Genomic DNA, 72089 nt, shown 5'->3' with positions numbered 1-72089 from the left:
GAAGGTGGAATGGAATGGAATGGAATGTGGAATGGAATGGAATGGAATGTGGAACGGAATGGAATGGAACGTGGAATGGAAAGGAATGGAACTAGGAATGGAATGGAATGGAACGTGCAATGGAATGGAATGGAACGTGGAATGGAACGTGGAATGGAACATGGAATGCAACGTGGAATGGAATGTGGAATGGAATGTGCAGTGGAAAGGAATGGAATGTGGTAAGAAATGTAGAATTGAATGGAATGCAATGTGAAATGGAATGTGGAATGGAATGCAATAAAATGAGAATGGAATGTGGAATGGAATGGAATGGAATGTGGAATGGAATGTGGAATGGAAAGTGGAAAGGAATGGAATGGAATGTGGAATGGAATGTATAATAGAATGTGGAATGCAATGTGGAATTGAATGGATTGGAATATGGAATGGAATGTAATGGAAAGTTGAATGGCATGGAATCGAATTCATTATGGAATGGAATGTGGAATGGAACGGAAAGGATTGTAGAATGGAATGGAATGTGGAATCGAATTTGGAATGGAATGGAATGGAATGTGGAATGGAATGTGGCATAGAATGCGGAATGGAATGGAATGGAACGTGGAATGAAATGCGGAATGGAACATGGATTGGAATCTGGAATGGAACGTGGAATGGAATAAGGAATGGAACGTGAAATTGAATGGAATGGAATGTTCAATGGAACGTGGAATGGATTGCAATGTGACATGGAATGGAACGTGGAATGCAAAGTTGAATGAAATGGAATCGAATGTGGAATGCAATGGAATGTGTAAGGCAATGTGGAATGGAATAGAATGGGATGTGGAACGGAATAGAATGGAATGCAGAATGGAACGTGGAGTGGAATGGAATGGAATGTCGAATGTACTGTGGAATGGAATGGAATGGAATAGAATGTAATGTGGAATGGAACGTGGAATGGAATGGAATGGAATGTCGAATGGACCATGGAATGGAAAGGAATGGAATAGAATGTGGAATGCAACGTGGAATGGAATGGAAGGGAATGTGGAATGGAAAGTGGAATGGAATGGAATTGAACGTGGAATGGAATGGAATGGGTAAGTCAATGTGGAATGGAATGTTGGAATGTGGAATGCAATGTCGAATGGAATGGAATGGAATGTGGAACGGAATGGAATGGAATGGAATGTGGAATGAAATGGAACGTGGAATGGAATGGAATTGAATGTGGATTGGAATGGAATGGAATGTACACTGCAATGAAAAGGAATGGAATGGAATGTGAAATGGAAAGTGGTATGGAATATGAAATGGAATGAAATGGAATGTGTAATGGAACGAAATGGAACGTGGAAAGGAATGAAATGGAAAGTGGATTGGAATGTAATGCAACGTGGAATGGAAAGTGGAATGTAACATGGAATGGAATCTAATGGAATGTGGAATGGAATTGAATGGAATGTGCAATGGAATGTGGAATGGAATGGATTGGAAAGTGGAATGTAATGTGGAAAGGAATGGAATGTGGAAGGGAATGTGGAAGGGAAATTGGAATATAATTGAATGGAATTAGCAATGGAATGTGGAATGGAACGTGGAATGGAATGGAATGGAACGTGGAGAGGAATGTGGAATGGAATATGGAATGGAAAGTGGAATGGAATGTGGAATGGAATAGAATGCAATATTTAAATGGAGTGGAATCGAATGTGGAATGGTATCTTGAACGGAAAGTAATGCACTGTGGAATGGAATGTGGAAAGGAAAGTAATGGAATGTGGAATGGAATTTTCAAAGACATGTCGATTGGAATGTAGAATGGAATGTACTGGAATGTGCAATGGAATGTGGAATGGAATGTGGAATGGAAAGTTGAATGGAACAGAATGGAATGTGGAATGAAATGTGGAATGGAATGTGGAATGGAAAGAGGAATGGAATGGAATGGAATATGGAATAGAACATGGAATGATATGGAACAGAACGTGGGATGGAAATTGGAATGGAATGCGGAATGGAATGTGGAATGGAACGTGCAACAGAATGGAATGGAACGTGGAATGGAATGGAATGGAATGTGGAATGGAACGCAGAATGGAATGGAATGGAAAGTGGAATGGGAAGTGGAATGGAAAGCAATGGAACATGGAATGGAATCTGGAATGGAATGTGGAATGGAAAGTTGAAAGGAACGTGGAATGGAACGTTGAAAGGAACGTGGAATGGAATGGAATGGAATGTGGAATGGAATGTGGAATGGAATGGAATGGAATGTGGAATGGAATGGAATGGAATGTGGAATGGAATGTGGCATTGAATGTGGAATGGAGGAATATGCAATGTATAATAGAATGTGGAATGGAATTTGCAAAGAAAGTGGAACGGAAGGGGATACCTTATGGAATGGAATGTGGAATTGAAAGAAATGGAACGTAGAATGGAACATGAAATGGAACGTGAAAAGGAACGAGAAAGGGAATGTGGAATGGATTGTGGAATGAAATGTGGAATGGAACGGAATGGAACGTGGAATGGAATGTGGAATGGAATGTGGAATGGCACGTGGAACGTAATGGAATGGAACGTGGAATGGAACGTAGAATGGAAGGTGGAATGAAGGGTGGAAAGGAATGGGCAATGGAATGGGGAATGTAATGTGGAATGAAATGGAAAAGAAAGTGGAATGAAACGTGGAAAGGAATGGAATGGAACATGGAACGGAATTAGGAATGGAATTGGACTGCAACCTGGAATACAACGTGGAATGGAACAGAATGGAATGTGGAATGGAATGGAATGGAATGTGGAGTGAAATGTGGAATGGAATGTGTAATGAATGGAATGGAATGTGGAATGGGAGGTGGACTGGAAAGGAATGCAAAGTGGAATGGAATGTGGAATGGAATGGAACGGAATGTGGAATGGAATGGAATGGAATGTGGAATGGAATGTAATTTGATGTAGAATGGAATGTGGAATGAAATGTGGAATGGAACGTGGAATGGAATGTGAAATGTGATGTGGAATGGAAAGTGGAATGCAAAGGAATGGAATGTCGAATGGAAAGTGTAATGGAACGGAATGGAATGTGGAATGGAATGTGGATTGGAAAGTGGAATGGAATGGAATGGAATGTCGAATGGAACTTGGAGTGGAAAGTGGAATGGAACGTGAAATGGAATGTGGAAAGGAGCGTGGAATGGAATGAGGAATGGAATGTGGAATGGAATGTGGAATGGAATGGAATGGAATGTGGAATGGAATGGAAAGTGGAATGGAATAGATCGTGGAATGGAATGGAATGGAATGTGGATTGGAATGGAATGGGATGTCGAATGCAATTTAATGGAATGGAATGGATTGTGAAATGGAATGTGGAATGAAATTTGAAATGGAATAAAATGGAAGGTGCAATGGAGTGAAATGGAACGTGGCATGGAATGGAATGCAACGTGGATTTTAATGGTATGGAACGTGGAATGGAACGTGGAAAGTAACGTGGAATGGAATGGAATGGAATGCGGAATGGATTGTAATGGAATGTGGAATGGAATCTGGAATGGAATGGATTCGAAAGTGGAATAGAATGGAATGGAATGTGGAATGGAATGTGGAATGGAATGGAATGGAATGTGGAATGGAAGGGAATGGAATCTGGAATGGAATGTGGAATGGAATGGTATTTAATGGAACGTGGAATAGAACGGAATGGAATGGAATGGAATGTGGAATGGAATGTAATGGAATGGAATGTAGAAGGGAATGTAATGGAATGGAATGGAATGTGGAATGGAATGTAATAGAATGGAATGGAAAGTGGAATTGAATGGAATGGGAAGTGGAATGGAATGGAATGTAACGTGGAATGGTATGGAATGGAATGAAATGGAAGGTGGAATGGCACGTGAAATGGAAAGTGGAATGGAACCTGGAACGGAATGAAATGGATCGAGTAATGCAGAGGGATTGAACGTGGAATGGAACGTATAATGGAATGGAAGGGAATGTGGAATGGAATGGAATGGAGTGAGGAATGGAATGGAAGGGAATGTGGAAAAGAATGGAATGGAATATGGAATGGAACGCGGAATGGAATGGAACGGAAGGTGGAATGGAGTGGGATTGAACGTGGAAAGGAAGGTATAATGGAATGGAATGGAATGGAGTGGAATATGGAATGGTATGTGGAATGGAACGTGTAATGGAACGGAAAGGAACGTGGGATGGAAAGTGTAAAGAAATGTGGAATGTAATTTAATGGAATGTGGAATGGAATGGAATGAAATGTGGAATATAATGGACTGGAATGGAAGGTAGAATGGAATGTGGAATTGAATGGAATGTGTAATGGAATGGAATGGAAAGTGGAATGGAATGGATCGTGGAAGGGAATGGAATGGAATGTGGATTGGAATGGAATGGGATGTGGAATGCAATGGAATGGAATGGAATGCAATGTGAAATGGAATGTGGAATGGAATGTGAAATGGAAAAAAATGGAAGGTGGAATGGAATGAAATGGAACGTGGCATGGAATGGAATGCAACGTGGAATGGAATGGAATGGAACGTGGAATGGAACATGGAACGAAACGTGGAACGTTATGTAATGGAATGTAGAATGGAATGTAATGGAAAGTGGAATGGAATCTGGAATGGAATGGATTGGAACGTGGAATGTAATGTGGAATGGAATGGAATGGAATGTGGAATGGAATGTGGAATGGAATGTGGAATGGAATGGAATGGAATTTGTAAAGGAATGTGGAATGGAACGTGGAATCGAATGGAATGGAACGTGGAATGGAATGGAAAGGAACATGGAATGGAACGTGGAATGGACTGGATTGGAACATGGAGTGGAACGTGGAATGGAATGTGGAATGGAACGTGGAATGGAATGTGGAATGGAACGTGGAATGGAAAGTGGAATGGAAAGGAATGGAATGTGGAATGGAAACTGGAATGCAATTTAATGGAATGTGGAATGGAATGTGGAATGCAATGGAATGGAATGAGAAATGGACTGTGGAATGGAATGGAGTGGAATGGAAAGTGGAATGGATTGGAATGGAATGTGTTTTTGAAAGTAATGGAATTTGGAATAGAATGGAATGGAATGGGATGAAATGTGGAATACAAAGTAATGGATTGAAATGAGGAATTGAATGGAAGGCAATGTGGAATGGAATGGAATTGAATGTGGAATAGAATGGAATATAACGTGAACTGGAATGTAGAATGGACTGGAATGGGATGTGGAATGAAATGGAATGGAATGGAATAGAATGTGGAATGCAATGGAATGAACGTGGAATGGAATGTGGAATGCAATGTACAATGGTATGTGGAATGGAATGTGGAATGGAATACAATGGAATGTTGAATGGAGTGGAATGTAATGTGGAAAGGAATGTGGAATGGAATGGACTGGAAATTGGAATGGAATGGAATGGAATGTGAAAAGGAATGTGGAATGGAATGGACTGGAACTTGGAATGGAATGGAATGGAATGTGGAATGGAATGGAATGGAACGTGGAATAGAATGTGGAATGGAAAGTGGAATGGAATGTGTAATGGAATGGAATGGAATGTGGAATAGAATGGAATGGAATGGAATGGAATGAGGAATGGAATGGAATGGAATGTGGAATGGATTGGAATGCAATGTGGAATAGAATGGAATGGAGTGGAATGTGGAATAGAATGGAATGGAGTGGAATGTGGAAGGGAATGTGAAATGGAATGCAGAATGGAATGGATTGTAAAGTGGAAAGGAATGGAATTGAAAATGAAATGGAAAGGAATTTGGAATGTAATGTAATGTGAAATTGAATGGAAATTGGAATGGAATGGAATGGAATGTTGATTGGAAAGGAATGGAATATGGAATGGAATGGAATGGAATGGAAAGGAATGGAATGGAAAGTGAAATGGAATTTGGAATTGAATGTGGAATGGAATAAAATGAAATCAGGAATGGAATGGAATGGAAAGTGGAATGGAATGTGGAATGAAATGGAATGTGGATTGGAATGTGTAATGGAAAGTGGAATGGAATGTGCAATGGAATGTGGAATGAAATGTGGAATAGAATGTGGAATGGAAACTAATGGAATGTGAAACGGAATGGAAGGTGTGATGGAATGGAATCAAATGTGGCATGCAATGATGAATAGAATGTGGAATGGAATGGAATGGAATGCGGAATGAAACGTGGAAAGGAATGGAATGGAACGTGGAATATAACTTGTAATCAAACGTGGAATGGAATGTGGAATGGAAAGTGGAATGAAATGTGCAATGGAACGTGGAATGCAACGTGGAATGGAAAGGAATGGACGTGGAAAGGCAAATCGAATTGAATGGAATGGAACGTGGAGTGGAACGTGGAATAGAATGTGGAATGGAATGTGGAATGGAAAGTAGAATGGAATGGAATGGAACGTTGAATGGAAACGAAAGGAACGTGGAATAGAATGGAATAGAAGGTGGAATGCAACTTGGAACGGAATGTGGAATGGGACACGGAATAGATTGTAAAGCAAATTGGTATAGAATGTGGAATGGAATGTCGAATGGGATGGAAAGGAATGTGGAATGGAATGTAGCTTTGAATGGAAAGGAATGTGCAATGGAATGGAATGGAATGAGGAATGTAATGTGGAATGGAAACCAAAGCAATGTGGAATGGAATGCGGAATGGAAAGGAATGGAATGTGGATTGGAATGTGGAATGGAATGTGGAATGGAATGTGGAGAGGAATGCAATGGAATGTGGATTGGAATGTGGAATGGAATGGAAAGGAATGTGGAATGAATTGTGGAAAGGATTGTGGCATGGAATACGGAATGGAATATAATGGAAGGTGGAATGCAATGTAGAGTGGAAAGGAATGGAATGAGGAACGGAATGGAATGGAATGTGGAATGGAATGTGGAATGGAAAGTAATGGCTTGTAGAGTGGAATGAAATGGAATGTGGATTGAAATGGAGTAGAAGGTGGAATAGAATGTGGAATGGAATGGGGAATGGAATGTGGAGTGGAATGGAAAGGAATGTTGAATGGAATGGAATGGAATGTGGAATATAATGGAATGAAATTGAATTCAATGGGAATGGAAAGGAATGGAATGTGGAATGCAATGGAATGTAAAGAAATGAGGAATTGATAGGAAAGAAATGTGGAATGGAAAGGAATGGAATGGAGAATGGAATGTCGAATGGAATTGAATAAAATACAGAATGAAGTGGAATGGAATGTGAAATGGATTGTGGAATGGAATGTGGAATGGAATGGAATGTGGAATGGAATGGAATTGAATGTTTAATAGAATGGAATGGAATGCAGAATGGAATGGAGTGGAATGTGGAATACAAAGCAATGGAATGAAATGTGGAATTGAATGGAATGGAATGTGGAATGGAATGGAATGGAATGTGGAATGGAATGGAATGGAATGTGGAATGCAATGGAACTTGGAATGGAATGTGGAATGGAATGTGGAATGGAATAGAATGGAATGTGGAATGGAGTGGAATGGAATCTGGAATAGAATGGAAGAGAATGGAATGTGGAATGGAATGTGGAATTGAATGGATTGTGGAATGCAATGTGGAATGGAATGTGTAATGGAATGGAATGGAACGGAATGTGGATTGGAATGGAACGGAAAGTTGAATGGAATGGAAAGTGAAGTGGAATGTGGACAGGAATGTGAAAAGTAATGTGGAATGGAAAGTGGACTGGAATGTGGAATAGAGTGTAATGAAACGGGGAAAGGAATGGAATGGAACGTGGATTGAAATGGAATGCAACGTGGAATGGAAAAGAATGGAACGCAGAATGGAAAGTGGAAAGTAACGTGGAATGGAAGTGGAATTTTATGTGGAATGGAATGGAATATGGAATGGAATTTGGAATGGAATGCGGAATGGAACGTGGAATTGAAAGTGGAAATTAATGTGGAATGGACTGGAATGGAATGTGGAATGGAATGTGCAATGGAATATTTTATGGAATGGAATGGAATGGGGAATGCAATGCGGAGTGGAAAGAAATGGAAAATGGAAAGGAATGCAAGGCAATATGGAATGGAATGTGGAATGGAATGGAATGGAATGTGGAATGGAATGTGGAATGGAATTTGGAATGGAATGTGAAATGCAAAGGAATGGAATGTGGAATGGAATGTGGAATGGAATGTGGAAGGAAACATGGAATGGAATGGAATGGAATGTGGAATGGAAGTGAATGGAAAGTGGAAAGTAATGTGGAATGTAATGCAATGGAATGTGGAATGGAATGGAATGCAATGTCGAATGTAATGTGGAAAGGAAGGGAAAGGAATGTTGAATGGAATGTGGAATAGAAAGTGGAATAGAATGGAATGGAATGTGGAATGGAATAGAGTGCATTGTGTAATAGAAACTGAAATGGAATGTGGAATGGAATGTGGAATGGAATGGAATGGAATGTGGAACAGAATGGAATGGAATGTGGAATGGAATGTGGAATGGAATGTGAAAGGGAACATGGAATGGAATGGAATGGATTGTGGAATGGAATGGAATGGAATGGTATGGAATGTGGAATGGAATGGAATGGAATTTGGAATGAAATGTGTAATGGAAAGTGGAATGGAACGTGGAATGGAATGTAGAATGGAAAGTGGGAAAGAATGTAATGGAATGTGGAATGGAATGGAATGGAATGTTGAATGGAAAGTCGAATGGAATGCATAGGAATGCAGAAAGCAAAGAGGAATGGAATGGAGCGGAATGTGGAAAGGAATGGAATGGAGTGTGGAGGGCAATGTGGGATGGAATGGAATGGAATGTGGAATGGAAAGTGGGATGCAATGGAATGTGGAATGGAATGTGCAATGCAATGTGGAATGGAATGGATTGAAAGTAGGAATAGATTGTGGAATGGAATGTAATGGAATGTGGAACGGAATGGAATTGAATTCTTTGGAATGTGGAATGGAAAGGAATTGAATGTGGAATGGAATGTGGAATGGAATGGAATGGAACGTGAAATAAAACGTGGAATGGAACGTGAAAAGGAATGCGGAATGGAACGTGGAATGGAATGAAATGGAATGTGGATTGGAAGGGAATGGAGCGAGGAATGGAACGTGTAATGGAATGGAATGGAATGGAATGGAATGTGGACTGGAATGTAATGGAATGGGGAATGGAAAGGAATGGAACGTGGAATGGAATGGTATGAAATTTGGAATGGAATGGAATTTAAAGGAATGCTGAATGGAATGCAGTGGAATGTGGAATGGAAAGGAATGGAATGAGGTGTGGAATGGAATGGAATTTCGAATGGCATTTAATGCAGTAGAATGTGGAATGGAAGGGGACGGAACGGAATGGAATGTGGAATGGAATGGAATGCCATGTGGAATGGGACGAAATGGAATTGTATGTGGAATGGAAGGGATTGGAACACGGAATGGAATATGGAATGGAATGTAGAATGGAATGTGAAATTTAATGGATTCGAATGTGAAATAGAATGGAATGGAATGGAATGTGGAATGAAATGTGGAATGGAACGTAAAATGGAATGCAGAATGAAATGTGGAATGGAATGAAATGGAACGTGGAATGGAATGGAAGGCAACGTGGAATGGAATGGAATGGGACATGGAATGGAAGGTGTAATGCAACGTAGAATGGAAAGTGCAATGGAATGCGGAATGGAACGTGGAATTGAATGGAATGGAACGTGGAATGGATCATGCAATGGAATGGAATGGGAGGTGTAATGGATTGTAGAATGGAATGTGGAAGGAAATGATGAAAGGAACGTGGAATGGAATGGAATGGAAAGTGGAATGGAATGTGGAATTGAAAGTGGAATAGAATAGAATGGAATGTGGAATGGAATGTGGAATGGAACGGAATGCTACGTGGAAGAGAATGTGGAATGGAAAGTGGAATGGAAATTGGAATGGAATGGAATGGAATGTGGAATGCAACGTTTAATGGAATGGTATAGAATGTGAAATGGAATGGAATGTGGAAAGGAATGTTGAATGGAATGTTGAATGGAGTGGAATGGAATGTGGAATGAAATGTGGAATGGAATGTGGAATGGAACGCAATGTAATGTGGAATGGAATATGGAATGGAGTGTGAAATTGAAAGTGCAATGGAAGGGAACGGAATGTGGAATGCAACGCGGAATGGAACGTGGAATGGAACGTGGAATAGAAGGAGGAATGGAGTGGAATGGAATGTGGAATTAAATGGAATGGAATGTTAAATGGAATGTGGAATGGATTGGAATGTGGAATGGAATGTGAAACGGAATGTGGAATCGAATGTGTAATGGAATGGAATGTGGAATGGAATGTAGAATGGAATGGAATGCAATGGAATGGAATGTGGAATGGAATGGAATGGAATGTGGAATGGAATGGATTGGAATGTAGAAAGGAATGTGGAATGAAACGCAATGGAATGTGGAATGGAACGGAATGGAATGTGGAATGGAATGTGGAATGGAGCGTGGAATAGAATGGAATGGACTGTGCAACGGTATGGAATGGAATGGTATAGAATGTCGAATGGAAAGGAATGGAAAATGGAATGGATCGTGGAATGCTATGTGGAATGGAATGTGTAATGTAACGTGAAATGGAATGGAATGGAAAATGGAATTGAATGTGGAATGGATTGGAATGGATTGTGGAATGGAATGGAATGGAATGTGGAATGGAATGTGGAATGTAATGGAATGGATTGTGAAATGGAATGTGGAATGGAATGGAATGGAATGTGGAATGGAACGTTGAATGGAATTTGGAATGTAGTGTGGAATGGAATGGAATGGAAGGTGGAATGGAATGTGGCATGGAAAGTGGAATGCAACCGAACTAATGTGGAATGGAAGGGGGAATGGAATTTGGAAAGGAAAGTGGAATGGAATGGAATGGAATGTGGAATGGAAGATGGATGGAAAAAAAAGGCAAGTCGAATGGAACGTGGATTGGAACATGGAATGGAAAGCGGAATGGAATGTGGAATGGAACGAAAGTAATGTGGAATGGAATGTGGAATGGTATGTGGAAAGGAAAGTGGAATGGAATGTGGAATGGAATGTGGAATGCTATGTGGACAGGAAAGTGGAATGGAATGTGGAATGGAATGTGGATTGGAAAGTGGAATGTAATGTAATGGAACGTGGAAGGGAATCTGGAAAGGAAAGCGGAATGGAATGGAATGCGGAATGGAACATGGAATGGAAAGGAATGGAATTTGGAATGGAACATAGAATCGAAAATGGATTGGAACGAGGAATCGAATGTGGAATGGAATGGGCAATGGAATGTGGAATGGAACGGGGAATGGAATAGAATGGAAAGTGGAATGGAATTTGAAAAGAATGGAATGAAACGTGCATTGGAACGTGGAATGAAATGTGGAATGGAACGTGGAATTGAACGTGTAAGGCAATGGAATGGAATGGAATGGAACTTGGAATGTAATGTGGAATGGAATGTGAAATGGAACATGGAATGGAACGTAGAATGGAATGGAAAGGAACATGGAATGGAATGTTCAACAGAAAGTAATGAAATGTGGAATGGAATGTGCAACGAAAAGGAATGGAATGTGGAATGTGAAGTGGAATGGAACATGGAATGCAACGTGGAGTGGAACGTGGAATGGAAAATGGAATGGAACGGAAGGGAATGTGGAATGGAATAGAATGGAATGCGGAATGGAAAGGAGTGGAAGTTGGAATGGAATGTGGAATGGAACATGGAATGGAATGGAATGGAACGTGGAATGGAATGTGGAATGGAAAGGAATGGAACTAGGAATGCAATGTGGAATGGAATGTGGAATGGAATGTGGAAGTGAATGTGGAATGCAAAGGAATGGAACATGGAATGGGACCTAGAATGGAACATGGAATGCGACGTGGAATGGAACGTGGAATGGAATGTGGAATGGAACGGAATGGAATGTGAAATGGAATGGAATGGAATGTGGAATGGAGTTGAATGGATTGGAATGTGGAATGGTATGGAATGGAATGTGAATTGCAATGGAATAGAATGTGGAATGGAATGGAATGGAATGGAATGGAATGGAATGGAATGGAATGGAATGGGACGGAACGTGGAATTGAATGGGATGGAATGTGGAATGAAACGGATTGGAATGTGGAATGGAATGGAATGGAACGTGGAAAGGAATGTGGAATGGATAGTGTAATGGAATGGAATGGAATGTCTAATAGAATGGAATGGAATGGAATGTGGAATGGAATGTGGAAAGAAATGGAATGGAATATGGAATGGAATGGAAAGGAATGTGGAACGGAATGTGTAACGGAATATGGAATGGAATGGAATGGAATATGGAATGGAATGTGGAATGGAACGGGGAATGCATCGTGGAATGGAATGGAATGGAATGTGGAATGGAATTGAATGGAATGTGGAATGGAATTTGTACTGGAATGGAAAGCAATGTGGAATGGAATGAGGAATGGAACGGAATGGAATGTGGAATCAAATCAGGAATGGATTGTGGAATGGAACGTGGAGTGCAATGGAATGGAATGTGGAAAGGAATGTGGAATTGAATGTGGAATGGAAGGGAATAGAATGGGATGTATTGTGGAATGGAACGAGGAATGGAATGGAATGGAATGCGGAATGGAATGTGGAATGGAATGTGGAATGGAAAGGAACATGTAATGGAATGGAATGGAGTGCCGAATGGAAGGTGGAATGGAATGCCAAATGGAAGGTGGATTGGAGTGGAATGATATGTGGAATGCAATGTTAAAAGGAAAGGTATGGAATGTGGAAAGGAAAGTGGAATGGAATGTGGACTGGAAAGTGTTGGAACGTGGAATGGAACATGGAATGGAAGGTGGAATGGAAAGTGGAATGGAATAGAATGGAATATGGAATATAATGGAATGGAATGTGGAATGGAAAGTGGAATGGAATGGAATGAAACATGGATTGGAAAGTGGAATGGAACGTCCAATGTAAAGTGGAAAGGAACGTGGAATGGAATGAAATGGAATGTGGAATGGAAAGGAATGGAATAGGGAATGCAATGCAATGGAATGTGGAATGGAATGTGGAATGGAATGTGAATGGAATATCTAATGGAATGCAATGGAATCTGGAATGGAATGAAACGGAATTGTATGGAATGTGTAATGGAATGGAATGGTTCGTGGAATGCAACATGGAATGGAAAGTGGAATGGATTGTGGAACGGAATCGAATGTAATGTTGAATGTGGAATGGAATGGAATGGAATGTGGTATGGAATGTGTAATGGAATTGAATGGATTGTGGAAGGGATGTGGATTGGAATGGAATGGAATGTGGAAGGGAATGTGGCGTGGAATGTGGAACGGAATGGAATGGAATGTGGAAGGAATGTTCAATTGAATGAAATAGAGAGTGGAATGGAATGTGGAGTGGAATGTGGTATGGAATTGAATGGAATGTGGAATGGAATGTTGAATTGAACGGAAAGGAATGGAATGTGGAATGGAATGGAATGGAATGGAATCTGCAATGGAATGGCATGGAATGGAATGGAAGGGAATGTGGAATGGAATGGAATGGAATGGAATATGGAATGGAAAGTGAAATGGAATGGAATGGAATGTGGAATGGAATGCAATGGATCATCCAGTGGAAAGTTGAATGGAAGGTGGAATGGAATGTGGAATGGAATGATATTGAATCTTGAATGGAATGGAAATTAGAATGGAATGGAATTGAATGAGGAATGGAACGGAAAGGAATGTGGAATGGAATGTGGAATGAAACGGAATGGAATGTGGAATGGAATGTGGAATGAAGAGGAATGGAATGTGGAATAGAATTTAATGGAATGGAAGGTGGAATGAAATGTGGAATGCGATGGAATGGAATGTGGAATGGAATGGAATGGAATGTGGAATGGAATGGAAAGTGGAATGGAATGGAATGGAATGTGGATTGGAATGGAATGGAATGTGGAATGCAATGGAATGGAAAAGAGTGGAATGTGAAATGGAATGCGGAAAGAAATTTTAAATGGAATGAAATGGAAGGGGAATGAAATGAAATGGAACGTGGAACAGAATAGAATGGAACGTGGATAGGAATGTACTAGAATGTGGAATGGTACATGGAATTTAACATGGAATGGAATAGAATGAAATGTGTAATGGCATGGAATGGAATGTGGACTGGATTGAAATGGAATGTGGAATGGAAGGTGGAATGGAATGGAATGTGTCATGTAATATTGAATGGAATTGAATGGAGTGTGGAAAGGATTATGAAATGTAATGGAATGGAGCGTGGAATGGATCGTGGAATGGAACGTGGAATGGAAGGTGTAACGGAACGTGGAATGGAATGGAATGGAATGTGGAAAGCAATGTAATCGAATGTGGAGTGGAATGTGGAATGGAATGGATAGGGATGTGGAATGGAATGTGGAATGGAATGGAATGGAATGTGGCATGCAATGTTGAATGGAATGGAATGGAATGTGGAAAGGAATCTGGAATGGAATGGAATGGAATGTGGAAAGGAATGTGCAATAGAATGTGGAATGTAATGGGATGGAATTTCGAATGGAATGTGGAATGGAATGGAATGGAATGTGGAATGGAATGTGGAATGGGATGTGGAATGTAATGTGGAGTATCATGTGGAATTGAATGGAATGGAACGTGGAATAGAAAGTGGAAAGTTATGTGGAACGGTAAGTGGTATGGAACAGAAAGGAATGTGGAATGGAACGTGGAATGGAATGTGGAAAGGTTCGTGGAATGGAGTGGAATGGAATGTGGAAAGGATCGTGGAATGGAATGGGGAATTGATTGTGGAATGGAATGGAATGGAATGTGGAATGGAACGTAAAATTGAATGGAATGGAATGTGGAAAGGAACGTGGGATGGAATGTGGAATGGATACTGGAACGGAAAAGAAAGGAATGTATAATGGAACGTGGAATGGAACGGAACGGAACGTGGAACGGTACGTGGAATGGAACGTGGTATAGAATGTGGAATAGAGAGTGGAATGGAATGTGCAATGGAATGTGGAATGGAACGTGGAATGGAATGGAATGGAAAGAGGGGTGGAACGTGGAATGGAAAGGAAAGGAACGTGGAATGGAATGTGGAATGTAATGTGGAACGGAACGTGGAATGGAATGGAAAGGAACGTGGAATTGAACATGGAATGGAATGTGGAATGGAAGGTGGAATTGTATGTAATGGTATGTGGAATGGAATGTGTAATAGAATATGGAATGGAAAGAAATGGAATGGAATGTGGAATGGAATGCGGAAAGGAATGTGGAATGTAATGTGGAATACAACGGAGTGGAATGTGGAATGGAATGTGGAAAGGAATGTGTAATGGAATGTGGAATTCTACGGAGTGGAATGTGGAATGGAATGTGGAATGGAAAATAGAATGTAAAGTAACGGAAGATGGAATGGAATGTGAAATGGAATGTGGAATGGAATGTGGAATGCAGTGTGGAATGGATTAGAATGGAATGTGGAATGGAATGTGGAAGGGAAGGGAATAGAATGTCTAATGGAATGTGGAATGGAACGGAATGGATTTTGGAATGCAGTGTGGAATAGAATGTGGAATTGAATGGAATGGAATTTTGAATAGAATGTGGAATGGAATGGAGTGGAAAGTGGAAGGGAATGTGGAATGGAATCTGGAATGGAATGTGGAATGGAATGTGGAATTCAGTGTGGAATGGAACGGAATGGAAAGTGGAATGGAACGTGGAATGGAATGGAAGGGAATGTGGACTGGAATGTGGAATAGAATGTGGAACGGAATTTGGAATAGAATGTGGAGTCGCCTGTAGAATAGAATGGAATGGAATGTGGAATGGAACGTGGAATGGAACTTGTTATGGAACGGAATGGAATGTGGAATGGAATGTGGAACGGAATGTGGAATGGATCGTGGAATGGAAGGGAATGGAATGTGGAAAGGAATGTGGAATGGAAAGGAAAGGAAAGTGGACTGGAACGTGGAATGGAACGTGGAATGAAATGTGGAATGGAACGTGGAATGGAATGTGCAATGGAATGTGGAATTGAACATTGGATGGCATGGAATGGAAAGTGGAATCAAAAGTGGAATTGAAAGTAAAGGAACGTGGAATGGAATGTGGAATGGAATGTGGAATGGAATGTGGAACGGAATGGAAAGGAACATGGAATGGAATGTGGAATGGAAGGTGGAATGGAAGGTGGAATGGAATGGAATGGAATGTGGACTGTAATGTGGAATGGAATTTGGAATGGAATGTGGAATGGAATGGAATGGATCAGAATGTGTAATGGAATGTGGAAAGGAATGTTGAATGGAATGTTGAACAGAACGTAATGGAATGTGGAATGGAATGTGAAATGGAATGTAGAATGGAATGTAATGGAATGTGGAATGGAAAGTGATATGGAATGTGTAATGGAATGAGGAATGGAATATGGATTGGATTGTGGAATGGAAAGTGTTAATGGAATGGAATGGAATGTGGAATGGAACGTGTAATGGTATGGAATGGAACATGGAATGGAACTTGGAAGGAAACATGGAATGGAACTTGGAATGGAACGTGGAATGGAAAGTGGAATGGAATGAGGAATGGAATGTGTAATGGAATGTGGAATGTAATGGAATGGAACGTGGAATGGACTATGAAATTGAAAGGAATGGAACGTGAAATGTAAAGTGGAACGCATCGTGGAATGGAAAGTGGAATGGAATGGAATGGAACGTGGTTTGGAATGTGGAACAGAATGTGTAAAAGAAAGTGGAATTTAACGTGGAATGGAATGTGTAATGGAAAGGAATGGAATGGAATGTGGAAGGGAAAGGAATATAAAGGTGATTGGAATATAAAGTGGAATGGAATGAAATGGAATGTGGAATGGAATGGAATGGAATGTGACATGGAACGTGGAATGGAGTGGAATGGAATGTGGAGTTGAATGTGGAGTGTAATGGAATGGAAAGCGGAATGAAATGGAATGCAATGGTAAGGAATATGGAATGGAATGGAATGGAACGTGGAATGAAATGTGGAATGGAATGTGGAATGGAAGGTGGAATGGAGGGTGGAATGGAAATGAATGGAATGTGCAATGGAATGGAATGGAATGTGGAATGGAATGGAATGGAATGTGGAATTCAATGTGGAATGGTATGGAATGGAATCCGGAATAGAATATGGAATAGAAGGGAATGGAATGTGGAATGGAATGGAATGGAACGTGGAATGGAACGTGGAATGGAATGTGAAATGGAAAGGAATGGAATATGGAATGGAATGTGAAATGGACAGGAATGGAATGGAATGGAATGTAAAGCGGAATGGAATGGAATGGGATGTGCAAAGGAATGTAATAAAATATGGAATGGAATGTGGCATGGAATAGATTGGAATGTGGAATGGAATGTGGAATGGAATGTGGAATGGAATGGAAAGGAATGTGGAATGGAATGTGGAATGGAATGTGGAATGTAATGGAACCGAAAGTGGAAGGGAATGTGGAATGGAATGTGGTTTGGAATGTGGAATGGAATGGAATGCAATGTGGAATGGAATGGAACGGAATGTGGAAGGCAATGTGGAATGGAATGTGGAATGGAATGCCGAATGGAATGGAATGGAATGTGGAATGGAATTTAACGGAATGTGGAAGGGAATGTGGAATGGAATGTGGAATGTAAAGTGGAATGGAATAGAATGGAATGTGGAATGGAATGTGGGATGGAAATGAATGGAATGTGCAATGGAATGGAATGGAATGTGGAATGGAATGGAATGGAATGTGGAATTGAATGTGGAATGCATTGGAAAGGAATGAGGAATAGAATGTGGAATGCAATGGAATCGAATGCGGAATGTAATGGAATGGAATGGAATGTGGAATGGAATGGAATGTAATGTGGAATTGAATGTGGAATGGAATGGAATGGAATCTGGAATAGAATATGGTATGGAATGGAATGGTATGGAATGTGGAAGGGAATAGAATGCAATTTGGAATGGAATGGAATGGAATACGCAATGGAATGGAATGGAATGGTATGAAATGTGGAAGGGAATGGAATGCAATGTTTAATGGAATGGAATGGAACTTGGAAGGGTACGTGGAATGGAATGTGGAATGGAAAGGAATGGAATGTGGAATTGCCTGCGGAATGGACAGGAATGGAATGGAATGGAATGGAATGCAGAATGGAATGTGGAATGGAATGGAATGGAATGTGGGATGGAATGGAATGGAATGGAATGTGGCATGGAATGCGGATAGGAATGTGGAATGAAATGTGGAATGGAATGGAATGGAATGTGGAATGGAATGTGGTATGGAATGGACTGGAATGTGGAATTCAGTGTGGAATAGAATGCGGAATGCAATAAAATATAACGGAATGTTATGGAATGCAGAATGGAATGTGGAATGGGATGGAATGGAATGTGGAATGAAATGTGGAATGGAATGGCATGGAATTTGAGATGGAATGGAATGGAATGAGGAAAGGAATGTGAAATGTAATGGATTGGAATGTGGAATAGAATGTGGAATGGATTGTGGAATAGAACTCAATGGAATGTGGAGTGGAATGTGGAATGGAATGTGGAATGAAAGGTGGAATGGATCATGGAATTGAATGGAATAGAACTTGGAATAGAATGTAGAAATGAATGGAAGGGAAAGTAGAATGGAATGTGGAGTGGAATGCAGTGGAATGTGGAACAGAATGGAATGGAATGTGGAATGGAATGTGGAATTGAATGGAATGTAATGTGTAGTGGAATGTGGAATTCAATGTGGAATAGAAAGTGGAATGGAATTGAATTGAATGTGGAATGGAATGTGGAATGGAACGGAATGGAATGTTGAGTGGAATGTGGAATTTAGTGTGGAATGGAACGTGGAATAGAATGGAATTGAATGTGGAATGGAAGGTGGAATGGAACGTCGAATGGAATGGAATGGTATGTGTAAGGGAACGTGGAATGGAATGGAATGGCTTGTGGAATGGAATGGAGAGGAATGTGGAATGGAATGTGGAATTGAATGGAATGTAATGTGTAGTGGAATGTGGAATTCAATGTGGAATAGAAAGTGGAATGGAATTGAATTGAATGTGGAATGGAATGTGGAATGGAACGGAATGGAATGTGGAGTGGAATGTGGAATTTAGTGTGGAATGGAACGTGGAATAGAATGGAATTGAATGTGGAATGGAAGGTGGAATGGAACGTCGAATGGAATGGAATGGTATGTGTAAGGGAACGTGGAATGGAATGGAATGGCTTGTGGAATGGAATGGAGAGGAATGTGGAATGGAATGTGGAATGGACATTAATGGAATGGGAATGGAAAGTGGAATGGAATGTGGAATGGATTGTGGAATGGAATGTGGAATGGAACGGAATGGAATGTGGAATGGAATGTGGAATGGAGTGTGGAATGGAACTTCTAATGGAATGCAATGGAATGTGGAATGGAACGTGGAATGGAATGGAATGGAACATGGAATGGAATGGAATGGATCATGGAATGGAACCTGGAATGCAATGTGGAATGGAGTGGAATGGAATGTGGAAAGGAATGGATTGGAAAATGGAATGCAACGTGGAATGGAATGTGGAATGGAAGGTGGAATTGAAAGTGGAATGAAATGGAATAGAACGTGGAACGGAATGTGGAATGGAATGGAATGGAATGTGGAATGGAATGGAATGGAATGTGGAATGGTAAGGAATGGAACGTGGAAAGGGACGTGGAATGGAATATGGAATGCAACGTGGAATGAAACGTGGAATGGAATGTGGAATGCAATGCAATGGATTGTGGAATGGAATGGAATGGAATGTGGAATAGAACGTGGAATGGAACTTGGAATGGAACGTGGAATGGAAAGTGGAATGGATTAGAATGGAACGTGGAATGCAATGGAATGGAATGTGGAATGGAATGGAATAGAATGGATTGGAATGGAATGTGGAATGGAATGGAAAGGAATGTGGAATGGAAAGGAATGTGGAATCGAATAGAATGTGGAACGGAAAGAAATGTTATGGTATGTGAAATGGAATGGAATGGAATGTGCAATGGAATGGAATGGAAGAAATGTGGAATGGAATGTGGAATGGAATGGAATAGAATGGAATGGAATTAAATGTGGAATGGAATGGAATGGAATGTGGAATGGGACGTGGAATGGAATGGAATGGAATGTGGAATAGAACGTGGAATGGAACTTGGAATGGAAAGTGGAATGGAAAGTGGAATGGATTAGAATGGAACGTGGAATGCAATGGAATGGAATGTGGAATGGAATGGAAAGTGGAATGGAATGTGGAATGGAATGGAATGGAATGCGGAATGGAATGTGGAATGAAATGGAACATAATGTAAAATGGAAGGAAATGGATTGTGTAATTTAATGTGGAATGGAATGGAATGTGAAATGGAATGGAGGGGAATGTGGAATGGAATGTGCAATGGAATGGAACGGAATGGAATGTGGAATGAAATGGAATGGAATGTGGAATGGAATGTGGAATGGAATGGAATTGAATGTGGAATGGAGTGGGGAATGGAATGGAATGAAATGTGTAATGGAATGTGGAATGGAATGGAATGGAATGTGGAATGGAATGGAATGGACCGTGAAATGGAATGTGGAAAGAAATGTGGAAGGGAACGTGGTATGGAACGTGGAATGGAATGGAACGTGGAATGGAACATGGAAAGGAATGTGGAATGGAACATGGAATGGAACGTGGAATGTAATGTGGAATGCAATGTGGAATGGTATGGGGAATGGATTGGAATGTGGACTGGAATGGATTGGAATGGAATGTGGAATGGAATGGAATAGAATGGAATGGAATGGAATGGAATGTGGAATACCCTCATCCGAAAGAATTATTTTTGTGAAGATATTTTCTAAACAGAAGCATTCTCAGAAACTTCTTTGTCATTTGGAGATTGAACTCCCAGAGTTGACCCTTTCTTTTCATGTAGCAGTTCTGCAACACTCTTGTTATAGAAACTGCAAGTGGATATTTGGTGTGCTTGCGTCTTCTAGTGGAAAAGTAAATACATTCAGATAAATGTAGATAGAACCGTTCTGAGAAACTTCTTTGTGATGTGTGCATTCTACTCACAGAGTTGAACTTTCCTTTTGATAGAACAGTTTTGAAACACTCTTTTTGCGGTGTTTGCTAGTGGATATTTGGAGCGCTTTGAAGCCTATGCTGAAAAAAGAAACATCTTGACATAAAAACTAGATAGAAGCATTCTCAGAAACTTCTTTGTGATGAGTGCATTCAACTCACAGACTTTAACATTCCTTTTGAAAGAGCAGTTTTGGAAACTCTCCTTTTGTAGAATCTGCAAGTGGATATTTTGAGCGTTTTGAGGCCTTTGCTGGGAAATGAAATATCTTCACCTGAAAACTAGACAGAAGCATTCTCAGAAACTTCTTTGTGATGTGCGCATTCAACTCACAGAGTTGTAGCTTCCTTTTGATACAGCTGTTTTGAAAAACTCTTTCAGTAGAATCTGCAAGTGGATATTTGGAGTGTTAAGAGGCCAACACTGGAAAAAGAAATATCTTCACATAAAAACTAGATGGAAGCATTCTCAGAAACTCCCTGTACTTTATGCATTCATGTCACAGAGAGGAACCTTCCTTTAGAAAGCGCACTTTTGAAACCCTCTTTTTGTAGAATTTGCTAGTGGATGTTTGGAGTGATTTGAGGCCTATGCTGGAAATCGAAATATCTTCCCATAAAAACTAGACAGAAGTATTCTCAGAAACTTCTTTGTGGTGAGTGCAATCAACTCACAGACTTGAACCTTCATTTTGAAAGAGCAGTTTTAAAACACTCTTTTTGTAGAAGCTGCAAGTGGATATTTTGAGCGTTTTGAGGCCTTTGCTGGGAAATGAAATATCTTCACCTGAAAACTACACAGAAGCATTCTCAGAAACTTCTTTGTGATGTGTGCATTCAACTCACAGATTTGAACCTGCCTTTTGATAGAGCAGTTTGGAAACAGCCTTTTTGTAAAATCTGGAAGTGGATAATTGGAGCTATTTGTGGCCTATGCTGCAAAAGGAAATATCTTCACAGAAACCCTAGAACGAAGCATTCTCAGGAACTTCTGTGTGATGTCTGCATTCAACTCACGGACTTGAACCTTCCTTTTGATAGAGCAGTTTTGAAACACTCCATTTGTAGAATCTGCAAGTGTTTATTTGGAGCGCTTTGAGGCCTATGATGGAAAAGGAAATATCTTCACATAAAAACGAGACAGAAGCATTCTCAGAAACTTATGTGTGATGAGTGCATTCAACTCACACATTTGAACTTTCCTTTTGATAGAGCAGTTTTGAAACACTCTTTTAGTAGCATCTGTAAGTGGATGTTTGGAGGGTTTTTATGCCAATGCTGGAAAACGAAATATCATCACATAAAAACTAGGCAGAAGCATTCTCAGAAACTTCTTCGTAATGAGTGCATTCAACTCACAGAGTTGAACGTTCCTTTTGATAGAACAGTTTTGAAACACTCCTTTTGTAGGATCTGCAACTGTTTATTTGGAGCGCTTGATGCCTATGTTGGAAAAGGAAATATTTTCACATAAAAACTAGACAGAAGCATTCTCAGAAACTTCCCTGTGCTTTCTACATTCAATGAAGATAGTTGAACCTTCCTTTTGATAGAACAGTTTTGAAAATCTCTTTTCATAGAATCTGCAAGTCGACATTTGGAACGCTTCGAGGCCTATGCTGGAAAAGGAAATATATTCACATAAAAATTAGATAGAAGCATTCCCAGAAACTTCTTTGTGATGTGCACATTCAACTCACAGAGTTGAAGATTCTTTTTCATATAGCTGTTTTGAAACACTCTTTTAGTAGAATCTTCAAGTGGATATTTGGAGTGTTAAGAGGCCAACACTGGAAGAGGAAATATCGTCACATAAAAACTAGATGGAAGCATTCTGAGAAACTTCCCTGTGCTTTATGCATTCAAGACACAGAGGGGAACCTTCCTTTTGAAAGCGCAGTTGTGAAACACTCTTTTTGTAGAATTTGCTATTGGATGTTTGGAGCGATTTGAGGCCTATGCTGGAAAATGAAATATCTTCCCATAAAAACTAGACAGAAACATTCTCAGAAACTTCTCTGTGCTGTGTGCATTCAACTCACAGAGTTGAAACTGCCTTTTGATAGAGTAGTTTGGAGACAGCCTTTTTGTAAAATCTGCAAGCGGATATTTGGAGCGATTTGAGACCTATGCTGCACAAAGAAATATCTCCACATAAACCCTAGACAGAAGCATTCTCAGAAACTCATTTGTCATTTGGGGATCGAACTCACAGAGTTGAACCTTCCTTTTCATAGAGCAGTTCTGCAACACTCTTGTTGTGGAAACTGCAAGTGGATATTTGGTGCAATTGCTGCATCTAGTGGAAAAGCAAATACATTCAGATGAAAACTAGATAGAACCGTTGTCAGAAACTTCTTTGTGATGTGTGCATTCTACTCAGAGAGTTGAAGCTTCCTTTTGATATAGCTGTTTTGAAACACTCTTTCAGTAGAATCTGCAAGTGGATATTTGGAGTGCTAAGAGGCCAACACTGGAAAAGGAAATATCTTCACATAAAAAGTAGACGGAAGCATTCTCAGAAACTTCCCTGTGGTTTATGCATTCAAGTCACAGACAGGAACCTTCCTTTTGAAAGCGCAGTTTTGAAACACTCTTTTTGTAGAATTTGCTAGTGGATGTTTGGAGCGATTTGAGGCCTATGCTGGAAAACGAAATATCTTCCCATAAAAACTAGATGGAAGCTTTCTCAGAACCTTCTTAGTGATGAGTGCATTCAACTCACAGACTTGAACCTTCATTTTGAAAGAGCAGTTTTGAAACACTCTTTTTGTAGAATCTGCAAGTGGATATTTTGAGCGTTTTGAGGCCTTTGCTGGGAAATGAAATATCTTCACCTGAAAACTACACAGAAACATTCTCAGAAACTTCTTTGTGATGTGTGCATTCAATGCACAGAGTTGAACCTGCCTTTTGATAGAGCAGTTTGGAAACAGCCTTTTTGTAAAATCTGCAAGTGGATATTTGGAGCGATTTGGGAACTATGCTGCAAAAAGAAATGTCTCCAAATAAAACCTAGACAGAAGCATTCTCAGAAACTTCTTTGTCATTTGGGGATTGAACTCACAGAGTTGACCCTTTCTTTTCATAGACCAGCTCTGCAATACTCTTGTTGTGGAAACTGCAAGTGGATATTTGGTGCGATTGCAGCATCTAGTGGTAAAGGAAACACATTCAGATGAAAACTAGATAGAAACATTCTCAGAAACTTCTTTGTGATGTGTGCATTCTACTCACAGAGTTGAACCTTCCTTTTGATAGATCAGTTTTGAAACACTCTTTTCGTGGATTCTGCAAGTGGACATTTGGAGGGCTTTGAAGCCTATGCTGGAAAGGGAAATATCTTCACATACAAACTAGATAGAAGCATTCTCAGAAATTTCTCTGTGATGTACCGATTGAACTCACAGAGTTGAAGCTTCCTTTTGATATAGCTGTTTTGAAACACTCTTTTAGTAGAATCTTCAAGTGGATATTTGGAGTGCTAAGAGGCCAACACTGGAAAAAGAAATATCTTCACATAAAAACTAGAAGGAAGCATTCTCAGAAACTTCCCTGTGCTTTATGCATTCAAGTCACAGAGTGAATCCTTCCCTTTGAAAGCGCAGTTTTGAAACACTCTTTTTGTAGAATATGCTAGAGGATGTTCGGAGTGATTTGAGGCCTATGCTGGAAAACGAAATAGCTTCCCATAAAAACTAGACAGAAGCATTCTCAAAAACTTCTTTGTGTTGTGTGCATTCAACTCACAGACTTGAACCTTCATTTTTAAAAAGCAGTTTTGAAACACTCTTTTTGTAGAATCTGCAAGTGGATATTTGGAGTGTTTTGAGACCTTTGCTGGGAAATGAAATATCTTCACGTGAAAATTACACAGAAGCATTCTCAGAAACTTCTTTGTGATGTGGGCATTCAACTCACAGAGTTGAACCTGCCTTTTGAAAGAGCAGTTTGGAAACAGCCTTTTTGTAAAATCTGCAAGTGGATATTGGAGCGATTTGAGGCCTATTCTGCAAAAGGAAATATCTTCACAGAAACCCTAGACAAAAGCATTCTCAGGAACATCTGTGTGATGAGTGCATTCAACTCACGGACTTGAACCTTCCTTTTGATAGAACAGTTTTGAAACACTGCTTTTGTAGAATCTGCAAGTGTTTATATGGAGCGCTTTGAGGCCTATGATGGAAAAGGAAATATCTTCACATTAAAACGTGACAGAAGCATTCTCAGAAACTTCTGGGTGATGAGTGCATTCAACTTACACACTTGAACTTTCCTTTTGATACAGCAGTTTTGAAACACTCTTTTAGTAGCATCTGTAAATGGATATTTGAAGGGCTTTTACGCCAAAGCTGGAAAAGGAAATATCATCACAAAAACTAGGCAGAAGCATTCTCAGAAACTTCTTCCTGATGAGTGCATTCAACTCACAGACTTGAACTTTCCTTTTGATAGAACAGTTTTGAAACAATCCTTTTGCAGGATTTGCAACTGTTTATTTGGAGCGCTTTGAGGCCTATGTTGGAAAAGGAAATATCTTCACATGAAAACTAGACAGAAGCATTCTCAGAAACTTCTTTGTGATGAGTGCATTCAACTCACAGACTTTAACATTCCTTTTGAAAGAGCAGTTTTGGAAACACTCTTTTTGTAGAATCTACAAGTGGATATTTTGAGAGTTTTGAGGCCTTTGCTGGGAAATGAAATATCTTCACCTGAAAAGTAGATAGAAGCATTCTCATAAACTTCCTTGTGATGTGCGCATTCAACTCTCAGAGTTGTAGCTTCCTTTTGATACAGCTGTTTTGAAACACACTTTCAGTAGAATCTGCAAGTGGACATTTGGAGTGTTAAGAGGCCAACACTGGAAAAGGAAATATCTTCACATGAAAACTAGACGGAAGCATTCTCAGAAACTCCCTGTGCTTTATGCATTCATGTCACAGAGAGGAACCTTCCTTTTGAAAGCGCAGTTTTGAAATCCTCTTTTTGTAGAATTTGCTAGTGGATGTTTGGAGCGATTTGAGGCCTATGCTGGAAATCGAAATATCTTCCCATAAAAACTAGACAGAAGCATTCTCAGAAACTTCTTTGTGATGAGTGCATTCAACTCACAGACTTTAACTTTCCTTTTGAAATAGCAGTTTTGAAAACAGTCCTTTTGTAGAATCTGCAAGTGGATATTTTGAGCATTTTGATGCCTTTGCTGGGAAATGAAATATCTTCACCTGAAAACTACACAGAAGCATTTTCAGAGACTTCTTTGTGATGTGTGCATTCAACTCACAGAGTTGAACCTGACTTTTGATAGAGCAGTTTTGAAACAGCCTTTTTGTAAATCTGCAAGTGGATATTTTGAGCGATTTCAGGCCTAGGCTGCAAAAGGAAATATCTTCACAGAAACCCTAGACAGAAGCATTCTCAAGAACTTCTGTTTGATGAGTGCTTTCAACTCATGGACTTGAACCTTCCTTTTGATAGAATAGCTTTGAAACACTCCTTTTGTAGAATCTGCAAGTGTTTATTTGGAGCGCTTTGAGGCCTAGGATGGAAAAGCAAATATCTTCACATTAAAAACTGGACAGAAGCATTATCAGAAACTTCTGTGTGATGAGTGCATTCAACTCACACACTTGAACTTTCCTTTTGATAGAGCAGTTTTGAAAGACTCTTTTAGTAACACCTGTAAGTGGATATTTGGAGGGCATTTATGCCAATGCTGGAAAACGAAATATCATCACAGAAAAACTAGGCAGAAGCATTCTCAGAAACTTCTTCATGATGAGTGCATTCAACTCACAGAGTTGAACCTTCCTTTTGATAGAAGAGTTTTGTAACACTCCTTTTGTAGGATCTGCAACTGTTTATTTGGAGCGCTTTGAGGCCTATGTTGGAAAAGGAAATATCTTCGCATAAAAACTAGAGAGAAGCATTCTCAGAAACTTCCCTGTGCTTTCTGCATTCAGCTCACATAGCTGAACCTTCCTTTTGATAGAACAGTTTTGAAAAACTCTTTTCATAGAATCTGCAAGTTGACATTTGGAACGCTTTGAGTCCTAAGCTGGAAAAGGAAATATCTTCACATAAAAGCTGGATAGAAGCATTCTCAGAAACTTCTTTGTGACGTGCGCATTCAACTCACAGAGTTGAAGCTTCCTTTTGATATAACTGTTTTGAAACACTCTTTTAGTAGGATCTTCAAGTGGATATTTGGAGTGATATGAGGCCAACGCTGGAAAAGGAAATATCTTCACATAAAAACTAGATGGAAGCATTCTCAGAAATTTCCCTGTGCTTTTTGCATTCAAGTCACAGAGAGGAAACTTCCTTTTGAAAGCACAGATTTGAAACACTTTTTGTACAATTTGCTAGGGGATGTTTGGAGCGATTTGAGGCCTATGCTGGAAAACGAAATATCTTCCCATAAAAATTAGACAGAAGCATTCTCAGAAACTTCTTTGTGCTGTGTGCATTCAACTTACAGAGTTGAAACTGCCTTTTGAGAGAGAAGCTTGGAAACAGCCTTTATGTAAAATCTGCAAGTGGATATTTGGAGCGATTTGAGACGTATGCTGCAAAAAGAAATGTCTCCAACTAAACCATAGACAGAAGCGTTCTGAGAAACTTCTTTGTCATTTGCGGATTGAACTCACAGAGTTGAACTTTCCTTTTCATAGAGCAGTTCTGCAATACTCTTGTTGTGGGAACTGCAAGTGGATATTTGGTGCGATTGCTTCATCTAGTGAAAAAGGAAATACATTCAGATGAAAACGAGATAGAACCATTCTCAGAAACTTCTTTGTGATGTGTGCATTCTACTCATGGAGTTGAACCTTCCTTTTGATAGAACAGTTTTGAAACCCTCTTTTTGTGGAGTCTGCAAGAGGATATTTGGAGGGCTTTGTAGCCTATGCTGGAAAGGGAAACATCTTCACATAAAAACTAGATAGAAGCATTCTCAGAAACTTCTTTGTGATGTGCGCATTCAACTCACAGAGTTGAAGCTTTCTTTTCATATAGCTGTTTTGAAACACTCTTTCAGTAGGATCTGCAAGTGGATATTTGGAGTGCTAATAGGCCAACACTGGAAAAGGAAATATCTTCACATAAAAACGAGACAAAAACATTCTCAGAAACTTCTGTGTGATGAGTGCATTCAACTCCCACACTTGAACTTTCCTTTTGATGGAGCAGTTTTGAAACACTCTTTTAGTAGCATCTGTAAGTCGATATTTGGGGGACTTTTATGCCAATGCTGGAAAACGAAATATCATCACAGAAAAACTAGGCAGAAGCATTCTCAGAAACTTCTTCGTGATGAGTGCATTCAACTCACAGAGTTGAACGTTCCTTTTGATAGAACAGTTTTGAAGCACTCCTTTTGTAGGATCTGCAACTGTTTATTAGGAGTGCTTTGAGGCCTATGTTGGAAAAGGAAATATGTTCACATAAAAACTAGACAGAAGCATTCTCAGAGACTTCCCTGTGCTTTCTGCATTCAACCCACATAGTTGAACTTCTTTTTGATAGAACAGTTTTGAAAATCTCTTTTCGTAGAATCTGCAAGTCAACATTTGGAACGCTTCGAGGCCTATGCTGGAAAAGGAAATATCTTCACATAAAAACTAGATAGAAGCATTCTCAGAAACTCCTTTGTGATGTGCGGATTCAACTCACAGAGCTGAAGCTTCCTTTTGATATAGCTGTTTTGAAACACTCTTTTGGTAGAATCTTCAAGTGGATATTTGGAGTGTTAAGGGGCCAACATTGGAAAAGGAAATATCTTCACATAAAAACTAGAGGGAAGCATTCTCAGAAACTTCCCTGTGCGTTATGCATTCAAGTCACAGAGAGGAACCTTCCTTTTGAAAGTGCAGTTTTGAAACACTCTTTTTGTAGAATTTGCTAGGGGATGTTTGGAGAGATATGAGGCCTATGCTGGAAAACGAAATAACTTCCCATAAAATCTAGACAGAGGCATTCTCAGAAAATCCTTTGTGCTGTGTGCATTCAACTCAGAGGGTTGAACCTGCCTTTTGATAGAGTAGTTTGGAGACAGCCATTTTGTAAATTCTGCAAATGGATATTTGGAGCGATTTGAGACCTATGCTGCAAAAAGAATTATCTCCACATAAACCCTAGACAGAAGCATTCTCAGAATCTCCTTTGTCATTTGGGGATTGAACTCACGGAGTTGAACCTTCCTTTTCATAGAGCAGTTCTGCAACACTCTTGTTGCGGAAACTGCATGTGGATATTTGGTGCGATTGTGGCATCTAGTGGAAAAGGAAATACATTCAGATGAAAACTACATAGAATCGTTCTCAGAAACTTCTTTGTGATGTGTGCATTCTACTCACAGAGTTGAACCTTCCTTTTGATAGAACAGTTTTGAAACACTCTTTTTGTCGAGTCTGCAAGTGGATATTTGGAGCGCTTTGAAGCCTATGAAGGAAAAGGAAACATCCTCACCTAAGAACTAGACAGAAGCATTTTCAGAAACTTCTTTGTGATGTGTGCATTGAACTCCCAGAGTTGAAGCTTCCTTTTGATATAGCTGTTTTGAAACACTGTTTCAGTAGAATCTGCAAGTGGATATTTGGAGTGCTAAGAGGCCAACACTGGAAAAGGAAATATCTTCACATAAAAACTAGACAGAAGCATTCACAGAAACTTCCCTGTGCTTTCTGCATTCAACCCACATAGTTGAACCTTCCTTTTGATAGAACAGTTTTGAAAATCTCTTTTCATAGAATCTGCAAGTCGACATTTGGAACGCTTTGAGGCCTATCCTGGAAAAGGAAATATCTTCACATAAAAACTGGATAGAAGCATTCTCAGAAACTTCTTTGTGATGTGTGCATTCAACTCACAGAGTTGATATAACTGTTTTGAAACACTCTTTTAGTAGAATCTTCAAGTGGATATTTGGATTGTTAAGAGGCCAACACTAGAAAAGGAAATATCTTCACATAAAAACTAGAGGGAAGCATTCTCAGAAACTTCCCTGTGCGTTATGCATTCAAGTCACAGGGAGGAACCTTCCTTTTGAAAGCGCTGTTTTGAAACACTCTTTTTGTAGAATTTGCTAGTGGATATTTGGAGAGATTTGAGGCCTATGCTGGAAAACGAAATATCTTCCCCTAAAAACTAGACAGAAGCATTCTCAGAAACTTCTATGTGCTGTGTGCATTCAACTCACAGAGTTGAACCTGCCTTTTGATAGAGTAGTTTGGAGACAGCCTTTTTGTAAAATCTGCAAGTGGATATTTGGAGCGATTTGAGAACTATGCTGCAAAAAGAAATATCTCCACATAAACCCTAGACAGATGCATTCTCAGAAACTTCTTTGTCATTTGGGGATTGAACTCACAGAGTTGAAACTTCCTTTTCATAGAGCAGTTCTGCAACACTCTTATTGTGGAAACTGCAAGTGGATATTTTATGCGATTGCGGCATCTAGTGGAAAAGGAAATACATTCAGATGAAAACTAGATAGAACCGTTCTCAGAAAGTTCTTTGTGCTGTGTGCATTCGGCTCACAGACTTTAACTATTCTTTTGAAAGACTAGTTTTGAAAACACTCTTTTTGTAGAATCTGCAAGTGGATATTTTGAGCGTTTTGAGGCCTTTTTTGGGAAATGAAATATCTTCACCTGAAAACTACACAGATGCATTCTCAGAAATTTCTTTGTGAGATGCGCATCCTCCTCACAGTGTTGAACCTTCCTCTTGATAGGTCAGTTTTGAAACACTCTTTTTGTGGAGTCTGCAAGTGGATATTTGGAGCGATTTGTAGCCTCTGCTGGAAAAGGAAACATCTCCACATAAAAACTAGATAGAAGCATTCTCAGAAACTTCTTTGTGATGTGCGCATTCAGCTCAGAGAGTTCATGCTTCCTTTTGATATAGCTGTTTTGAAACACTCTTTCAGTAGAATATGCAAGTGGATATTTGGAGGGCTAAGAGGCCAATAATGGAAAAGGAAATATCTTCACATAAAAACTAGATGGAAGCTTTCTCAGCAACTACCCTGTGCTTTATGCATTCAAGTCACAGAGAGGAACCGTCCTTTTGAAAGCGCAATTTTGAAACACTCTTTTTGTAGAATTTGCTAGTGTGTGTTTGGAGCGATTTGAGGCCTATGCTGGAAAACGAAATATCTTCCCATAAAAACTAGAGAGAAGCATTCTCAGAAACTTCGTTGGATGAGCGCATTCAGCTCACACACATGAACCTTCATTTTGAAAGAGCAGTTTTGAAACACTCTTTTTGTAGAATCTGCAAGTGGATATTTGGAGTGTTTTGAGGTCTTTGCTGGGAAATGAAATATCTTCACCTGAAAACTGCACAGAAGCATTCTCAGAAACTTCTTTGTGATGTGTGCATTCAACTCACAGAGTTGAACCTGCCTTTTGATAGAGCAGTTTGGAAACAGCGTTTTGTAAAATCTGCATGTGGATATTTGGAGCGACTTGAGGCTTATGCTGCAAAAGGAAATATCTTCACAGAAACCCTAGATAGAAGCATTCTCAGGAACTACTGTGTGATGAGTGCATTCAACTTACGGACTTGAACCTTCCTTTTGATAGAACAGTTTTGAAACACTCCTTTTGTAGGATTTGCAAGTGTTTATTTGGAGCGCTTTGAGTCCTATGATGGAAAAGGAAATATCTTCCCATAAAAACGAGGTAGAAGCATTCTCAGAACATTCTCTGTGATGAGTGCATTCAACTCACACACTTGAACTTTCGTTTTGATAGAGCAGTTTTGAAACACTCTTTTAGTAGCATCTGTAAGTCGATATTTGGAGGGCTTTTATGCCAAGGCTGGAAAACAAAATATCATCACATTAAAACTAGGCAGAAGCATTCTCAGAAACTTCTTCGTGATGAGTGCATTCAACTCACAGAGTTGAACGTTCCTTTCGATAGAACAGTTTGAAACACTCCTTTTGTAGGATCTGCAACTGTTTATTTGGAGCACTTTGAGGCCTATGTTGGAAAAGGAAATATCTTCACGTAAAATTAGACAGAAGCATTCTCAGAGACTTCCCTGTGGTTTCTGCATTCAACTCACAAAGTTGAACCTTCCTTTTGATAGAACAGTTTTGAAAAACTCTTTTCGTAGAATCTGCAAGTCGACATTTGGAACGCTTTGAGGCCTATGCTGGAAAAGGAAATATCTTCACATAAAAACTAGATAGAAGCATTCTCAGAAACTTCTTTGTGATGTGTGCATTCTACTCACAGAGTTGAAACTTCCTTTTGATAGATCAGTTTTGAAACACTCTTTTCGTGGATTCTGCAAGTGGACATTTGGAGGGCTTTGAAGCCTGTGCTGGAAAGGGAAATATCTTCACATAAAAACTAGACGGAAGCATTCTCAGAAACTTCCCTGGCTGTATGCATTCAAGTCCCAGAGAGGAACCTTCCTTTTGAAAGCGCAGTTTTGAAACACTCTTTTTGTAGAATGTGCTGGTGGATGTTTGGAGCGATTTGAGGCCAATGCAGGAAAACCAATTATCTTCCCATAAAAACTAGACAGAAGCATTCTCAGAAACTTCTTTGTGATGAGTGCATTCAACTCACAGACTTTAACTTTCCTTTTGAAATAGCAGTTTTGAAAACAGTCCTTTTGTAGAATCTGCAGGTGGATATTTTGAGCATTTTGATGCCTTTGCTGGGAAATGAAATATCTTCACCTGAAAACTAGACAGAAGCATTCTCATAAACTTCTTTGTGATGTGCGCATTCAACTGACAGAGTTGAAGCTTCCTTTTGATATAGCTGTTTTGAAACACTCTTTCTGTAGGATCTGCAAGTTGATATATGGATTGTTAAGAGGCCAACACTGGAAAAGGAAATAACTTCACATAAAAACTAGACGGAGGCATTCTCAGAAACTGCCCTGTGCTTTATGCATTCAAGTCACAGAGAGGAACCTTCCTTTTGAAAGCGCAGTTTTGAAACACTCCTTTACCAACATAGGCCTCAAAGAGCTCTAAATAAACACTTGGAGATTCTGCAAAAATAGTGTAGAGTTTATTGGAGATTCCAATCCATTCCATTCTGTTGCATTCTACTCACAGAGTTGAACTTTTCTTTTGATAGAACAGTTTGGAAATACTCTTTTGAAGAATCTGCAAGTATTTATTTGAAGCGCTTTGAGGCCTACATTGGAAAAGGAAATATCATCCCATAAAAACTAGACCGAAGAATTCTCAGAAACTTCTTTGTGATGAGTGCATTCTACTCACAGAGTTGAACCATCCTTTGAAAGAAAAGTTTTGAAACACTCTTTTTGTAGAATCTGCAAGTGGGTATTTGAGCGCTTTGAGGCCTATGTTGGAAAAGGAAATTTCTTCCCATAAAAAGTAGACTGAAGCATTCTCAGAAACTTCTTTGTGATGAGTGCATTCTACTAACAGAGTTGAACCTTCCTTTTGATAGAACAGTTTTGAAACACTCTTTTTGGAGATTCTGCAAGTGTTTATTTGTAGTGCTTTGAGGCCTATGCTGGAAAAGGAATTATCTTCACATAAAAACTAGACAGAAGCATTCTCAGAAACTTTTTCTGATGTGTGCATTCAACTCACCGAGTTGAACCTTCCTTTTGGTAGAGCATTTTTGAAACACTCTTTTTCTAGAATGTGCAAGTGGATATTTGGAGTGTTAGGGGGTCAACACTGTAAAAGGAAATATCTTCCCATAAAAACTAGACAGAAGCATTCTCAGAAACTTCTTTGTGATGAGTGCATTCCACTCACAGACTTTAACTTTCCTTTTGAAAGAGCAGTTTTGAAAAACTCTTTTTGTAGAATCTGCAGGTGGATATTTTGTGTGCTTTGAGGCCTAAGCAGCAAAAGGAAATATCTTCACGTAAAAACTAGACAGAAACATTCTCCAAAACCTCTTTGTGATGTGTGCATTCAAATAACAGAGTAGAACCTTCCTTTTGATAGTGCAGTTTTGAAACACCCTTTTTGTAGAATCTACAAGTGGATATTTGGAGAGATTTGAGGCCTATGCTGAAAAAGGGGATATCTTCATATAAAAACTAGATAGAAGCATTCTCACAAACTTCTCTGTGCTTTATGCATTCAACTTACAGACTTGAAACTTCCTTCTGAAAGAGCAGATTTGAAACACTGTTTTTGTAGAAACTGCAAGTGGATATTTGGAGCGCTTTGAGGCCTATGCTGGAAAAGGAAATATCCTCACATAAAAACTAGAAAAAAAATCCTCTGAAACTTGTTATGAGGAATGCATTCAGCTCACAGAGTTGAACCTTCCTTTTGATGGAACAGTTTTGAAACACTCTTTTTGTAGAATCTGCAAGTGGATATTTGGAGCGCTTTGAGGCCTATGCTGGAAAAGGAAATATCTTCACATAAAAACTAGACGGAAGCATTGTCAGACACTTCTCTGTGATGAGTGCATTCAACTCACAGAGTTCAACCTTCCTGTTTGTAGAACAGTTATGAAACACTCTCTTTGTAGAATCTACAAGGGATCATTTGGAGCACATTGGGGCCTATGCTGGAAAAGGAAGTATCTTCCCATTAAAAAAAAAGCAGAATCATTCTGAGATACCTTTTTGTGATGAGTGCATTCAACTCACAGACTTGAACATTCCTTTCGATAGAGCAGTTTTGAAACACTCTTTTTGTAGATTCTGCAAGTGGGTATTTTGAGCGCTTTGAGGTCAAAGATGGAAAAGGAAATATCTTCACATAAAAACTAGACAGAAGCATTCTCAGAAATTACTTCGGGATGAGTGCATTCAACCCAAAGAGTTGAACCTTCCTTTTGATAGAACAGTTTTGAAACACTTTTTTTGTAGAATCTGCAAGTGGATATTTGGAGCAATTTGAGGCCTATGCTAGAAAAGGAAATATCTTCACATAAAAACTAGACGGAAGCATTCTCAGAAATTTCTTGGTGATGAGTGCATTCAACTCACAGGTTTGAACTTGCCTTTTGATAGAACAGTTTTGAAACACTCTGTTTGTAGAATTTGCAAGTGGATATTTGGAGAGATTTGTGGCCTGTGCTGCATAAAGGGAATATCTTAACTTTAGAACAAGACAGAAGCATTCTCAGAGACTCCCCTGTGCTTTATGCATTCAAATCACAGGCTTGAACCTTCCTTTTGATAGAGCAGTTTTGAACCACTCTTTTTGTAGAATCTGCAAGTGGATATTTGGAGTGATTTGAGGCCTATGATGAAAAAGGAAATATCTTCACCTAAAAACTAGACAGAAACATTCTCAGAAACTTCTGTGGGATCAGAACGTTCAACCAACAGAGTTGAACCTTCCTTTTGATAGACTAGTTTTGAAACACACTTTTTGTAGAATCTGCAAGTGGATGTTTGGAGGGCTTTGAGGCCTATGCTGGAAAGAAAATATCTTCACCTAAAAACTAGACAGAAGCATTCTCAGAAACTTCTTTGTGATGAGTGCATTCAACTCACAGTGTTGAAAGTTCCTTTTGATAGAACAATTCTGACACAATCTTCTTATAGAATCTGCAAGTGGATATTTGGATTGCTTGAGGCCTATGCTGGAGTAAGAAATAATTTCACATAAAAACTATATTGAAGCATTCTCAAAAACATCTTTGTGATGTGTGCCTTCAACTCACAGAATTGAAACTTCCTTTTGATAAAGCAGTTTTGAAACACCATATTGTAGAATCTGCAAGTGGATAGTTTTAGCACTTTGAGGCCTAGCCTGGAAAAGGGTATATCTTCACATAAAAACTGGACAGAAGCATTCTCAGAAACTTCCCAGTGCTTTATGAATTCAACTCACAGACTTGAACCTTCCTTTTGATAGAACAGTTTGGAAAAACACTTTTTGTAGAATCTGGAAGTGGATATTTAGAGCGCTTTGAGGCCTATGCAGGAAAAGGAAATACCATCACATAAAAACTAGACAGAAGTATTCTCAGAAACTTCTTTGTGATGTGTGCATTCAACTCACAGATTTGAACCCTGCTTTTCAAAGAGCAGTTATGAAACACCCTTTTTGTAGGATCTGCAGGTGGACATTTTTGGCGCTTTGAGGCCAATGCTGGAAAAGGAAATATGTATACATAAAAACTAAACAGAAGCATTCTCAGAAACTTCTCTGTGTTTTATGATTTCAACTCACAGAGTTGAACCTTCCTTTTGATAGCGCAGTTTTGAAACACTCTTTTGTAGAATCTGCAAGTGGATATTTGGAATGCTTTGAGGCCTATGCTCGAAAAGGAAATTTCTTCATATAAATACTAGACAGAAGCATGCTCAGAAACTTCTTTGTGATGAGTGCATTGTACTCACAGACTTCAAATTTCCTTTTGATAGAGCAGTTTTGAAACAGTCTTTTTGTAAAATATGAAAGTGTATATTTGGTGCGATTTGAGGGCCAAGGTGGAAAAGGAAATACCTTCACATAAAAACTGGACAGAAGTATTCTCCGTATTTTCTTTGTGATGTGTGCATTAAACTAACAGAGTAGAACCTTCCTTTTGATAGAGCAGTTTTGAAACCCTCTTTTTGTAGAATCTGCAAGTGGATATTTGGAGCGATGTGAGGCTTATGGTGAAAAAGGGGATATCTTCGCATAAAAACTAGATAGAAGCATTCTCAGAAACTTCCCTGTGCCGTATGCATTCAACTCACGGACTTAAAACTTCCTTTTGAAAGAGCAGATTTGAAACCCTTTTTTTGTAGAAACTGCAAGTGGATATTTGGAGCGCTTTGAGGCCTATGCAGGAAAAGGAAATATCCCCACATAAAAAGTAGACAAAAGCATTCTCCGAAACTTCTTTGCGATGAATGCATTCACCTCACAAAGTTGAACCTTCCCTTTGATGGAACAGTTCTGAAACACTCTTTTTGTAGAATCTGCAAGTGGATATTTGGAGCGTTTTGAGGCGTATGCTGGAAAAGGAAATATCTACACATAATAAATAGACGGAAGCATTCACAGAAACTTCTCTGTGATGAGTGCATTCACCTCACAGAGTTCAACCTTCCTTTTGGTAGAACAGTTATGAAACACTCTCTTTGTAGAGTCTACAAGAGATTATTTGGAGCTCATTGAGGCCTATGCTGGAAAAGAAAGTATCTTCCCGGAAAAACTAAGCAGAATCATTCTCAGAAATATTTTTGTGATGAGTGCATTCAACTCACAGCCTTGAACCTTCCTTTTGATAGAGTAGTTTTGAAACACTCGTTTTGTAGAATCTGCAAGTGGATATTTGGAGTGCTTTGAGGTCTATGCTGGAAAAGGAAATATCTTCACATCAAAACTAGACAGAAACATTCTCAGAAATTTCTGTGTGATGAGTGAATTCAACTCACAGGGTTGAACTTTCCTTTTGCTAGAACAGTTTTGAAACATTCTTTTTGTAGAATCTGCAAGTGTGTATTTGGAGCGATTTGATGCCTATGCTGCAAAAAGAGATATCTTCACATAGAAACTAGACAGAAGCATTCCCAAAAACTTCCCCGTGCTTCATGCATTCAACTCACAGACTTGAACCTTCCTTTTGATAGAGCAGTTTTGAAACACTCTTTTTGTAGAATCTGCAATTGGATATTTGGAGCGATTTGAGGCCTATGATGAAAAAGGGAATGTCTTCACCTAAAAACTAGACAGAAGCATCCTCTGAAACTTCTTTGTGATGAGTGCATTCAACCCACAGAGTTGAAACCTCCTTTTTTTTAGAACTGTTTTGTAACACTCTCTTTGTAGAATCTGAAAGTGGATACTTGGTGCGCTTTGAGGCCTATGCTGGAAATGGAAATATGTTCTCATAAAAACTAAGCAGAAGCATACTCACAGAGTTCTTAGTGATGAGTGCATTCAACTCACAGACATAAACTTTCCTTTTGATATAGCAGTTTTGACACACTCTTTTTGTAGAATCTGCAAGTGGATATTTGGAGCGCTATGAGTGCTACGCTGTAAAAGGAAATATCATCACATAAAAACTATACAGAAGCATTCTCAGAAACATCTCTATGATGAGCGCATTGTACTCACAGACTTGAACTTTCTTTTTGATAGAGCAGTTTTGAAACACTCCTTTTGTAGAATGTGCAAGTGGATATTTGGTGTGCTTTGAGGCCTAATCTGGAAAAGGAAATATCTTCACATAAAAACTAGACAGAAGCATTCTCTGAAACTTCTTTGTGATGCGTGCATTCATCTAACAGACTAGAAACTTCCTTTTGATAGAGCAGTTTTGAAACACCCTTTTTGTAGAATCTGCAAGTGGATATTTGGAGCGATTTGAGGCCTGTGGTGTAAAAGGGAATATCTTCACATAAAAACTAGAAGGAAGCATTCTCAGAAACTTCAGTGTGCTTTATGCATTCAACTCACAGACTTGAACCTTCCTTTTGAAAAAGCAGATTTGAAAACCTCTTTTTGTAGAAATTGCAAGTGGATATTTGGTGTGCTTTTAGGCCTATGCTGGAAAAGGATATATCCTCACATAAAAACTAGACAAAAGCATTCCCTGAAACTTCTTTGTGATGAATGCATTCAGCTTACAGAGTTGAGCTTTCCTTTTGATAGAACAGTTTTGAAACACTCTTTTTGTAGAATCTGCAAGTGGATATTTGGAGAGCTTTGAGACCTATGCTGGAAAAGGAAATATCTTCACATAAAAATTAGACAGAAGCATTCTCAGACACTTCTCTGTGATGAGTGCATTCGACTCACAGAGTTCAACCTTCCTTTTGGTAGAACAGTTTTCAATCACTCTCTTTCTAGAATCTACAATAGATTATTTGGAGCTCATTTAGGCCTATGATGGGAAAGGGAATATCTTCCCATAAAAACTAAGCAGAATCATTGTCAGAAACATTTATGTGATGAGTGCTTTCAACTCAGAGACTTGAACATTCCTTTTGATAGAGCAGTTTTGAAACACTCTTTTTGTAGAATCTGCAATTTTATATTTGGAGTGCTTTGAGACCTATGCTGGAAAAGGAAATATCTTCACATAAAAATTAGACAGAAGCATTCTCAGACACTTCTCTGTGATGGGCGCATTCAGCTCACTGAGTTCAACCTTCCTTTATGTAGAATAGTTTTGAATCACTCTCTTTGTAGAATCTACTATCGATTATTTGGAGCGCATTGAGGCCTACGATGGAAAAGGGAATATCTTCCCATAAAAACTAAGCAGAATCATTCTCAGAAACATTTCTGTGATGAGTGCATTCAGCTCTGAGACTTGAACATTCCTTTTGAAAGAGCAGTTTTGAAACACTCTTTTAATAGGATCTACAAGTGGGTATTTGGAGCAATTTGAGGCCTATGCTGGAAAAGGGAATATCTTCACATAAAAATTAGACAGAAGCATTCTCAGAAATTTCTTTGTGATGAGTGCGTTCAACTCACAGGGTTGAACTTTCCTTTTGATAGAACAGTTTTGAAACACTCTGTTTGTAGAATTTGCAAGTGGATATTTGGAGCGATTTGAGGCCTATGCTGCAAAAAGGGAATATCTTAACATAAGAACTGGACAGAAGCATTCTCAGAGACTTCCTTGTGCCTTATACATTCAATTCACAGGCTTGAACCTTCTTTTTGGTAGAGCAGATTTGAAACACCCTTTTTGTAGACTCTGCAAGTGGATATTTACAGCGATTTGAGGCCTACAGTGAAAAAGGGGATATCTTCACATAAAAACTAGATAGAAGCATTCTCAGAAACTTCCCTTTGCTTTATGCAGTCAACTCACAGACTTGAAACTTCCTTTTCAAGGAGCAGATTTTAAATACTCTTTTTGTAGAAACTGCAAGTGGATATTTGGAGCACTTTGAGGCCTATGCTGGAAAAGGAAATATCCTCACATAAAAACAAGACAAAAGCATTCTCCGAAACTTCTTTGGGATGAATGCATTCAGCTCACAGAGTTGAACCTTGCCTTTGATAGAACAGTTTTGAAACACTCTTTTTTTAGAATCTGCAAGTGGATATTTGGTGCGCATTGGGACCTATGCTGGAAAAAGGAATATCTTCACATAATACCTAGACGGAAGCATTCTCAGAAACTTCTCTGTGATGAGTCATTTATGAAACACTTTCTTTGAAGAATCTATAAGAGATTATTTAGAGCTCATTGAGGCCTATGCTGGAAAAAGGAATATCTTCATATAAAAACTAGACAGAAGCATTCTGAGAAACTTCCCTGCGCTATTTGCATTCAACTCACACTCTTGAACCTTCTTTTTGAAAGAGCAGATTTGAAACACTCTTTTTGTAGAAACTGCAAGTGCATATTTGGAGTGCTTTGAGGCCTATGATGGAAAAGGAAATATCCTCACAGAAAAATTAGCCAAAAGCATTCTCAGAAATTTCTTTGTGATGTGTGCATTTAATTCACCGAGTTGAACTTTCCTTTTGATAGAACAGTTTTGAAACAGTCTTTTTGTAGAATCTGCAAGTGGATATTTGGAGCATTTTGAGGTCTATGCTGGAAAAGGAAATATCTTCACATAAAAACTAGACAGAAGCATTCCCAAAAACTTCCCCGTGCTTCATGCATTCAACTCACAGACTTGAACCTTCCTTTTGATAGAGCAGTTTTGAAACACTGTTTTTGTAGAATCTGCAATTGGATATTTGGAGCGATTTGAGGCCTATGATGAAAAAGGGAATATCTTCACCTAAAAACTAGACAGAAGCATTCTTTGAAACTTCTTTGCGATGAGTGCATTCAACCCACAGAGTTGAAACCTCCTTTTTTTTAGAACTGTTTTGTAACACTCTCTTTGTAGAATCTGAAAGTGGACACTTGGTGCGCTTTGAGGCCTATGCTGGAAATGGAAATATGTTCTCATAAAAACTAAGCAGAAGCATACTCACAGAGTTCTTAGTGATGAGTGCATCCAACTCACAGACTTAAACTTTCCTTTTGATATAGCAGTTTTGACACACTCTTTTTGTAGAATCTGCAAGTGGATATTTGGAGCGCTATGAGGCCTACACTGTAAAAGGAAATATCATCACATAAAAACTATACAGAAGCATTCTCAGAAATATCTCTATGATGAGTGCATTGTACTCACGGACTTGAACTTTCTTTTTGATAGAGCAGTTTTGAAACACTCCTTTTGTAGAATGTGCAAGTGGATATTTGGTGTGCTTTGAGGCCTAATCTGGAAAAGGAAATATCTTCACATAAAAACTAGACAGAAGCATTCTCTGAAACTTCTTTGTGATGCGTGCGTTCATCTAACAGACTAGAAACTTCCTTTTGATAGAGCAGTTTTGAAACACCCTTTTTGTAGAATCTACAAGTAGATATTTGGAGCGATTTGAGGCCTGTGGTGTAAAAGGGAATATCTTCACATAAAAACTAGAAGGAAGCATTCTCAGAAACTTCAGTGTGCGTTATGCATTCAACTCACAGACTTGAACATTCCTTTTGAAAGAGCAGATTTGAAAAACTCTTTTTGTAGAAATTGCAAGTGGATATTTGGAGTGGTTTGAGGCCTATGCTGGAAAAGGATATATCCTCACATAAAAACTAGACAAAAGCATTCTCTGAAACTTCTTTGTGATGAATGCATTCAGCTTACAGAGTTCAACTTTCCTTTTGATAGAACAGTTTTGAAACACTCTTTTTGTAGAATCTGCAAGTGGATATTTGGAGAGCTTTGAGACCTATGCTGGAAAAGGAAATATCTTCACATAAAAATTAGACAGAAGCATTCTCAGACACTTCTCTGTGATGAGTGTATTCAACTCACAGAGTTCAACCTTCCTTTTTGTAGAACAGTTATGAAACTCTCTCTTTGTAGAATCTACAAGGGATCATTTGGAGCACATTGAGGCCTATGCTGGAAAAGGAAGTATCTTCCCATTAAAAAAAAAGCAGAATCATTCTGAGATACTTTTTTGTGATCAGTGCATTCGACTCACAGACTTGGACCTTCCTTTTGATAGAGCAGTTTTGAAACACTCTTTTTGAAGAATCTTCAAGTGGATATTTGGAGCGCTTTGAGGCCTATGCTGGAAAAGGAAATATCTTCACATAAAAACTAGACAGAAGCATTGTCAGACACTTCTCTGTGATGAGTGCATTCAACTCACAGAGTTCAACCTTCCTTTTTGTAGAACAGTTATGAAACACTCTCTTTGTATAATCTACAAGGGATCATTTGGAGCACATTAAGACCTATGCTGGAAAAGGGTGTATCTTCCCATAAAAAAATAAGCAGAATCATTCTGAGATACCTTTTTGTGATGAGTGCATTCAACTCACAGACTTGAACATTCCTTTCGATAGAGCAGTTTTGAAACACTCTTTTTGTAGATTCTGCAAGTGGGTATTTTGAGCGCTTTGAGGTCAAAGATGGAAAAGGAAATATCTTCATATAAAAACTAGACAGAAGCATTCTCAGAAATTACTTTGGGATGAGTGCATTCAACCCAAAGAGTTGAACCTTCCTTTTGATAGAACAGTTTTGAAACACTTTTTTTGGAGAATCTGCAAGTGGATATTTGGAGCAATTTGAGGCCTATGCTAGAAAAGGAAATATCTTCACATAAAAACTAGACGGAAGCATTCTCAGAAATTTCTTGGTGATGAGTGCATTCAACTCACAGGTTTGAACTTGCCTTTTGATAGAACAGTTTTGAAACACTCTGTTTGTAGAATTTGCAAGTGGATATTTGGAGAGATTTGTGGCCTGTGCTGCATAAAGGGAATATCTTAACTTTAGAACAAGACAGAAGCATTCTCAGAGACTCCCCTGTGCTTTATGCATTCAAATCACAGGCTTGAACCTTCCTTTTGATAGAGCAGTTTTGAACCACTCTTTTTGTAGAATCTGCAAGTGGATATTTGGAGTGATTTGAGGCCTATGATGAAAAAGGAAATATCTTCACCTAAAAACTAGACAGAAACATTCTCAGAAACTTCTGTGGGATCAGAACGTTCAACCAACAGAGTTGAACCTTCCTTTTGATAGACTAGTTTTGAAACACACTTTTTGTAGAATCTGCAAGTGGATGTTTGGAGGGCTTTGAGGCCTATGCTGGAAAGAAAATATCTTCACCTAAAAACTAGACAGAAGCATTCTCAGAAACTTCTTTGTGATGAGTGCATTCAACTCACAGTGTTGAAAGTTCCTTTTGATAGAACAATTCTGACACAATCTTCTTATAGAATCTGCAAGTGGATATTTGGATTGCTTGAGGCCTATGCTGGAGTAAGAAATAATTTCACATAAAAACTATATTGAAGCATTCTCAAAAACATCTTTGTGATGTGTGCCTTCAACTCACAGAATTGAAACATCCTTTTGATAAAGCAGTTTTGAAACACCATATTGTAGAATCTGCAAGTGGATAGTTTTAGCACTTTGAGGCCTAGCCTGGAAAAGGGTATATCTTCACGTAAAAACTGGACAGAAGCATTCTCAGAAACTTCCCTGTGCTTTATGAATTCAACTCACAGACTTGAACCTTCCTTTTGATAGAACAGTTTGGAAAAACACTTTTTGTAGAATCTGGAAGTGGATATTTAGAGCGCTTTGAGGCCTATGCAGGAAAAGGAAATACCATCACATAAAAACTAGACAGAAGTATTCTCAGAAACTTCTTTGTGATGTGTGCATTCAACTCACAGATTTGAACCCTGCTTTTCAAAGAGCAGTTATGAAACACCCTTTTTGTAGGATCTGCAGGTGGACATTTTTGGCGCTTTGAGGCCAATGCTGGAAAAGGAAATATGTATACATAAAAACTAAACAGAAGCATTCTCAGAAACTTCTCTGTGTTTTATGATTTCAACTCACAGAGTTGAACCTTCCTTTTGATAGCGCAGTTTTGAAACACTCTTTTGTAGAATCTGCAAGTAGATATTTGGAATGCTTTGAGGCCTATGCTCGAAAAGGAAATTTCTTCATATAAATACTAGACAGAAGCATGCTCAGAAACTTCTTTGTGATGAGTGCATTGTACTCACAGACTTTAAATTTCCTTTTGATAGAGCAGTTTTGAAACAGTCTTTTTGTAAAATATGAAAGTGTATATTTGGTGCGATTTGAGGGCTAAGATGGAAAAGGAAATATCTTCACATAAAAACTGGACAGAAGTATTCTCCGTATTTTCTTTGTGATGTGTGCATTAAACTAACAGAGTAGAACCTTCCTTTTGATAGAGCAGTTTTGAAACCCTCTTTTTGTAGAATCTGCAAGTGGATATTTGGAGCGATTTGAGGCCTATGGTGAAAAAGGGGATATCTTCGCATAAAAACTAGATAGAAGCATTCTCAGAAACTTCCCTGTGCCGTATGCATTCAACTCACGGACTTAAAACTTCCTTTTGAAAGAGCAGATTTGAAACACTTTTTTTGTAGAAACTGCAAGTGGATATTTGGAGCGCTTTGAGGCCTATGCAAGAAAAGGAAATATCCCCACATAAAAAGTAGACAAAAGCATTCTCCGAAACTTCTTTGTGATGAATGCATTCACCTCACAGAGTTGAACCTTCCCTTTGATGGAACAGTTTTGAAACACTCTTTTTGTAGAATCTGCAAGTGGCTATTTGGAGCGCTTTGAGGCGTATGCTGGAAAAGGAAATATCTTCACATAATAAATAGACGGAAGCATTCACAGAAACTTCTCTGTGATGAGTGCATTCACCTCACAGAGTTCAACCTTCCTTTTGGTAGAACAGTTATGAAACACTCTCTTTGTAGAGTCTACAAGAGATTATTTGGAGCTCATTGAGGCCTATGCTGGAAGAGAAAGTATCTTCCCGGAAAAACTAAGCAGAATCATTCTCAGAAATATTTTTGTGATGAGTGCATTCAACTCACAGCCTTGAACCTTCCTTTTGATAGAGTAGTTTTGAAACACTCGTTTTGTAGAATCTGCAAGTGGATATTTGGAGTGCTTTGAGGTCTATGCTGGAAAAGGAAATATCTTCACATCAAAACTAGACAGAAACATTCTCAGAAATTTCTGTGTGATGAGTGCATTCAACTCACAGGGTTGAACTTTCCTTTTGCTAGAACAGTTTTGAAACATTCTTTTTGTAGAATCTGCAAGTGTGTATTTGGAGCGATTTGAGGCCTATGCTGCAAAAAGAGAAATCTTCACATAAAAACTAGACAGAAGCATTCCCAAAAACTTCCCCGTGCTTCATGCATTCAACTCACAGACTTGAACCTTCCTTTTGATAGAGCAGTTTTGAAACACTCTTTTTGTAGAATCTGCAATTGGATATTTGGAGCGATTTGAGGCCTATGATGAAAAAGGGAATGACTTCACCTAAAAACTAGACAGAAGCATCCTCTGAAACTTCTTTGTGATGAGTGCATTCAACCCACAGAGTTGAAACCTCCTTTTTTTTAGAACTGTTTTGTAACACTCTCTTTGTAGAATCTGAAAGTGGATACTTGGTGCGCTTTGAGGCCTATGCTGGAAATGGAAATATGTTCTCATAAAAACTAAGCAGAAGCATACTCACAGAGTTCTTAGTGATGAGTGCATTCAACTCACAGACATAAACTTTCCTTTTGATATAGCAGTTTTGACACACTCTTTTTGTAGAATCTGCAAGTGGATATTTGGAGCGCTATGAGGGCTACGCTGTAAAAGGAAATATCATCACATAAAAACTATACGGAAGCATTCTCAGAAACATCTCTATGATGAGCGCATTGTACTCACAGACTTGAACTTTCTTTTTGATAGAGCAGTTTTGAAACACTCCTTTTGTAGAATGTGCAAGTGGATATTTGGTGTGCTTTGAGGCCTAATCTGGAAAAGGAAATATCTTCACATAAAAACTAGACAGAAGCATTCTCTGAAACTTCTTTCTGATGCGTGCATTCATCTAACAGACTAGAAACTTCCTTTTGATAGAGCAGTTTTGAAACACCCTTTTTGTGGAATCTACAAGTGGATATTTGGAGCGATTTGAGGCCTGCGGTGTGAAAGGGAATATCTTCACATAAAAACTAGAAGGAAGCATTCTCAGAAACTTCAGTGTGCTTTATGCATTCAACTCACAGACTTGAACATTCCTTTTGAAAAAGCAGATTTGAAAAACTCTTTTTGTAGAAATTGCAAGTGGATATTTGGAGTGCTTTGAGGCCTATGCTGGAAAAGGATATATCCTCACATAAAAACTAGACAAAAGCATTCCCTGAAATTTCTTTGTGATGAATGCATTCAGCTTACAGAGTTGAACTTTCCTTTTGATAGAACAGTTTTGAAACACTCTTTTTGTAGAATCTGCAAGTGGATATTTGGAGAGCTATGAGACCTATGCTGGAAAAGGAAATATCTTCACATAAAAATTAGACAGAAGCATTCTTAGACACTTCTCTGTGATGAGTGCATTCAACTCAGAGAGTTCAACCTTCCTTTTGGTAGAACAGTTTTGAATCACTCTCTTTCTAGAATCTACAATGGATTATTTGGAGCTCATTTAGGCCTATGATGGGAAAGGGAATATCTTCCCATAAAAACTAAGCAGAATCATTGTCAGAAACATTTATGTGATGAGTGCTTTCAACTCAGAGACTTGAACATTCCTTTTGATAGAGCAGTTTTGAAACACTCTTTTTGTAGAATCTGCAATTGGATATTTGGAGTGCTTTGAGACCTATGCTGGAAAAGGAAATATCTTCACATAAAAATTAGACAGAAGCATTCTCAGACACTTCTCTGTGATGGGCGCATTCAGCTCACTGAGTTCAACCTTCCTTTAGGTAGAATAGTTTTGAATCACTCTCTTTGTAGAATCTACTATCGATTATTTGGAGCGCATTGAGGCCTACGATGGAAAAGGGAATATCTTCCCATAAAAACTAAGCAGAATCATTCTCAGAAACATTTTTGTGATGAGTGCATTCAACTCTGAGACTTGAACATTCCTTTTGAAAGAGCAGTTTTGAAACATTCTTTTTATAGAATCTACAAGTGGGTATTTGGAGCAATTTGAGGCCTATGCTGGAAAAGGGAATATCTTCACATAAAAATTAGACAGAAGCATTCTCAGAAATTTCTTTGTGATGAGTGAGTTCAACTCACAGGGTTGAACTTTCCTTTTGATAGAACAGTTTTGAAACACTCTGTTTGTAGAATTTGCAAGTGGATATTTGGAGCGATTTGAGGCCTATGCTGCAAAAAGGGAATATCTTAACTTAAGAACTAGACAGAAGCATTCTCAGAGACTTCCTTGTGACTTACACATTCAATTCACAGGCTTGAACCTTCTTTTTGGTAGAGCAGTTTTGAAACACCTTTTTTGTAGACTCTGCAAGTGGATATTTACAGCGATTTGAGGCCTACAGTGAAAAAGGGGATATCTTCACATAAAAACTAGATAGAAGCATTCTCAGAAACTTCCCTTTGCTTTATGCAGTCAACTCACAGACTTGAAACTTCCTTTTCAAAGAGCAGATTTTAAATACTCTTTTTGTAGAAACTGCAAGTGGATATTTGGAGCGCTTTGAGGCCTATGCTGGAAAAGGAAATATCCTCACATAAAAACAAGACAAAAGCATTCTCCGAAACTTCTTTGGGATGAATGCATTCAGCTCACAGAGTTGAACCTTGCCTTTGATAGAACAGTTTTGAAACACTCTTTTTTTAGAATCTGCAAGTGGATATTTGGAGCGCATTGGGACCTATGCTGGAAAAAGAAATATCTTCACATAATACCTAGACGGAAGCATTCTCAGAAACTTCTCTGTGATGAGTCATTTATGAAACACTTTCTTTGAAGAATCTATAAGAGATTATTTGGAGCTCATTGAGGCCTATGCTGGAAAAAGGAATATCTTCATATAAAAACTAGACAGAAGCATTCTGAGAAACTTCCCTGCGCTATTTGCATTCAACTCACACTCTTGAACCTTCTTTTTGAAAGAGCAGATTTGAAACACTCTTTTTGTAGAAACTGCAAGTGCATATTTGGAGTGCTTTGAGGCCTATGATGGAAAAGGAAATATCCTCACAGAAAAATTAGCCAAAAGCATTCTCAGAAATTTCTTTGTGATGTGTGCATTTAATTCACCGAGTTGAACTTTCCTCTTGATAGAACAGTTTTGAAACAGTCTTTTTGTAGAATCTGCAAGTGGATATTTGGAGCATTTTGAGGTCTATGCTGGAAAAGGAAATATCTTCACATAAAAACTAGACAGAAGCATTCCCAAAAACTTCCCCGTGCTTCATGCATTCAACTCACAGACTTGAACCTTCCTTTTGATAGAGCAGTTTTGAAACACTCTTTTTGTAGAACCTGCAATTGGATATTTGGAGCGATTTGAGGCCTATGATGAAAAAGGGAATATCTTCACCTAAAAACTAGACAGAAGCATTCTCTGAAACTTCTTTGCGATGAGTGCATTCAACCCACAGAGTTGAAACCTCCTTTTTTTTAGAACTGTTTTGTAACACTCTCTTTGTAGAATCTGAAAGTGGATACTTGGTGCGCTTTGAGGCCTATGCTGGAAATGGAAATATGTTCTCATAAAAACTAAGCAGAAGCATACTCACAGAGTTCTTAGTGATGAGTGCATCCAACTCACAGACTTAAACTTTCCTTTTGATATAGCAGTTTTGACACACTCTTTTTGTAGAATCTGCAAGTGGATATTTGGAGCGCTATGAGGCCTACGCTGTAAAAGGAAATATCATCACATAAAAACTATACGGAAGCATTCTCAGAAAGATCTCTATGATGAGTGCATTGTGCTCACGGACTTGAACTTTCTTTTTGATAGAGCAGTTTTGAAACACTCCTTTTGTAGAATGTGCAAGTGGATATTTGGTGTGCTTTGAGGCCTAATCTGGAAAAGGAAATATCTTCACATAAAAACTAGACAGAAGCATTCTCTGAAACTTCTTTGTGATGCGTGCGTTCATCTAACAGACTAGAAACTTCCTTTTGATAGAGCAGTTTTGAAACACCCTTTTTGTAGAATCTACAAGTAGATATTTGGAGCGATTTGAGGCCTGTGGTGTAAAAGGGAATATCTTCACATAAAAACTAGAAGGAAGCATTCTCAGAAACTTCAGTGTGCGTTATGCATTCAACTCACAGACTTGAACATTCCTTTTGAAAGAGCAGATTTGAAAAACTCTTTTTGTAGAAATTGCAAGTGGATATTTGGAGTGGTTTGAGGCCTATGCTGGAAAAGGATATATCCTCACATAAAAACTAGACAAAAGCATTCTCTGAAACTTCTTTGTGATGAATGCATTCAGCTTACAGAGTTCAACTTTCCTTTTGATAGAACAGTTTTGAAACACTCTTTTTGTAGAATCTGCAAGTGGATATTTGGAGAGCTTTGAGACCTATGCTGGAAAAGGAAATATCTTCACATAAAAATTAGACAGAAGCATTCTCAGACACTTCTCTGTGATGAGTGTATTCAACTCACAGAGTTCAACCTTCCTTTTTGTAGAACAGTTATGAAACTCTCTCTTTGTAGAATCTACAAGGGATCATTTGGAGCACATTGAGGCCTATGCTGGAAAAGGAAGTATCTTCCCATTAAAAAAAAAGCAGAATCATTCTGAGATACTTTTTTGTGATCAGTGCATTCGACTCACAGACTTGGACCTTCCTTTTGATAGAGCAGTTTTGAAACACTCTTTTTGAAGAATCTTCAAGTGGATATTTGGAGCGCTTTGAGGCCTATGCTGGAAAAGGAAATATCTTCACATAAAAACTAGACAGAAGCATTGTCAGACACTTCTCTGTGATGAGTGCATTCAACTCACAGAGTTCAACCTTCCTTTTGGTAGAACAGTTATGAAACACTCTCTTTGTATAATCTACAAGGGATCATTTGGAGCACATTAAGACCTATGCTGGAAAAGGGTGTATCTTCCCATAAAAAAATAAGCAGAATCATTCTGAGATACCTTTTTGTGATGAGTGCATTCAACTCACAGACTTGAACATTCCTTTCGATAGAGCAGTTTTGAAACACTCTTTTTGTAGATTCTGCAAGTGGGTATTTTGAGCGCTTTGAGGTCAAAGATGGAAAAGGAAATATCTTCATATAAAAACTAGACAGAAGCATTCTCAGAAATTACTTTGGGATGAGTGCATTCAACCCAAAGAGTTGAACCTTCCTTTTGATAGAACAGTTTTGAAACACTTTTTTTGGAGAATCTGCAAGTGGATATTTGGAGCAATTTGAGGCCTATGCTAGAAAAGGAAATATCTTCACATAAAAACTAGACGGAAGCATTCTCAGAAATTTCTTGGTGATGAGTGCATTCAACTCACAGGTTTGAACTTGCCTTTTGATAGAACAGTTTTGAAACACTCTGTTTGTAGAATTTGCAAGTGGATATTTGGAGAGATTTGTGGCCTGTGCTGCATAAAGGGAATATCTTAACTTTAGAACAAGACAGAAGCATTCTCAGAGACTCCCCTGTGCTTTATGCATTCAAATCACAGGCTTGAACCTTCCTTTTGATAGAGCAGTTTTGAACCACTCTTTTTGTAGAATCTGCAAGTGGATATTTGGAGTGATTTGAGGCCTATGATGAAAAAGGAAATATCTTCACCTAAAAACTAGACAGAAACATTCTCAGAAACTTCTGTGGGATCAGAACGTTCAACCAACAGAGTTGAACCTTCCTTTTGATAGACTAGTTTTGAAACACACTTTTTGTAGAATCTGCAAGTGGATGTTTGGAGGGCTTTGAGGCCTATGCTGGAAAGAAAATATCTTCACCTAAAAACTAGACAGAAGCATTCTCAGAAACTTCTTTGTGATGAGTGCATTCAACTCACAGTGTTGAAAGTTCCTTTTGATAGAACAATTCTGACACAATCTTCTTATAGAATCTGCAAGTGGATATTTGGATTGCTTGAGGCCTATGCTGGAGTAAGAAATAATTTCACATAAAAACTATATTGAAGCATTCTCAAAAACATCTTTGTGATGTGTGCCTTCAACTCACAGAATTGAAACATCCTTTTGATAAAGCAGTTTTGAAACACCATATTGTAGAATCTGCAAGTGGATAGTTTTAGCACTTTGAGGCCTAGCCTGGAAAAGGGTATATCTTCACGTAAAAACTGGACAGAAGCATTCTCAGAAACTTCCCTGTGCTTTATGAATTCAACTCACAGACTTGAACCTTCCTTTTGATAGAACAGTTTGGAAAAACACTTTTTGTAGAATCTTTAAGTGGATATTTAGAGCGCTTTGAGGCCTATGCAGGAAAAGGAAATACCATCACATAAAAACTAGACAGAAGTATTCTCAGAAACTTCTTTGTGATGTGTGCATTCAACTCACAGATTTGAACCCTGCTTTTCAAAGAGCAGTTATGAAACACCCTTTTTGTAGGATCTGCAGGTGGACATTTTTGGCGCTTTGAGGCCAATGCTGGAAAAGGAAATATGTATACATAAAAACTAAACAGAAGCATTCTCAGAAACTTCTCTGTGTTTTATGATTTCAACTCACAGAGTTGAACCTTCCTTTTGATAGCGCAGTTTTGAAACACTCTTTTGTAGAATCTGCAAGTGGATATTTGGAATGCTTTGAGGCCTATGCTCGAAAAGGAAATTTCTTCATATAAATACTAGACAGAAGCATGCTCAGAAACTTCTTTGTGATGAGTGCATTGTACTCACAGACTTTAAATTTCCTTTTGATAGAGCAGTTTTGAAACAGTCTTTTTGTAAAATATGAAAGTGTATATTTGGTGCGATTTGAGGGCTAAGATGGAAAAGGAAATATCTTCACATAAAAACTGGACAGAAGTATTCTCCGTATTTTCTTTGTGATGTGTGCATTAAACTAACAGAGTAGAACCTTCCTTTTGATAGAGCAGTTTTGAAACCCTCTTTTTGTAGAATCTGCAAGTGGATATTTGGAGCGATTTGAGGCCTATGGTGAAAAAGGGGATATCTTCGCATAAAAACTAGATAGAAGCATTCTCAGAAACTTCCCTGTGCCGTATGCATTCAACTCACGGACTTAAAACTTCCTTTTGAAAGAGCAGATTTGAAACACTTTTTTTGTAGAAACTGCAAGTGGATATTTGGAGCGCTTTGAGGCCTATGCAAGAAAAGGAAATATCCCCACATAAAAAGTAGACAAAAGCATTCTCCGAAACTTCTTTGTGATGAATGCATTCACCTCACAGAGTTGAACCTTCCCTTTGATGGAACAGTTTTGAAACACTCTTTTTGTAGAATCTGCAAGTGGCTATTTGGAGCGCTTTGAGGCGTATGCTGGAAAAGGAAATATCTTCACATAATAAATAGACGGAAGCATTCACAGAAACTTCTCTGTGATGAGTGCATTCACCTCACAGAGTTCAACCTTCCTTTTGGTAGAACAGTTATGAAACACTCTCTTTGTAGAGTCTACAAGAGATTATTTGGAGCTCATTGAGGCCTATGCTGGAAGAGAAAGTATCTTCCCGGAAAAACTAAGCAGAATCATTCTCAGAAATATTTTTGTGATGAGTGCATTCAACTCACAGCCTTGAACCTTCCTTTTGATAGAGTAGTTTTGAAACACTCGTTTTGTAGAATCTGCAAGTGGATATTTGGAGTGCTTTGAGGTCTATGCTGGAAAAGGAAATATCTTCACATCAAAACTAGACAGAAACATTCTCAGAAATTTCTGTGTGATGAGTGCATTCAACTCACAGGGTTGAACTTTCCTTTTGCTAGAACAGTTTTGAAACATTCTTTTTGTAGAATCTGCAAGTGTGTATTTGGAGCGATTTGAGGCCTATGCTGCAAAAAGAGAAATCTTCACATAAAAACTAGACAGAAGCATTCCCAAAAACTTCCCCGTGCTTCATGCATTCAACTCACAGACTTGAACCTTCCTTTTGATAGAGCAGTTTTGAAACACTCTTTTTGTAGAATCTGCAATTGGATATTTGGAGCGATTTGAGGCCTATGATGAAAAAGGGAATGACTTCACCTAAAAACTAGACAGAAGCATCCTCTGAAACTTCTTTGTGATGAGTGCATTCAACCCACAGAGTTGAAACCTCCTTTTTTTTAGAACTGTTTTGTAACACTCTCTTTGTAGAATCTGAAAGTGGATACTTGGTGCGCTTTGAGGCCTATGCTGGAAATGGAAATATGTTCTCATAAAAACTAAGCAGAAGCATGCTCACAGAGTTCTTAGTGATGAGTGCATTCAACTCACAGACATAAACTTTCCTTTTGATATAGCAGTTTTGACACACTCTTTTTGTAGAATCTGCAAGTGGATATTTGGAGCGCTATGAGGGCTACGCTGTAAAAGGAAATATCATCACATAAAAACTATACGGAAGCATTCTCAGAAACATCTCTATGATGAGCGCATTGTACTCACAGACTTGAACTTTCTTTTTGATAGAGCAGTTTTGAAACACTCCTTTTGTAGAATGTGCAAGTGGATATTTGGTGTGCTTTGAGGCCTAATCTGGAAAAGGAAATATCTTCACATAAAAACTAGACAGAAGCATTCTCTGAAACTTCTTTGTGATGCGTGCATTCATCTAACAGACTAGAAACTTCCTTTTGATAGAGCAGTTTTGAAACACCCTTTTTGTGGAATCTACAAGTGGATATTTGGAGCGATTTGAGGCCTGCGGTGTGAAAGGGAATATCTTCACATAAAAACTAGAAGGAAGCATTCTCAGAAACTTCAGTGTGCTTTATGCATTCAACTCACAGACTTGAACCTTCCTTTTGAAAAAGCAGATTTGAAAAACTCTTTTTGTAGAAATTGCAAGTGGATATTTGGAGTGCTTTGAGGCCTATGCTGGAAAAGGATATATCCTCACATAAAAACTAGACAAAAGCATTCCCTGAAATTTCTTTGTGATGAATGCATTCAGCTTACAGAGTTGAACTTTCCTTTTGATAGAACAGTTTTGAAACACTCTTTTTGTAGAATCTGCAAGTGGATATTTGGAGAGCTATGAGACCTATGCTGGAAAAGGAAATATCTTCACATAAAAATTAGACAGAAGCATTCTTAGACACTTCTCTGTGATGAGTGCATTCAACTCAGAGAGTTCAACCTTCCTTTTGGTAGAACAGTTTTGAATCACTCTCTTTCTAGAATCTACAATAGATTAACTGGAGCTCATTTAGGCCTATGATGGGAAAGGGAATATCTTCCCATAAAAACTAAGCAGAATCATTCTCAGAAACATTTATGTGATGAGTGCTTTCAACTCAGAGACTTGAACATTCCTTTTGATAGAGCAGTTTTGAAACACTCTTTTTGTAGAATCTGCAATTGGATATTTGGAGTGCTTTGAGACCTATGCTGGAAAAGGAAATATCTTCACATAAAAATTAGACAGAAGCATTCTCAGACACTTCTCTGTGATGGGCGCATTCAGCTCACTGAGTTCAACCTTCCTTTAGGTAGAATAGTTTTGAATCACTCTCTTTGTAGAATCTACTATCGATTATTTGGAGCGCATTGAGGCCTACGATGGAAAAGGGAATATCTTCCCATAAAAACTAAGCAGAATCATTCTCAGAAACATTTTTGTGATGAGTGCATTCAACTCTGAGACTTGAACATTCCTTTTGAAAGAGCAGTTTTGAAACATTCTTTTTATAGAATCTACAAGTGGGTATTTGGAGCAATTTGAGGCCTATGCTGGAAAAGGGAATATCTTCACATAAAAATTAGACAGAAGCATTCTCAGAAATTTCTTTGTGATGAGTGAGTTCAACTCACAGGGTTGAACTTTCCTTTTGATAGAACAGTTTTGAAACACTCTGTTTGTAGAATTTGCAAGTGGATATTTGGAGCGATTTGAGGCCTATGCTGCAAAAAGGGAATATCTTAACTTAAGAACTAGACAGAAGCATTCTCAGAGACTTCCTTGTGACTTACACATTCAATTCACAGGCTTGAACCTTCTTTTTGGTAGAGCAGTTTTGAAACACCCTTTTTGTAGACTCTGCAAGTGGATATTTACAGCGATTTGAGGCCTACAGTGAAAAAGGGGATATCTTCACATAAAAACTAGATAGAAGCATTCTCAGAAACTTCCCTTTGCTTTATGCAGTCCACTCACAGACTTGAAACTTCCTTTTCAAAGAGCAGATTTTAAATACTCTTTTTGTAGAAACTGCAAGTGGATATTTGGAGCGCTTTGAGGCCTATGCTGGAAAAGGAAATATCCTCACATAAAAACAAGACAAAAGCATTCTCCGAAACTTCTTTGGGATGAATGCATTCAGCTCACAGAGTTGAACCTTGCCTTTGATAGAACAGTTTTGAAACACTCTTTTTTTAGAATCTGCAAGTGGATATTTGGAGCGCATTGGGACCTATGCTGGAAAAAGAAATATCTTCACATAATACCTAGACGGAAGCATTCTCAGAAACTTCTCTGTGATGAGTCATTTATGAAACACTTTCTTTGAAGAATCTATAAGAGATTATTTGGAGCTCATTGAGGCCTATGCTGGAAAAAGGAATATCTTCATATAAAAACTAGACAGAAGCATTCTGAGAAACTTCCCTGCGCTATTTGCATTCAACTCACACTCTTGAACCTTCTTTTTGAAAGAGCAGATTTGAAACACTCTTTTTGTAGAAACTGCAAGTGCATATTTGGAGTGCTTTGAGGCCTATGATGGAAAAGGAAATATCCTCACAGAAAAATTAGACAAAAGCATTCTCAGAAATTTCTTTGTGATGTGTGCATTTAATTCACCGAGTTGAACTTTCCTCTTGATAGAACAGTTTTGAAACAGTCTTTTTGTAGAATCTGCAAGTGGATATTTGGAGCATTTTGAGGTCTATGCTGGAAAAGGAAATATCTTCACATAAAAACTAGACAGAAGCATTCCCAAAAACTTCCCCGTGCTTCATGCATTCAACTCACAGACTTGAACCTTCCTTTTGATAGAGCAGTTTTGAAACACTCTTTTTGTAGAATCTGCAATTGGATATTTGGAGCGATTTGAGGCCTATGATGAAAAAGGGAATATCTTCACCTAAAAACTAGACAGAAGCATTCTCTGAAACTTCTCTGCGATGAGTGCATTCAACCCACAGAGTTGAAACCTCCTTTTTTTTAGAACTGTTTTGTAACACTCTCTTTGTAGAATCTGAAAGTGTACACTTGGTGCGCTTTGAGGCCTATGCTGGAAATGGAAATATGTTCTCATAAAAACTAAGCAGAAGCATACTCACAGAGTTCTTAGTGATGAGTGCATCCAACTCACAGACTTAAACTTTCCTTTTGATATAGCAGTTTTGACACACTCTTTTTGTAGAATCTGCAAGTGGATATTTGGAGAGCTTTGAGACCTATGCTGGAAAAGGAAATATCTTCACATAAAAATTAGACAGAAGCATTCCCAGACACTTCTCTGTGATGAGTGCATTCAATTCACAGAGTTCAACCTTCCTTTTTGTAGAACAGTTATGAAACTCTCTCTTTGTAGAATCTACAAGGGATCATTTGGAGCACATTGGGGCCTATGCTGGAAAAGGAAGTATCTTCCCATTAAAAAAAAAGCAGAATCATTCTGAGATACTTTTTTGTGATCAGTGCATTCGACTCACAGACTTGAACCTTCCTTTTGATAGAGCAGTTTTGAAACACTCTTTTTGTAGAATCTGCAATTGGATATTTGGAGCGATTTGAGGCCTATGATGAAAAAGGGAATATCTTCACCTAAAAACTAGACAGAAGCATTCTCTGAAACTTCTTTGCGATGAGTGCATTCAACCCACAGAGTTGAAACCTCCTTTTTTTTAGAACTGTTTTGTAACACTCTCTTTGTAGAATCTGAAAGTGGATACTTGGTGCGCTTTGAGGCCTATGCTGGAAATGGAAATATGTTCTCATAAAAACTAAGCAGAAGCATACTCACAGAGTTCTTAGTGATGAGTGCATCCAACTCACAGACTTAAACTTTCCTTTTGATATAGCAGTTTTGACACACTCTTTTTGTAGAATCTGCAAGTGGATATTTGGAGCGCTATGAGGCCTACGCTGTAAAAGGAAATATCATCACATAAAAACTATACGGAAGCATTCTCAGAAAGATCTCTATGATGAGTGCATTGTGCTCACGGACTTGAACTTTCTTTTTGATAGAGCAGTTTTGAAACACTCCTTTTGTAGAATGTGCAAGTGGATATTTGGTGTGCTTTGAGGCCTAATCTGGAAAAGGAAATATCTTCACATAAAAACTAGACAGAAGCATTCTCTGAAACTTCTTTGTGATGCGTGCGTTCATCTAACAGACTAGAAACTTCCTTTTGATAGAGCAGTTTTGAAACACCCTTTTTGTAGAATCTACAAGTAGATATTTGGAGCGATTTGAGGCCTGTGGTGTAAAAGGGAATATCTTCACATAAAAACTAGAAGGAAGCATTCTCAGAAACTTCAGTGTGCGTTATGCATTCAACTCACAGACTTGAACATTCCTTTTGAAAGAGCAGATTTGAAAAACTCTTTTTGTAGAAATTGCAAGTGGATATTTGGAGTGGTTTGAGGCCTATGCTGGAAAAGGATATATCCTCACATAAAAACTAGACAAAAGCATTCTCTGAAACTTCTTTGTGATGAATGCATTCAGCTTACAGAGTTCAACTTTCCTTTTGATAGAACAGTTTTGAAACACTCTTTTTGTAGAATCTGCAAGTGGATATTTGGAGAGCTTTGAGACCTATGCTGGAAAAGGAAATATCTTCACATAAAAATTAGACAGAAGCATTCTCAGACACTTCTCTGTGATGAGTGTATTCAACTCACAGAGTTCAACCTTCCTTTTTGTAGAACAGTTATGAAACTCTCTCTTTGTAGAATCTACAAGGGATCATTTGGAGCACATTGAGGCCTATGCTGGAAAAGGAAGTATCTTCCCATTAAAAAAAAAGCAGAATCATTCTGAGATACTTTTTTGTGATCAGTGCATTCGACTCACAGACTTGGACCTTCCTTTTGATAGAGCAGTTTTGAAACACTCTTTTTGAAGAATCTTCAAGTGGATATTTGGAGCGCTTTGAGGCCTATGCTGGAAAAGGAAATATCTTCACATAAAAACTAGACAGAAGCATTGTCAGACACTTCTCTGTGATGAGTGCATTCAACTCACAGAGTTCAACCTTCCTTTTGGTAGAACAGTTATGAAACACTCTCTTTGTATAATCTACAAGGGATCATTTGGAGCACATTAAGACCTATGCTGGAAAAGGGTGTATCTTCCCATAAAAAAATAAGCAGAATCATTCTGAGATACCTTTTTGTGATGAGTGCATTCAACTCACAGACTTGAACATTCCTTTCGATAGAGCAGTTTTGAAACACTCTTTTTGTAGATTCTGCAAGTGGGTATTTTGAGCGCTTTGAGGTCAAAGATGGAAAAGGAAATATCTTCATATAAAAACTAGACAGAAGCATTCTCAGAAATTACTTTGGGATGAGTGCATTCAACCCAAAGAGTTGAACCTTCCTTTTGATAGAACAGTTTTGAAACACTTTTTTTGGAGAATCTGCAAGTGGATATTTGGAGCAATTTGAGGCCTATGCTAGAAAAGGAAATATCTTCACATAAAAACTAGACGGAAGCATTCTCAGAAATTTCTTGGTGATGAGTGCATTCAACTCACAGGTTTGAACTTGCCTTTTGATAGAACAGTTTTGAAACACTCTGTTTGTAGAATTTGCAAGTGGATATTTGGAGAGATTTGTGGCCTGTGCTGCATAAAGGGAATATCTTAACTTTAGAACAAGACAGAAGCATTCTCAGAGACTCCCCTGTGCTTTATGCATTCAAATCACAGGCTTGAACCTTCCTTTTGATAGAGCAGTTTTGAACCACTCTTTTTGTAGAATCTGCAAGTGGATATTTGGAGTGATTTGAGGCCTATGATGAAAAAGGAAATATCTTCACCTAAAAACTAGACAGAAACATTCTCAGAAACTTCTGTGGGATCAGAACGTTCAACCAACAGAGTTGAACCTTCCTTTTGATAGACTAGTTTTGAAACACACTTTTTGTAGAATCTGCAAGTGGATGTTTGGAGGGCTTTGAGGCCTATGCTGGAAAGAAAATATCTTCACCTAAAAACTAGACAGAAGCATTCTCAGAAACTTCTTTGTGATGAGTGCATTCAACTCACAGTGTTGAAAGTTCCTTTTGATAGAACAATTCTGACACAATCTTCTTATAGAATCTGCAAGTGGATATTTGGATTGCTTGAGGCCTATGCTGGAGTAAGAAATAATTTCACATAAAAACTATATTGAAGCATTCTCAAAAACATCTTTGTGATGTGTGCCTTCAACTCACAGAATTGAAACATCCTTTTGATAAAGCAGTTTTGAAACACCATATTGTAGAATCTGCAAGTGGATAGTTTTAGCACTTTGAGGCCTAGCCTGGAAAAGGGTATATCTTCACGTAAAAACTGGACAGAAGCATTCTCAGAAACTTCCCTGTGCTTTATGAATTCAACTCACAGACTTGAACCTTCCTTTTGATAGAACAGTTTGGAAAAACACTTTTTGTAGAATCTGGAAGTGGATATTTAGAGCGCTTTGAGGCCTATGCAGGAAAAGGAAATACCATCACATAAAAACTAGACAGAAGTATTCTCAGAAACTTCTTTGTGATGTGTGCATTCAACTCACAGATTTGAACCCTGCTTTTCAAAGAGCAGTTATGAAACACCCTTTTTGTAGGATCTGCAGGTGGACATTTTTGGCGCTTTGAGGCCAATGCTGGAAAAGGAAATATGTATACATAAAAACTAAACAGAAGCATTCTCAGAAACTTCTCTGTGTTTTATGATTTCAACTCACAGAGTTGAACCTTCCTTTTGATAGCGCAGTTTTGAAACACTCTTTTGTAGAATCTGCAAGTGGATATTTGGAATGCTTTGAGGCCTATGCTCGAAAAGGAAATTTCTTCATATAAATACTAGACAGAAGCATGCTCAGAAACTTCTTTGTGATGAGTGCATTGTACTCACAGACTTTAAATTTCCTTTTGATAGAGCAGTTTTGAAACAGTCTTTTTGTAAAATATGAAAGTGTATATTTGGTGCGATTTGAGGGCTAAGATGGAAAAGGAAATATCTTCACATAAAAACTGGACAGAAGTATTCTCCGTATTTTCTTTGTGATGTGTGCATTAAACTAACAGAGTAGAACCTTCCTTTTGATAGAGCAGTTTTGAAACCCTCTTTTTGTAGAATCTGCAAGTGGATATTTGGAGCGATTTGAGGCCTATGGTGAAAAAGGGGATATCTTCGCATAAAAACTAGATAGAAGCATTCTCAGAAACTTCCCTGTGCCGTATGCATTCAACTCACGGACTTAAAACTTCCTTTTGAAAGAGCAGATTTGAAACACTTTTTTTGTAGAAACTGCAAGTGGATATTTGGAGCGCTTTGAGGCCTATGCAAGAAAAGGAAATATCCCCACATAAAAAGTAGACAAAAGCATTCTCCGAAACTTCTTTGTGATGAATGCATTCACCTCACAGAGTTGAACCTTCCCTTTGATGGAACAGTTTTGAAACACTCTTTTTGTAGAATCTGCAAGTGGCTATTTGGAGCGCTTTGAGGCGTATGCTGGAAAAGGAAATATCTTCACATAATAAATAGACGGAAGCATTCACAGAAACTTCTCTGTGATGAGTGCATTCACCTCACAGAGTTCAACCTTCCTTTTGGTAGAACAGTTATGAAACACTCTCTTTGTAGAGTCTACAAGAGATTATTTGGAGCTCATTGAGGCCTATGCTGGAAGAGAAAGTATCTTCCCGGAAAAACTAAGCAGAATCATTCTCAGAAATATTTTTGTGATGAGTGCATTCAACTCACAGCCTTGAACCTTCCTTTTGATAGAGTAGTTTTGAAACACTCGTTTTGTAGAATCTGCAAGTGGATATTTGGAGTGCTTTGAGGTCTATGCTGGAAAAGGAAATATCTTCACATCAAAACTAGACAGAAACATTCTCAGAAATTTCTGTGTGATGAGTGCATTCAACTCACAGGGTTGAACTTTCCTTTTGCTAGAACAGTTTTGAAACATTCTTTTTGTAGAATCTGCAAGTGTGTATTTGGAGCGATTTGAGGCCTATGCTGCAAAAAGAGAAATCTTCACATAAAAACTAGACAGAAGCATTCCCAAAAACTTCCCCGTGCTTCATGCATTCAACTCACAGACTTGAACCTTCCTTTTGATAGAGCAGTTTTGAAACACTCTTTTTGTAGAATCTGCAATTGGATATTTGGAGCGATTTGAGGCCTATGATGAAAAAGGGAATGACTTCACCTAAAAACTAGACAGAAGCATCCTCTGAAACTTCTTTGTGATGAGTGCATTCAACCCACAGAGTTGAAACCTCCTTTTTTTTAGAACTGTTTTGTAACACTCTCTTTGTAGAATCTGAAAGTGGATACTTGGTGCGCTTTGAGGCCTATGCTGGAAATGGAAATATGTTCTCATAAAAACTAAGCAGAAGCATGCTCACAGAGTTCTTAGTGATGAGTGCATTCAACTCACAGACATAAACTTTCCTTTTGATATAGCAGTTTTGACACACTCTTTTTGTAGAATCTGCAAGTGGATATTTGGAGCGCTATGAGGGCTACGCTGTAAAAGGAAATATCATCACATAAAAACTATACGGAAGCATTCTCAGAAACATCTCTATGATGAGCGCATTGTACTCACAGACTTGAACTTTCTTTTTGATAGAGCAGTTTTGAAACACTCCTTTTGTAGAATGTGCAAGTGGATATTTGGTGTGCTTTGAGGCCTAATCTGGAAAAGGAAATATCTTCACATAAAAACTAGACAGAAGCATTCTCTGAAACTTCTTTGTGATGCGTGCATTCATCTAACAGACTAGAAACTTCCTTTTGATAGAGCAGTTTTGAAACACCCTTTTTGTGGAATCTACAAGTGGATATTTGGAGCGATTTGAGGCCTGCGGTGTGAAAGGGAATATCTTCACATAAAAACTAGAAGGAAGCATTCTCAGAAACTTCAGTGTGCTTTATGCATTCAACTCACAGACTTGAACCTTCCTTTTGAAAAAGCAGATTTGAAAAACTCTTTTTGTAGAAATTGCAAGTGGATATTTGGAGTGCTTTGAGGCCTATGCTGGAAAAGGATATATCCTCACATAAAAACTAGACAAAAGCATTCCCTGAAATTTCTTTGTGATGAATGCATTCAGCTTACAGAGTTGAACTTTCCTTTTGATAGAACAGTTTTGAAACACTCTTTTTGTAGAATCTGCAAGTGGATATTTGGAGAGCTATGAGACCTATGCTGGAAAAGGAAATATCTTCACATAAAAATTAGACAGAAGCATTCTTAGACACTTCTCTGTGATGAGTGCATTCAACTCAGAGAGTTCAACCTTCCTTTTGGTAGAACAGTTTTGAATCACTCTCTTTCTAGAATCTACAATAGATTAACTGGAGCTCATTTAGGCCTATGATGGGAAAGGGAATATCTTCCCATAAAAACTAAGCAGAATCATTCTCAGAAACATTTATGTGATGAGTGCTTTCAACTCAGAGACTTGAACATTCCTTTTGATAGAGCAGTTTTGAAACACTCTTTTTGTAGAATCTGCAATTGGATATTTGGAGTGCTTTGAGACCTATGCTGGAAAAGGAAATATCTTCACATAAAAATTAGACAGAAGCATTCTCAGACACTTCTCTGTGATGGGCGCATTCAGCTCACTGAGTTCAACCTTCCTTTAGGTAGAATAGTTTTGAATCACTCTCTTTGTAGAATCTACTATCGATTATTTGGAGCGCATTGAGGCCTACGATGGAAAAGGGAATATCTTCCCATAAAAACTAAGCAGAATCATTCTCAGAAACATTTTTGTGATGAGTGCATTCAACTCTGAGACTTGAACATTCCTTTTGAAAGAGCAGTTTTGAAACATTCTTTTTATAGAATCTACAAGTGGGTATTTGGAGCAATTTGAGGCCTATGCTGGAAAAGGGAATATCTTCACATAAAAATTAGACAGAAGCATTCTCAGAAATTTCTTTGTGATGAGTGAGTTCAACTCACAGGGTTGAACTTTCCTTTTGATAGAACAGTTTTGAAACACTCTGTTTGTAGAATTTGCAAGTGGATATTTGGAGCGATTTGAGGCCTATGCTGCAAAAAGGGAATATCTTAACTTAAGAACTAGACAGAAGCATTCTCAGAGACTTCCTTGTGACTTACACATTCAATTCACAGGCTTGAACCTTCTTTTTGGTAGAGCAGTTTTGAAACACCCTTTTTGTAGACTCTGCAAGTGGATATTTACAGCGATTTGAGGCCTACAGTGAAAAAGGGGATATCTTCACATAAAAACTAGATAGAAGCATTCTCAGAAACTTCCCTTTGCTTTATGCAGTCCACTCACAGACTTGAAACTTCCTTTTCAAAGAGCAGATTTTAAATACTCTTTTTGTAGAAACTGCAAGTGGATATTTGGAGCGCTTTGAGGCCTATGCTGGAAAAGGAAATATCCTCACATAAAAACAAGACAAAAGCATTCTCCGAAACTTCTTTGGGATGAATGCATTCAGCTCACAGAGTTGAACCTTGCCTTTGATAGAACAGTTTTGAAACACTCTTTTTTTAGAATCTGCAAGTGGATATTTGGAGCGCATTGGGACCTATGCTGGAAAAAGAAATATCTTCACATAATACCTAGACGGAAGCATTCTCAGAAACTTCTCTGTGATGAGTCATTTATGAAACACTTTCTTTGAAGAATCTATAAGAGATTATTTGGAGCTCATTGAGGCCTATGCTGGAAAAAGGAATATCTTCATATAAAAACTAGACAGAAGCATTCTGAGAAACTTCCCTGCGCTATTTGCATTCAACTCACACTCTTGAACCTTCTTTTTGAAAGAGCAGATTTGAAACACTCTTTTTGTAGAAACTGCAAGTGCATATTTGGAGTGCTTTGAGGCCTATGATGGAAAAGGAAATATCCTCACAGAAAAATTAGACAAAAGCATTCTCAGAAATTTCTTTGTGATGTGTGCATTTAATTCACCGAGTTGAACTTTCCTCTTGATAGAACAGTTTTGAAACAGTCTTTTTGTAGAATCTGCAAGTGGATATTTGGAGCATTTTGAGGTCTATGCTGGAAAAGGAAATATCTTCACATAAAAACTAGACAGAAGCATTCCCAAAAACTTCCCCGTGCTTCATGCATTCAACTCACAGACTTGAACCTTCCTTTTGATAGAGCAGTTTTGAAACACTCTTTTTGTAGAATCTGCAATTGGATATTTGGAGCGATTTGAGGCCTATGATGAAAAAGGGAATATCTTCACCTAAAAACTAGACAGAAGCATTCTCTGAAACTTCTCTGCGATGAGTGCATTCAACCCACAGAGTTGAAACCTCCTTTTTTTTAGAACTGTTTTGTAACACTCTCTTTGTAGAATCTGAAAGTGGACACTTGGTGCGCTTTGAGGCCTATGCTGGAAATGGAAATATGTTCTCATAAAAACTAAGCAGAAGCATACTCACAGAGTTCTTAGTGATGAGTGCATCCAACTCACAGACTTAAACTTTCCTTTTGATATAGCAGTTTTGACACACTCTTTTTGTAGAATCTGCAAGTGGATATTTGGAGAGCTTTGAGACCTATGCTGGAAAAGGAAATATCTTCACATAAAAATTAGACAGAAGCATTCCCAGACACTTCTCTGTGATGAGTGCATTCAATTCACAGAGTTCAACCTTCCTTTTTGTAGAACAGTTATGAAACTCTCTCTTTGTAGAATCTACAAGGGATCATTTGGAGCACATTGGGGCCTATGCTGGAAAAGGAAGTATCTTCCCATTAAAAAAAAAGCAGAATCATTCTGAGATACTTTTTTGTGATCAGTGCATTCGACTCACAGACTTGGACCTTCCTTTTGATAGAGCAGTTTTGAAACACTCTTTTTGAAGAATCTTCAAGTGGATATTTGGAGCGCTTTGAGGCCTATGCTGGAAAAGGAAATATCTTCACATAAAAACTAGACAGAAGCATTGTCAGACACTTCTCTGTGATGAGTGCATTCAACTCACAGAGTTCAACCTTCCTTTTTGTAGAACAGTTATGAAACACTCTCTTTGTATAATCTACAAGGGATCATTTGGAGCACATTAAGACCTATGCTGGAAAAGGGTGTATCTTCCCATAAAAAAATAAGCAGAATCATTCTGAGATACCTTTTTGTGATGAGTGCATTCAACTCACAGACTTGAACATTCCTTTCGATAGAGCAGTTTTGAAACACTCTTTTTGTAGATTCTGCAAGTGGGTATTTTGAGCGCTTTGAGGTCAAGGATGGAAAAGGAAATATCTTCATATAAAAACTAGACAGAAGCATTCTCAGAAATTACTTTGGGATGAGTGCATTCAACCCAAAGAGTTGAACCTTCCTTTTGATAGAACAGTTTTGAAACACTTTTTTTGGAGAATCTGCAAGTGGATATTTGGAGCAATTTGAGGCCTATGCTAGAAAAGGAAATATCTTCACATAAAAACTAGACGGAAGCATTCTCAGAAATTTCTTGGTGATGAGTGCATTCAACTCACAGGTTTGAACTTGCCTTTTGATAGAACAGTTTTGAAACACTCTGTTTGTAGAATTTGCAAGTGGATATTTGGAGAGATTTGTGGCCTGTGCTGCATAAAGGGAATATCTTAACTTTAGAACAAGACAGAAGCATTCTCAGAGACTCCCCTGTGCTTTATGCATTCAAATCACAGGCTTGAACCTTCCTTTTGATAGAGCAGTTTTGAACCACTCTTTTTGTAGAATCTGCAAGTGGATATTTGGAGTGATTTGAGGCCTATGATGAAAAAGGAAATATCTTCACCTAAAAACTAGACAGAAACATTCTCAGAAACTTCTGTGGGATCAGAACGTTCAACCAACAGAGTTGAACCTTCCTTTTGATAGACTAGTTTTGAAACACACTTTTTGTAGAATCTGCAAGTGGATGTTTGGAGGGCTTTGAGGCCTATGCTGGAAAGAAAATATCTTCACCTAAAAACTAGACAGAAGCATTCTCAGAAACTTCTTTGTGATGAGTGCATTCAACTCACAGTGTTGAAAGTTCCTTTTGATAGAACAATTCTGACACAATCTTCTTGTAGAATCTGCAAGTGGATATTTGGATTGCTTGAGGCCTATGCTGGAGTAAGAATTAATTTCACATAAAAACTATATTGAAGCATTCTCAAAAACATCTTTGTGATGTGTGCCTTCAACTCACAGAATTGAAACTTCCTTTTGATAAAGCAGTTTTGAAACACCATATTGTAGAATCTGCAAGTGGATAGTTTTAGCACTTTGAGGCCTAGCCTGGAAAAGGGTATATCTTCACGTAAAAACTGGACAGAAGCATTCTCAGAAACTTCCCTGTGCTTTATGAATTCAACTCACAGACTTGAACCTTCCTTTTGATAGAACAGTTTGGAAAAACACTTTTTGTAGAATCTGGAAGTGGATATTTAGAGCGCTTTGAGGCCTATGCAGGAAAAGGAAATACCATCACATAAAAACTAGACAGAAGTATTCTCAGAAACTTCTTTGTGATGTGTGCATTCAACTCACAGATTTGAACCCTGCTTTTCAAAGAGCAGTTATGAAACACCCTTTTTGTAGGATCTGCAGGTGGACATTTTTGGCGCTTTGAGGCCAATGCTGGAAAAGGAAATATGTATACATAAAAACTAAACAGAAGCATTCTCAGAAACTTCTCTGTGTTTTATGATTTCAACTCACAGAGTTGAACCTTCCTTTTGATAGCGCAGTTTTGAAACACTCTTTTGTAGAATCTGCAAGTGGATATTTGGAATGCTTTGAGGCCTATGCTCGAAAAGGAAATTTCTTCATATAAATACTAGACAGAAGCATGCTCAGAAACTTCTTTGTGATGAGTGCATTGTACTCACAGACTTCAAATTTCCTTTTGATAGAGCAGTTTTGAAACAGTCTTTTTGTAAAATATGAAAGTGTATATTTGGTGCGATTTGAGGGCCAAGGTGGAAAAGGAAATATCTTCACATAAAAACTGGACAGAAGTATTCTCCGTATTTTCTTTGTGATGTGTGCATTAAACTAACAGAGTAGAACCTTCCTTTTGATAGAGCAGTTTTGAAACCCTCTTTTTGTAGAATCTGCAAGTGGATATTTGGAGCGATGTGAGGCTTATGGTGAAAAAGGGGATATCTTCGCATAAAAACTAGATAGAAGCATTCTCAGAAACATCCCTGTGCCGTATGCATTCAACTCACGGACTTAAAACTTCCTTTTGAAAGAGCAGATTTGAAACACTTTTTTTGTAGAAACTGCAAGTGGATATTTGGAGCGCTTTGAGGCCTATGCAAGAAAAGGAAATATCCCCACATAAAAAGTAGACAAAAGCATTCTCCGAAACTTCTTTGTGATGAATGCATTCACCTCACAGAGTTGAACCTTCCCTTTGATGGAACAGTTTTGAAACACTCTTTTTGTAGAATCTGCAAGTGGCTATTTGGAGCGCTTTGAGGCGTATGCTGGAAAAGGAAATATCTTCACATAATAAATAGACGGAAGCATTCACAGAAACTTCTCTGTGATGAGTGCATTCACCTCACAGAGTTCAACCTTCCTTTTGGTAGAACAGTTATGAAACACTCTCTTTGTAGAGTCTACAAGAGATTATTTGGAGCTCATTGAGGCCTATGCTGGAAGAGAAAGTATCTTCCCGGAAAAACTAAGCAGAATCATTCTCAGAAATATTTTTGTGATGAGTGCATTCAACTCACAGCCTTGAACCTTCCTTTTGATAGAGTAGTTTTGAAACACTCGTTTTGTAGAATCTGCAAGTGGATATTTGGAGTGCTTTGAGGTCTATGCTGGAAAAGGAAATATCTTCACATCAAAACTAGACAGAAACATTCTCAGAAATTTCTGTGTGATGAGTGCATTCAACTCACAGGGTTGAACTTTCCTTTTGCTAGAACAGTTTTGAAACATTCTTTTTGTAGAATCTGCAAGTGTGTATTTGGAGCGATTTGAGGCCTATGCTGCAAAAAGAGAAATCTTCACATAAAAACTAGACAGAAGCATTCCCAAAAACTTCCCCGTGCTTCATGCATTCAACTCACAGACTTGAACCTTCCTTTTGATAGAGCAGTTTTGAAACACTCTTTTTGTAGAATCTGCAATTGGATATTTGGAGCGATTTGAGGCCTATGATGAAAAAGGGAATGACTTCACCTAAAAACTAGACAGAAGCATCCTCTGAAACTTCTTTGTGATGAGTGCATTCAACCCACAGAGTTGAAACCTCCTTTTTTTTAGAACTGTTTTGTAACACTCTCTTTGTAGAATCTGAAAGTGGATACTTGGTGCGCTTTGAGGCCTATGCTGGAAATGGAAATATGTTCTCATAAAAACTAAGCAGAAGCATACTCACAGAGTTCTTAGTGATGAGTGCATTCAACTCACAGACATAAACTTTCCTTTTGATATAGCAGTTTTGACACACTCTTTTTGTCGAATCTGCAAGTGGATATTTGGAGCGCTATGAGGGCTACGCTGTAAAAGGAAATATCATCACATAAAAACTATACAGAAGCATTCTCAGAAATATCTCTATGATGAGCGCATTGTACTCACAGACTTGAACTTTCTTTTTGATAGAGCAGTTTTGAAACACTCCTTTTGTAGAATGTGCAAGTGGATATTTGGTGTGCTTTGAGGCCTAATCTGGAAAAGGAAATATCTTCACATAAAAACTAGACAGAAGCATTCTCTGAAACTTCTTTGTGATGCGTGCATTCATCTAACAGACTAGAAAGTTCCTTTTGATAGAGCAGTTTTGAAACACCCTTTTTGTGGAATCTACAAGTGGATATTTGGAGCGATTTGAGGCCTGTGGTGTTAAAGGGAATATCTTCACATAAAAACTAGAAGGAAGCATTCTCAGAAACTTCAGTGTGCTTTATGCATTCAACTCACAGACTTGAACCTTCCTTTTGAAAAAGCAGATTTGAAAAACTCTTTTTGTAGAAATTGCAAGTGGATATTTGGAGTGCTTTGAGGCCTATGCTGGAAAAGGATATATCCTCACATAAAAACTAGACAAAAGCATTCCCTGAAATTTCTTTGTGATGAATGCATTCAGCTTACGGAGTTGAACTTTCCTTTTGATAGAACAGTTTTGAAACACTCTTTTTGTAGAATCTGCAAGTGGATATTTGGAGAGCTATGAGACCTATGCTGGAAAAGGAAATATCTTCACATAAAAATTAGACAGAAGCATTCTTAGACACTTCTCTGTGATGAGTGCATTCAACTCAGAGAGTTCAACCTTCCTTTTGGTAGAACAGTTTTGAATCACTCTCTTTCTAGAATCTACAATAGATTATTTGGAGCTCATTTAGGCCTATGATGGGAAAGGGAATATCTTCCCATAAAAACTAAGCAGAATCATTGTCAGAAACATTTATGTGATGAGTGCTTTCAACTCAGAGACTTGAACATTCCTTTTGATAGAGCAGTTTTGAAACACTCTTTTTGTAGAATCTGCAATTGGATATTTGGAGTGCTTTGAGACCTATGCTGGAAAAGGAAATATCTTCACATAAAAATTAGACAGAAGCATTCTCAGACACTTCTCTGTGATGGGCGCATTCAGCTCACTGAGTTCAACCTTCCTTTAGGTAGAATAGTTTTGAATCACTCTCTTTGTAGAATCTACTATCGATTATTTGGAGCGCATTGAGGCCTACGATGGAAAAGGGAATATCTTCCCATAAAAACTAAGCAGAATCATTCTCAGAAACATTTTTGTGATGAGTGCATTCAACTCTGAGACTTGAACATTCCTTTTGAAAGAGCAGTTTTGAAACATTCTTTTTATAGAATCTACAAGTGGGTATTTGGAGCAATTTGAGGCCTATGCTGGAAAAGGGAATATCTTCACATAAAAATTAGACAGAAGCATTCTCAGAAATTTCTTTGTGATGAGTGAGTTCAACTCACAGGGTTGAACTTTCCTTTTGATAGAACAGTTTTGAAACACTCTGTTTGTAGAATTTGCAAGTGGATATTTGGAGCGATTTGAGGCCTATGCTGCAAAAAGGGAATATCTTAACTTAAGAACTAGACAGAAGCATTCTCAGAGACTTCCTTGTGACTTACACATTCAACTCACAGGCTTGAACCTTCTTTTTGGTAGAGCAGTTTTGAAACACCCTTTTTGTAGACTCTGCAAGTGGATATTTACAGCGATTTGAGGCCTACAGTGAAAAAGGGGATATCTTCACATAAAAACTAGATAGAAGCATTCTCAGAAACTTCCCTTTGCTTTATGCAGTCAACTCACAGACTTGAAACTTCCTTTTCAAAGAGCAGATTTTAAATACTCTTTTTGTAGAAACTGCAAGTGGATATTTGGAGCGCTTTGAGGCCTATGCTGGAAAAGGAAATATCCTCACATAAAAACAAGACAAAAGCATTCTCCGAAACTTCTTTGGGATGAATGCATTCAGCTCACAGAGTTGAACCTTGCCTTTGATAGAACAGTTTTGAAACACTCTTTTTTTAGAATCTGCAAGTGGATATTTGGAGCGCATTGGGACCTATGCTGGAAAAAGAAATATCTTCACATAATACCTAGACGGAAGCATTCTCAGAAACTTCTCTGTGATTAGTCATTTATGAAACACTTTCTTTGAAGAATCTATAAGAGATTATTAGGAGCTCATTGAGGCCTATGCTGGAAAAAGGAATATCTTCATATAAAAACTAGACAGGAACATTCTGAGAAACTTCCCTGCGCTATTTGCATTCAACTCACACTCTTGAACCTTCTTTTTGAAAGAGCAGATTTGAAACACTCTTTTTGTAGAAACTGCAAGTGCATATTTGGAGTGCTTTGAGGCCTATGATGGAAAAGGAAATATCCTCACAGAAAAATTAGACAAAAGCATTCTCAGAAATTTCTTTGTGATGTGTGCATTTAATTCACCGAGTTGAACTTTCCTTTTGATAGAACAGTTTTGAAACAGTCTTTTTGTAGAATCTGCAAGTGGATATTTGGAGCATTTTGAGGTCTATGCTGGAAAAGGAAATATCTTCACATAAAAACTAGAGGCATTCCCAAAAACTTCCCCGTGCTTCATGCATTCAACTCACAGACTTGAACCTTCCTTTTGATAGAGCAGTTTTGAAACACTCTTTTTGTAGAATCTGCAATTGGATATTTGGAGCGATTTGAGGCCTATGATGAAAAAGGGAATATCTTCACCTAAAAACTAGACAGAAGCATTCTCTGAAACTTCTTTGCGATGAGTGCATTCAACCCACAGAGTTGAAACCTCCTTTTTTTTAGAACTGTTTTGTAACACTCTCTTTGTAGAATCTGAAAGTGGATACTTGGTGCGCTTTGAGGCCTATGCTGGAAATGGAAATATGTTCTCATAAAAACTAAGCAGAAGCATACTCACAGAGTTCTTAGTGATGAGTGCATCCAACTCACAGACTTAAACTTTCCTTTTGATATAGCAGTTTTGACACACTCTTTTTGTAGAATCTGCAAGTGGATATTTGGAGCGCTATGAGGCCTACGCTGTAAAAGGAAATATCATCACATAAAAACTATACAGAAGCATTCTCAGAAACATCTCTATGATGAGCGCATTGTACTCACGGACTTGAACTTTCTTTTTGATAGAGTAGTTTTGAAACACTCCTTTTGTAGAATGTGCAAGTGGATATTTGGTGTGCTTTGAGGCCTAATCTGGAAAAGGAAATATCTTCACATAAAAACTAGACAGAAGCATTCTCTGAAACTTC

The sequence above is a fragment of the Pongo abelii genome, chromosome 15, assembly GCF_028885655.2.
Source record: "Pongo abelii isolate AG06213 chromosome 15, NHGRI_mPonAbe1-v2.0_pri, whole genome shotgun sequence".
NCBI lineage: Eukaryota > Metazoa > Chordata > Mammalia > Primates > Hominidae > Pongo > Pongo abelii.
Note: the sequence above shows the minus strand (reverse complement) of the source record.